The sequence below is a fragment of the Quercus robur genome, chromosome 2 (assembly GCF_932294415.1).
Source record: "Quercus robur chromosome 2, dhQueRobu3.1, whole genome shotgun sequence".
Lineage (NCBI taxonomy): Eukaryota > Viridiplantae > Streptophyta > Magnoliopsida > Fagales > Fagaceae > Quercus > Quercus robur.
Window position 1 is genome coordinate 78,150,683 of NC_065535.1, and position 72,089 is coordinate 78,222,771.

Consider the following 72,089-nt stretch of genomic DNA (forward strand, 5'->3'; position numbering starts at 1 on the left):
GAATGATTTCATGAAATACTTTCACCTAGTTAAGTTATGAATAGAGCCCTTTTTGATATACACCACTATCAATTTTTTTTAAAATCTTCTCCCCTCTCCCTGTGTGCGTTTTAAAAATACTTAGTATTCTCTAAAAAAAAAGGTCAAGTTATAAACAATTCCAACATCAAATTGGAAGGACCCAAATGCTTGCACGTCTACCATCCATTATCACTCATTAGAAATTCAAGACTGCCAAGCTTTCTTTCTCTGTGTGTGTTAATAATATTTAGTATTCTAAAAAAAAAAAAAAAAAAAAAAAAAAAAAAGAGAGGTTAAGTTATGAACAATTCCAACATCAAATTGGAACGACCCAAATGCTCGCACATGAACCATCCATTAATTATCACTTATCAGAAATTCAAGACTGCCAAGCTTTCTGCCATAAAACCAAAGGCCGTGAGACCAATATTCTTCTTTGAAATACAATATATTGGTTTGTTGGGTGTGCTTAGTGCTATCTTTATTCTTGTTAGAATACAGAAGAGAAACAAAATTAGTAGAATGCTACCACCGAGCTTCGTACCTTGGTTGGTATCTTTGCCTCTCTCCAATAAGAAGACTATCTAATACAATTTTTTTTTTTTCAAATTCAATAATTACAACAATAGAAAATGAGATTTCGAATCCTAATTCTCCCAAAGGAAAGTATTTTATGCTTTTGAGTTAAAAGTTCTTAGCCTAGAGGTTTGATACCTAGTCGTTAGATCCTTTAAAATTTTATAATAATAATAATGAAGAATGTAACATTGAACAAAAGTAATCTAAAATAAATCATTTTAAGGTTGGAAGTACAAAATGCTGAGTTGTGTAATCAATGGCACACCATGCAATAGCCCCATAAAAAAAAATGGAACAATGTAGAAAGCTCATCTACCTAAATCATTTAAAACATTTTTTAGCTGAATTAGATCATTTAAAACTTTGAAGGGAGAACAATCTACCTCAATCATTTAACAAATACTCCTCTAGCTAGTTAAATCCTTCAAATGATAAATGATAATGCAACAAGACCCAACAGACAACCTACCATCCAATAATAGCATTCTATGGACAATGATTCAAACATAAATGTGACACCGATGTTATATCAGCTTTCACCTTACAAAGTATAATACTACTCTCTTTTTTCCCAAATGATTTAGTTAAATAATAATATAATATAAGTAAACATTGGAAATGAAAACCGGTAACAAAACTTAGGTGTGCATTTAGCCAAGCTCGTGAGCTTTGGCATCATGAAACAGGTTTGAATCGTTTGATTGCTTCAAGTCCAACAGCGTTTACATTCTTTCACGTTATGTTTACATTTTTTCGTATCACGCGTAAATCATAAACATCTGAAGTAAAGGCATGAACATTATGTGAAATATTTTTCTTCAATTGAAAAAGTACAATAAACGGAAACTTTCTGAAAAACTTAATCACTTTTAAAACATACTGTACTAATCACGACCTGAAATCTTAATTACTAGGTGTGAAAGTAATTGTGTCCTTGGATTTATTGAAAAAAATGGGGACCCTTGGCTAGTTGGCTTGGCTTAGAATTTAAGACGTGATGAGAGGCCAGGGTTAATTAAGGACAATGGCTTAATTATTGGAAAAGAAAGAACAACGACTTTGAGGGCAGTGATTAGACCCTCTACACTACAAAACATTGTTTGTTTTACCAATTGGTATGTAATCATAACCAATTGCTTCTGTTATTATTTTTATAAAAGGAATGTTCAGTCACTTCAATTCTTTTTCAATTGAATTGTTAGCCAATCCATTTACACCTTAATTCAATTTTTTTGGACTCTAATAATAGACTAATACATTGACGTGAACATTCATCCAAAAAAAAAAAAAAAAAAAACATTGACGTGAAGGTTTTGATTAAAAAAAAGAAGAAGATAAACATTGATGTGATGTGAAGGTGTAAACGTTTTAATAAGTTATAATAAAGTCACAGGAGAGGGGGTGTCCATTTTGTAAGTTTCCCTTAATTGAGATTTCAAACTTCAAATTTGGGATTCTGATTTGCAAAATCATGGATGTTTCTTTGTCTCTGAGGCTTGAACACGGCTTTTGTTGTCCATACGGCAGTGCTTTTACAACGAAGTTTCTACAGTACTCCAGGTCTCTCTCTCTCTCTCTCTCTCTCTCTCTCTCTCTCTTAATTATTAGGTTAAAATTTGCAATCTGTTCAAAACTGCAGGTATTCAAGCCAAAAATTTCCCAAGATTATAGGGGAAACTACTTTGAGAAGGTTGATGGTAAATCACTAAATATTTCTTTTTTGCATCACATATGATAGAAGTTTCGTATTGGTTTCATGTTGGGGTACGTACGTGGAAATTGCTCTTTAGTCTCTTTTACCAACATTGTTTTTGTTTACAACAAATTGAGTAAAAAGGGATTCGAATCTAGATTCCTCAATCAGACAATGTCATGAAGTTAAAAAGTTCTTAGTGTCTTTTCCTTCAACTTAATATATTAATGACAATTGAACATCAATTTGAACAAATCTCCAACATGAAAATTGGTAGGTTGACTTCACCTTTCTAAATCTAATATCATTCAAATAGAGTTCCATATCCGAATCTCATGTTGCCTAATTACCTAATTTGAGTCTCTAGCTTTACAAATTCAAGCAGGATTGACCTATGCTTAACTTAACGTGATAAACTATTACTTGTTTCAAAAATTATGAATTAAAGAATAAATTTTAACCATTTGAACATTATTTCAACAATCTCCATGTGTAAAGTTCAATACCAAAAAAAAAAAAAAAAATCAACTTTTAATTAACTGAAAAGGATGAATTTTAATAATTTATCTATTATTCTAACACACTAGGTAATACTTTATCTAAATTGAATTTCTCATTACTCTATTGCATCAAAAACACAAGATGACTTAATTTCAATGAAACAACAATGAGTTTGCAACTTATCTCCAAGGTGGCAAAGTTCAAATTTCTATTTTAGTTGGCTTTTAACTAATTTTTCCACTTATTCTGTAGCAAAACTGTAGACGAATGTTTTGCATGATGTAGAAGTCAAAGTAGGAGACTAGAAAATTCCTTGTATGAAGTTGTAATTGGCAACTTGGTACAAATACCGTATCAGATCTCTATCCGAAAATTCTTTTTTATAGGTAGAACAGTAGGCACCAAAACATGTTTATAATTGAGGTTCTTTCATTGACATTTACATTATTAATAGATTAAAAAAAAAAAAAAAAAGATTATTCTTGAAGATAAAATATCAGATTAGTAGTAGTCGGCGAGAAATCAATGGCAATTATTCTGCCCATGATAAAGATAGGCCATGAATTATAATGTGTCATACATAGTAAAGCTAGTAAACTAGCCTTAGTACTCAATCTAAATCTTAGACTAACTGATTTATTGATTTGGTTTACGTTCAATGCATGCAACACGGATATGACACATTATCTAAAAAGATTACATGTCGCTTTTACACAAAATTCTTGTGAGATGGTTTTCACACACAGTGTGTTACATGTTTCAATAACTTGAGTTTAACCCACAATTTCAGTTTATGAATACACACTGTGTGTGTAAGAAATTTTTTACAACATCTTTTAATAGGTTGACGTAGTTGGCACGTTTTAATTGGTGCATAATAAAATTTGTATTGATGATGGGTCTAAGTAAAAGTGATGTTACTCCAATTACAATGTATCATATGAAGAGTTATAAAAAAAAATTTATCCCTGCATTATTGGTCAAGGATTAAGATGTACAACAAGAAGAAAAAAGGCCACACGTCGCTTTTGTGCCTGTTCAACACACTTGAGCACTAGACTGAAGTTGTACCCAAGATTTATGAATCTTGGTTACCATGCCTATTAATCCCGAAAACCAAAATCTAAGTAGAAAATTTTTTTCTTTAAAATTAGGTCAAAGATTAAGGTGCACAGCAAATACCTAACCCCAATCTGGAAAGAGAGGGGTATCACCTACTATGCAAGAGCACATGGTAGCAGTAATGGACAGTGACTAATGGTCCAAAATCAACAAATTTGATATCTTTAATGTAATAGGTATAATTAGATACATGAATGAAACAGGACATTTATGCATAATTTTTGGTCTCCCCTGAATGAAATAATAGGAGTGATGGGCAAGGTAACAACCGGCACAACTTTTGTACAATAATAATTGCGAGTTTGATCCAGCTCCAAGGTTGTGTCTGTGTGTGAGTGTGACCTACAAAGCTGTTATGGATTTGGGAAGGCCAAATGGGATTGGATTTAAAGGTCTTTATAAAGCCACAGTGCTTTAATCTTGTGCAATTTGGCTGGCCCCAGAGAGAGACAAGGGAAGAGATGGTCATTGAAAGGCAAGGGTCATTGATATATATGGTTCTCTAATTAATAGCTTATCAATCATCATGTACCTTCTCTTCTTATCTCCAAAGGGGGGGGGGGGGGGGGGGGAGGATATTATCACTTTATCATTTTCAATTGAGTTTTTTATTTATTTATTTATTTTTTTAAATAATAAAATCCAATAGGGGACCCTAAATGGAAGCCAAGTTCTACATTAAGTAACAAATCTTAGGAAATTTACTTTTTTTTTTTTTAAGTATTGTGGACTTTTGGTGTGATGATTACTTCACAAGTACAAAGTTCTTATGGAGTAGGAGTCGAGGCAAAAATCGGAGTTCAAGTCTCCATAAGAGAGCTTCACACAAATATACACTTAAATTATGCTAGAGTAAAATTACATTCTCATATTAAAAAGAAAAAAAAGAAAGGAAATTACCTCTTTTTTGAACATTTACAAATTACGAAATTAAACATTACTTACTTCAAAGTGAGAAAATCAAACAATACTTAAAATTTACCTTTTATTAATTACTTCTTCTTTACATTTCTCAAACTATTTACAATTTTTTGAGAACCCTTGCGCCATGCACTTTTCTACTGCATATATTCACTATTATTCTGCTAACCTAAACATAAACTTATTTGTTTTAAAATTTTGAAAATTTTTACCTCCAATTTGATTTGGAGGAATTTTTTTCCAACCTAATTTGTGGCCGTTAAAATGATCATTAATGTGTAGTTTTAGTCATATAATTTTTTTAATGAATTATATGACTTGTTTAACTAATGCATGTGTATATAATATTATAAATCACCATATACTAAGTTTGAGGAAATTACTTCATCCTGATTTGAAGGAAATTATTGTCTTTATTTAATTACATTTGTGCAGGATTGCAATGTTCAAAATTATGGAGTTTCTTTTACCAAAAAAAAAAAAAAATTATGGAGTTTCATACGTAACACATGTAAGTATGCAACACACGTCAAGTCAATTACAATGTGATTTGACGGTAAAGAGAGCGTTTTCACACCTAGACGTAGGAAATTTCAAATTGAACTATCTATTAGAGCATCCATATAAGTGGATGCAAAGTCTTGCATGATAGAAAAAATACTTTATTTTACATATTTTGACCAAGAAAATACCCACATCAATGAGTGTAAAATTGTGTATTTATGCAGCTTCTCACTCTTACTTCTCCCTCTTTTATCTCTAATCCCTTAGTCCAGCCTCACTGACACGATTAGTCTAGCCTCATTGACACTGATCAGTCCAGCGTCATCAATCAGTCTCACCGATCAGCTTTGCCAATCAGTCCAGTGTCGCCGATCAGCCTCACCGATCAGCCTTGGCGATTAGTCCAACCTCACCGATACGATCTCACTCACCTTTGATCCTTTTTAATTTTTTGTTTGATTAGTTTTGGATTTTCTGTTTGATCAGTGGGTTTTAGGGTGATGGTGCTTGATGATGGTGGGTTGATGATAGTGGCTGAGTGGGTTGATGGTGGGTGTGGATTGATCGTTGATGGTGGGTGAAGATGAATATTTTATTTGAATAAATGTGTATAATAGACAAACTGATGTGGGTGTTTTATAAAAATAAGAGTGTAAAATAGAAAAAGTAGGTTTTAGATGTGCAAATTTACAAAATTTTTGCATCCATTGATGCAGATGCTCTTAAACTTTTAGTCATTTTCTTCTTAGAAAACCATTTGAAAGACATCACCAATCACTGCACACAAAATAAATCTTGCTGAAATTCAAATAGTTTTTGATCAAATACAAAAATAAAGTTAAACTCTTTAAACTTTTCATATATCTTTTTTTTTTTTTGGTATGAATTTTAAAATTTTAATCGTTAAATTTCATGATCTTTGTGTTCTTAATATGCACATCAAATTTCATTCGAATCGGATATTACCTACTATTCGATCAATAAACTTATTTTTTATATACAATTTTAGATTATAAAAGCTTGAAATTTTAACATTTTTTTGATAATATAGCAATTGATTTTTAATATTCTTGAAATTTTACAAACATAAAAAATATGATAAGAATATGCAATTTAACGGTTAGATTTTCAAAATTCATACTCAATATAAAGATCAATTCAATGATAAGTTTAATGGGTTTCTTTGGTGAGAAATTTGGTTCCAAATACAAAAAGAAACAGCGATGAATAGAGGTGTATATTTAATATTTTACATGCATAAAGACAGCAACATAAATCCAACAACATAAAGAATTTCAAACACTTTTATAGGTTGTACCAATACCAAAAGCAATACAACTGCCTTTATCACTATAGTTGTCTAGAGAGGACTACATGGAGTCTGAAAAGGAAAATGACTGGAATTGGAACTCTTTTTCCTGGTGCTGATCGAGTCCAATATAGGCTCACTCAAACATTTCAATAGCATTTCAAAACATGCAGGACAATTGAGTTTTTCGAAGGCCAGTCCCATTTATCCCGTGACTATTGTTCACTTGTGTTGATGTGTAGTGTGAGGCTTCCTCCGTTGTCTCCAACTAAGACAGCCTGAGACGCACACATGGATCTCTTTAACGAGTAATGTTACATATACAACTTTTTTCAAAAGGTATTGAGTTAGTAATTAATTTTCATATGGGTCAATTACTATTGCCATTTTATTCTCTCCTATTCACATAGACAACTTTTTTCCAAAACATATTGAAATCAGCAAATTCCACCAAGCCCATATGCCACAATTTTTATAAGCCAAAATCCTAAATACACCCTTTAGATTTGGATGAATTGTCATTTCGTTCCTTTAAATTAATTTTTGTCCCCCCACTTTAATAATTTTTGTGAAGTTGGTCATTTCATGATTTCATCCATTGTAGCCTATAAAACTGTCATTAAATCCAGTAAAACAATGCCATCTCATATGTATAACTATAGACAGTTTCATAAATGGCAATTAGCCAAATGAACAATTTAACATGGATGTTAAAGTTTGAAGAAAAAAAAAAAAAAAAAAAAAAAAAAACCTAGTGATGGTCATATAGCCAGGTCCAGATCATTGTCACAATTAATGCTTTTATCTTTCCTACTATAGGAGCATGTTAGACGAGAAATATTAACCATTTTGACCAAGACAAGTTAGGCTACTTCAATTTCTCAAAAAAAAAAAAAAAGTTAGGCTACTTCAAAGACGTCCAGAGACTGTAGAGGCTGAAATTGTATGGTCGTGTCTTTGTATAGTTCACATGTGGGAGAGAGAGTTAATAGTATGAAAAGCTCAAGTTGAAAATTAGAGAGTATTGGGGCACATGGATACTGAGATGAGAATGACCCTACTTAATTGCACCAATTTTGCCTAATTATGACCTCTGACAAATCTACCTAATGGTCCTTCACATTGGGGCAGGTCCTTAAATTTGGGTGAAGTAAAAATCATGTATATGTAAATGAGGTTTGTGGAAGAACAGCTATCTAGAGGGCCTACTTGCTCCTTACGAATACTGCAACCCATTAGTGTATAGCACAAGAAGTCAATTGAATTTTTAGTGGGTTTAAGCATACAAGAATGATATGTCTTTAGCTACCACAGCTGGCAGCTTGGCACCTATGCTTTCTGTCAGGGTGCAAGAGTTGTTTGCAAGACTCCATCAATCTTATTGTTTGTTGTGCCCTAACCACCTAAATCATTCACTGTTCCTAGGGGGCATTGCCCTCCTAATAATAGTAGTAATGAGTAGTTGTATGGCAATTCCTATGCATTGATTTTTGGTATATGTCAAATTATTTTCTGAAGTTTTAGAAGCAATATCGTGCACCATGTATTTTCAAAAAAGTCATTACAATATATATCCTCAATTATAGTTCTACAAAAGCTGCACTAAGGAGCTGAGGCATCTCTATCACTATAAAATTAAAATCCATTTTGTGAAGTACTTTATAAAAAATAAAATAAAATAAACTCACATAACAATAATATGTATTTGGGACACCACTTAACCCAAAAGTTTAAGATTATGAGTTTGGCCCAACTATAATATATATATATATATATATATATATATACACTAGCCCCTGAGCATGCGCTCACGTGCATATTCAGAAGCTCTTCTATTTTTTGGATAAAGATTACTTTACATCGTGATGAAGTAAAAAATAAAAAATAATTTGCATTTATTATAATTTGAAATTTCTATTTTTTCAAATTACAAAAAAAAAAAAATGTGGGGGGAGTTTTGTAGATTGGAGGAATTTTAAAACTAACAAAAGAGTGATCCTATTTTGTAAGGAATTAGAGAGTAGAAGTAGGAATTTAAATTAATGTAAAAGTAAGAGTTTATTAGAAGCAGTAAGACATTTCAACGTAGAAGTAAGAATTTATTATTTTAACCCCATTTTTAAGTTTTAGGTATGGATATTTTTGACAGTAAAAAAAACAATAACTAACCTTATTTTGCCAATTTACCATTTTAACCCCATTTTTAAGTTGTTGGTTAATTAATTTAGGGGTATTTTTGACAAAAAAAAAAAAAACAATAACTAACTTTCTGAATCCTCTTAATATATACAGATATATATATATATATATATATATTGGTTTCCCAAGTTGTCCCCAGGTTTTTATCTCAAGACTAATCCTTTGAGGTATTGTCAGGCGCCAAGGCGGGGACCTTTCCCAAGAAAGTTTGCTACATCTACAAGGGCTCGAAACCGAGACCACTTGCTTAAGCGACTAGAGCCCCTTCGACTCAGGCCAACCTTCGTTGGTAACTATATAATAATATTAACTTTTCACTCTTTTCATTCTTATTTAACATGAGATTTCACTCAAACGTTTACACCTCTCTCTCTCTCTCTCTCTCTCTCTCTCTCTCTCTCTCTCTCTCTCTCTCTCTCTCTCTCTCTCTCTCTCTCTCATGTGAGTCATTGTCTCTCAGAGGACTTTGGATTACTATGTAAATCACAAACAAGGCCTACAACTACAAGCGCCCCTTACCTATGGGCTTTATCTTTCACTAATGTGTCATAAATGGGCCTTTTGCACTCCATTCATAGGAACCATGAGTCAATCTTGTACGCTCTTCCATAGGAATTGGCCCACACATCCATGTCCATCAGAACCTCGTGCCAGACCATGATCTAGCACAATTGGCAATACTCCTTTGTTAGGCATTTTTATTGGATCATCTCTATATGGGCTTTTATGTGCTTGTCTTACGCAATGTACATGTGTCGGTTCCAAGTATACGCTCCTAGTCCTTGCTCCAACTATGAAAAGGACCCTTGACACCTTGTCACACACCATGAAGAGCTTTAACACCACTTATAAGGGAGAAAATACCTTGGAGAGTCTTCAATTGAGAGGTTAATACATTATATAGGGACACTACATAACCCAAAAACTTGAGCTTATGAGTTTGGACTCAACTATGTTATATTAAACAACCACTCTTTTCATTATTATTCAATGTAAAATTTCACTCACACGTGTATAACTAACAATCTCAATTGTAGCTTACATGCTATTTTGTTACTTTTAGTAAATAAAAACTCCTAAACGGTTCAAATTGCAACCCTTTTTGAAATTATAGAATAGAAATTTATTCAAATGAAACTTTAGAGTTTAATTTGAAATTAAGTTCCAAATCTAGAATTTAGTAAATAATTATTTTCTATAATAATAATTGCAAGAAGTAGAATAAAAATCAAACTAAAATTTTTTGTAATATTTCATATAGCAACATTTTTGAAGAAGTAATATTAAGCAAAAAAAAAAAAAAATCATTTTTTTCAACTACCAGAATTTTTTTTATTAAGTGATATTTTGTTAGACTAAGGAATTTTCTAATATTATCTGGTACTTGAATCGGATACTTAAATCTCCAATAAACTTATTAAAAAAAGAACTAAATTTTGAGAAATGAAGTAGTACTACTTTTGTCTAGCTATGATAAGTTGTTTTCCTTTTTGACATCTTTAGCTTAATCCCAACTATGATATTTGTTTAATTCTACTTGATTGCCTCATCATGTTGAGTATTATTTGAAATATGAACCAAAAAAGGGGAGCAGTGATTCCTGTAATGAATTATGGATTTGAGCAAGAAAAGGAAGACTTGTGAAAGAAGGAGACAGACACATGATGAGACCAGACCATTATTAAGTAAAAAAGCTTGTTCTGAGGCCCAACAATCGAGTGTTGCTTACAAAACCCAACGTCTAGCAAAATTTTTAAATATTTGACCCCCTAAAGCTAGATAAAGCCCTTCTTTTTTTATTAAAAAAAAAAAAAATTCAAAGGCTATTATTTCATAAAGTTAAACAATTATGTAAAACAAGGAGTTGCCCTTTCCATGACATCCCATTGCAAAAAATGATACAAAAAGTATGGACATGCATTATAGGCATAGTATTAGTACCTTTCAAACTGGTCATTATCCTTCATAGGTAGAGCCTTGACACAAAAGTTTAAATGATTTCTTATGTTGGTTCTTGAAACCAGACAATATGCTTGAGCTGGTTTATTTTACAATTCATAAAAATTATGCTAGTTCCATTAGGCTACAAGGTTTGCATATGACATATTAAGTTTATTAACATGTACCAATTACAAATTTTTTTTTCTTGGTTGAACCAATCAAAGAGGGACATTACTTGCTAAATTTTTCCATTGTACCAGAAAACTATTATGTGAACTAATCCAAATATAATCAAACAATTTCAGGCCAACACCCTTTTTTTTTCCAAGTAGGCCCAAGGCTTGCTGAAATTCTTTATAAATCAATATTGACTTTGAAGAACAAAGGAAGAGCTCACCATTATAATATATAAAACCACTAGGTCTCTTCAATTTTTTTATCCATGACTTAGCAACAAAGATTATGGTTGCCTATTGAGATTAAATTCAGAGAGAAATTTCAATTCTCAACCTTGCATATTTTATTTGGACATGGATCTATCTTTCATTCGGCTTTGTGGCCCATAAATGACTAATAATCCCATTTATTGTGGTTTTGTCTTATCTCAGACCGCACATAGGAGGGCCTGGCCAATTTCCAAAGCCTATAAATCCTCTATCTCAAGCTCTCAACCCAATTTTCATTTCCTAGACCAAGGCCCATAGAGCTTTCTTGGATTAGTTAAGCCCAAGCTAATCTCCCATCATATAAATCCCCACGTCAACCCATTTTTCATCACATAAATCAAGGCCCATAACCTTTTCTTGGGTTAGTCAAGCCCCATGTTGGTCTCAAGGCCATGGCAATCTCCCATCCAATAAGTCCTCTACCTCAATGGCTCAATCCAATTTTCCTCACCTAGAACTAGGCCCATAACCTTTTCTTGGGTTAGACACGAACAATCACTTGTTACTTTTTATTTATTTATTTATTTTTTTATATATACTTGAATGGTTTATTATTTTCTGCTTTTATTTTATAATTTACTTTTGGGTAAATTATATTTTTGATTCTTGAAATTTGGAGTAAGTTGTGCTTTAGTTCTTTAATTTTAGAAAGCTCGAATTTGATCCCTGAAATTATTGGAGTTTTTTTTTTTTTTTTTTTTGAGTTACTAGCTTTTGCATCAATTCTCTCTCATTCCGTAAATTATTACTACTCAAATGAGGTGGATATGTTATTAACCTAAACAAAATGAAATCAATTTAGTCCCTCAAATACTCCCAAAGAAAAAACAAAATACGTACAGTGCTCAAATATCAAAAACTAACCCTACCAATATATATATATATATATATGGGGCAAATGCTATCAAGAAAAAGAATACGTTTCATATTGCAAGATGTACTCCAAAAAGTTCTATCATATGAGAATTGGATAAATAGAACAAAATTAATCATATATTCATATGCATGTGAGAATAAGTTATCCATTCCACAAACTGAAGCACTTCATCCATGTCAAGAAAGGTGAAGTTAACAAAATCCTTGTCATTTTTCAATGGTGTGCATTTTAATGGCCGGAAACCACATTTGAGCTTTGAATAAACTCTCCTCAGTAGTCAAATACTTCAAACTTAGTGGTAATTATTCAGTACTCTAAAAGCGAAATTTCCATTCTCATATAAATTGTGGGATATTCATTAATTATGTTTGAGGAGAAAGTATTACTGTCTAACTTTTTCAATCCTAATAGCTTCTTGGGTAACAAAAAACTAAATGCCATTCTTGTCTATCCAAAAGTTTAGACTTAAAAGAGTTGGGTGAAAAAACGAGAATAAAATAATGGATATATGCATATACATTAAAGCAATTATTAATTTATTATTCCATGAATGAAGCTTGTGACAAAGTGGTTGGTTTCATGCCTAGATAGAACAATTTATGTGGATATGGAGACCATGAAATATTTATATATGATTTTCAGTGATGCAAAAAATATAGTAAATTAAGTTTAAATAAGTGCATCTATATCCTCAGCGATGGGGACGAAATAAATAAGGCCACATACCCCGTGTGGAAGTTAGAACATACCCACATGCAAGAACATGAAATACTGCAAAGGTGTATTTTCCTTTGGTCCTTTTTCCGTGCTTGTACCGTGCAAAGCATGATCCCAATACAAATGGATCTTTCTTGTTCACAAACAAAACTCATTTTTTATACTCAGAAAATGACTTTCATGCAACTTGTTTCATTATCCTGTGACAAGGGGTTTTATATACTTTGATTATGATTGCATGGTGTGGAAGCAAGAGGGTTATTATTCAAGCGGTTGCCTACCATTCTTTTTTTTTTTTTAAACGAGCCCTACCATCAAGTTTGGTGATTGCATATGAGTTGGTTTTATGGCTAGCACGTGCGTGCACAACTCTATCTATCTCCTACATATATGGGAATCACATTTTTCATTCTTCTTAACCCAAAATTTTAGACTAGTGAGTGTAATGGTTTTTGAATTGTTCGGTTATGTTTCCTGTGTTTGGTTTTAGGGATAGGAGGGGAAAAAATTAAGATGATGGAAAAGGGGGATATGACTTATGAGAGATTCATTATTTGTTTGGAGAAAACTGAAAAAAGGGATTTTTTTTAATATAAAAAGAAAATTTAAATTCAATAATTACAACAGGGAAGATAGAATTTGAATCTTAGATGTTTATGTTAAAAAGATGAATCTAGTTTTATTAGTTTGTTTCCTCTCATGTCTACAAGCCCAAAGAGAACAAGTCCAAAGAGTAGGCTGCACTATTCGTTGAATTGAAACTCACTTGGGATAGAGGTGTGCACGAGTTGGTTTAGAAGATTTTTAATCCAAACTGGCCTTATTAGGATAAGAACCACTAACTCAAATTGATCCATAAGTATTAAAAATAACCAATCCAAGCTAATCCATATGGTATTGGTTTGGGTTGGTCAGCTTTTGCTCTTATATATATAAAACAATTAATTTGGTTGAGATTCATTGAGTTGAGAAGAATACAAACTCTACACCAAATAAATCAACAATTTCTAAAAAACTCAACTTAATTCAGCCCATAAGTTCAAGAAAAACGAATCCATTATCTTTGGATTGGATTATAATCATTATATTGGTTGAATTTGATCAGGAAATCAGGTTCTATGCACACTCCTACTTGCTGATTCTTGTTCCAATCTTTCTACTTTCCATGCCAAATATTTAAAAGGAATAGTATTCTTATATTCTTTAATCTTTTCTTCTTCTCCACTCCTTTATTATCTTTCCTTTCCTTTTCCATCCCCGATGTGCCAAACATGGTATATCTATAGAATATTTTTTAATGGTCCAAAGCAGGGCTAGTAAAATAGGTGGGCTTGTGTGGCAACCAAATACTCTTTCTCTAGATCTATAATGTAACATTAGTACATGATGTTCTTGTAGACATTGAAGTATATGTTAATAAACATGATTGCATGATTGAACACTTGTGGATGTTCTTTTCATGTTTTGATTGACATGGGAGTAGGACCCATGTACATTTTTCACAGTGGGCTCTAAAGTCTAAATGCCTTTTGATTTGTGATTATAGTTGTCTCTCGTTGGCCATTGATGCCTAGTTGTCCCACAATAAATTTGGATTAGTTGGATGAAGAGGAATGTCACTACTAATTCCCTTTCCCTAAAGTTGCAATTTGCTTTCAACAGCCTGTATCACACCCTCGTTGCACATGGGCTTAATCTCACTGCCCGCTACATAAATTTCGGAGAGTTGTTTATTGGTGGAAAAAAAAAAATTAAGAATGAAAAGAAATCAAAGAATATGGATGAAAGGATATTTGATAAGATTGCTTCATTATCATCCCTGCTTGGTTGGGTCATTTAGTATTTTTAAAGTTGAAAGTAACATGAAGATGACAGAAAGATAGGTGAAGAAAATTTCACATTATAAGACAAGAAAAATATTAGTCAATTGAAGTTCTTTATGATTACTTATATGGTCTAAATCTACCTCACACATCTTATGTGGAACCAAACATTTTTTTACACAACACATATATATTCTTATTAACCAATCCATACAATTCATAATCTCACATCCTTCCTCTTAAAGTTCGTTGTAAAAGCTGCTTCCAATAACTACTATGAAATGAAAGTTCACTAGAGAGGTTATCCCATACAAGCAACTTGTACATGAACATTCCTCAAAATTCATGATAACAGTATAAAATTTAGATGCAATTATTTAGGTGGTGGTGTAATTTTTGAGCAATGCATATGCTCTACAACACTGAGAATTAATAAAAGTTAAAATTTAGGCACATAACTCTATACACCATGAATAAACCTAAATAAATTACTAACAATAGACATGTATGTGTGAATTTAGCACACTATCCAAATATGTCTTTATCTTCATACTCTTCCTTTTAAAGAGGAGATATATTATACATCGAGTGTATAAATCCTCCCTCTCATATAGGGGCTACCCCTGGGAATGTGGGGTCCACTCTAATGTGAGGGGGAGAACTTATATATTGGATGCATGATGTATTTTTCCCTCTTCAAGATGTGCTTTGACGTGGCAAACCATGCTAATCTCTAGGAAAATTGTGATCTAGGAATTTGTTTAATGTTAAAAGCAGAGATAAGACCTAACTTTTATATATAAAGTATCCACTTATCATGGATCAAGCTTAAAATCCTACACTTTATCTCACTTCGGACTGAGCACAAGCCCAAAAGAAATAAGGTGTACCAAAACTCAATATTGAATATGATCACAACATGCTACATCTTAGATTCTTTAGTTAAATTCAACGATATACTTGTATTGATTAGTAAAATATGATCGATTTAATCATAGTCAAATACACAAATTGATTAGTAAAATATGATCGATTTAATCATAGTCAAATACACAAACACACGTTTAAAGCTCAAAAGAAGGTAGTATTGGGTGAGTTTGGTTTAGCTTTTTGAAACTGAGCTTTTTGAAAAAGTGGGATTTTCAAAAAGTGTAGTATGAAACTGGATTTTTTGAAAAAGCTGAGTGTTTGGTAAAAATTGAGCGTTTGGTTAGCACTCATAAAAGTGGTGGTTTGAGTAGTAAATTACCAAAAAGAACAATATATATATATATATATATATAAGGGAGTTTATTTCATTTTTAAATCAACTACTTCATAATACTTACTCAAAAAAAAAAAAAAAAAAGCTAATTAATAATAATAAAAAATATATTATTGTCATAATTATTTGTTATTACTATTACTATTATTGGTATTATTTTAATAATGTTAGTTTTTTTTTAGCATCAATTATTTGTTATTTTAAAAATTTTGAACCAAGTATGTTATTTGTCTTACTTTAATAATGTTATCTATTTTTAATAATATCAATATCACTATTTTAATAATATTTTTGTCTTATTGAATATGGTGTTATCTGTTCTGGCATGATAGTCTGAAAGGGTTTCAAAGGGTAAAGTTGAGTTTTTAATAAAATAAGTGGGCAATTTGGTAATTAAACCAACAATTCCCGAAAGTTGAAGTGGTTTTTTTTTTGCAAAAGTTGGCTGAAGGTCTTTTGACTTTTTGGGGGTTCTGCACTTTTTGAAAAAATAACTTTCTTGCTAAAGCAGCTTTTTAATACGCACCAAATACCTAACATTTTGAACTTTGAAGTAAAAAGTATTTTTTGCCATCTTAAGTACAAACAAACGGGCAAATTATGTGTAACATTTCTCACCTAAAGGTGTGAACCACATTTATAGGGTAAACCTTCCTGTAAGTGAGATGTGATATACAAGTATCCAACCATTAACACGATAGATTAAAGGGGTATGAACTATGAACAACGGTGCACGAACTAAAAAAGAAAAAGAGTAAAACACACATTAAATATGTACTTCAGAAATTTTGTGAATTGCCTATTCAAAGTTGTCCGGCTTTGATTGAATTGGTAATCAATCAATCACCGACTGAGTGAACAAATTGTAATTTTTTTTTTTCAAAACATAAACAACAAAATTATTATTCTTGTCGGTGATATGCCAAAAAATCTAGATGTTGAACTTTAAATGGGATCCTCAAATGAGGAACTGAGGAAGCGGTGACAAGTTGGGTTTTATATTTTTTTTTCTAAGCGTAGGTGAGGTGATTTTAGGGTACAAGCCTGGCAAAAACAAAGACAACCAGTTTCACTAAATAATTTATTTTTGAAATAAGTAGATAAAGAGGTGAAATCATAAAAAAAATGTCGTTTCAAATTTATAATTGGACTATCACTTAGAACTCCAATTTGCACAATATAAATAAATAGGAAAAAAAAAAAAGGAATATGACTTGGGAAAATAAAGAAAAGGCTTCACTTAAAATTTAATTAGACCGTTAATAAAAAAATGTAATTAGACTATAAACTTACATGTGAAAAACAAATAAGAAGTTTTTTTTTTTTTTTTTTTTTTTTTTTTTTTTTTTATAATTCAATAAGCGAGAGATTTCATCATTAAAAATACAAAGAATTGCCAACTGGTTTAACTCTATGACTTTGGAAAAATAAAAAGCAATTTAACCCCTCTTCAATGCATTGCCAAAATAAAATAAAAAATCACTAATTATATATGTGAAATCACTTTTCAATGAGGCAGTAAAATAGACATTGAAATTCTATGAACAATTAGCATTTTTCAGGCTCTTGATTAACCCAAGCGATTCTTTTATATTATAGATTCACATGAGCATTTTATCTAATTTACAGATTCATGCATTGTTTATTACTATTTAATTTATAATTTAAGTTATTTTCTTAAGTACTCCCTTTTAAAAAGGTGATAAGATTGTAACACAAAGAAACTCCACAACCTTCACACAAAAGCTATAACTTATGTTCACCTTATTAAAATAAGTTATATTAAGTGCACACTTTTCTTATGTACTATTTCATACTAATTATAATTTTGCGGCTTCTGTCATACACTTAATAAATTATAACAAAACTCATTGTCTTTTTAAAATCTATCACCTAACTTCTCTAAATATAAGTGATTCTTAAGTACCTTTGAAGTATAATGAATGATTCTTTCTTTCTAATATTTATAATTGAGTCTACTTATTAAATTCATAACAAGATTCATTATAAATATAAGAAGAAGGAATACAATTTTTCTATGCTCTGAGGTTATCTAAAAATTTTCCTCTAAACTAGAAATGGAATTTAACATAAGATTAGCTGAGACTAATATCTGTCGGTGAATCTGGATCTAATAGGAATCGAAAATGAGATGGTATGGTGTCGTTTTATACATGCACTAGTAAAATAGATTTAGACGATAAAAAAAGAAAAAAAGCAGAGAGGATACACAGAGTACAGAACACGGTTCATTTTTGTCAAACCGGCGCAGCATTGGGCCATGTGCCGTGGTCAGAGGCTTAGCAGTTAGCACAATCTCACATGCAAAAGGGGACAATAAAAATTTGTGCTATTTTATTTTTTATGGGCCAGCTTTCCTTTTAGGAATATATTAATTTTTTATTTAATGCTCTTCAATAAAAGCTATACCTTTCCTCTAATAAATCCTGAACTTGTCTGTCATTGTGGGACCCTTATCCACAACCACTTAAACTAACTTTACCGTCCCTACTTGAATGCACCAACACCATCTCATTTATGAATTTAAAATTTTCTTCATAGGAAACTCCCAAAAACCCTCTTCTTCCTTTTTGGGACTAATACATTGCTTTGATTGTTTTTGTTCAATGGTAGCTACCCACTGTTCCAAAATTTACTTAGAATTTTTTTTCTTAGGGCTTGGTTAAATTTGGTGCTCATCATCATTAGATCAAGACAAAATTTGGTTAAATTAGTGCTAAAAAATCAAAATTATTAGATTAAAACACTAATCGATTTTTAACATAGTCGTGAATTGAATCTAAGTCTCTTATTTAACTATTAGACATATTACTAATTAAGTTAACAAAAACCCACTTTAAGGCTGTTGTTAATAGGTTATTTTATTAAAGTTTTAATATTATTTTAATTGAAAATATAAAAAGTTACTATCAAATAAATGAGTTGTTTTTTATTATATTTAAAAAAAATTAAAGTATTTTCTAAACTAATACTAGGACATTTCTGATTTTGTCATAGGAAGGAAACTCCCTAAAACTCTCTTGCATTCTTGTTTCTACTTGGGGCTAATGGGTTGCTTTGATTGCATTTGCTTAAAGTTAGAGTGAAGGAGCAAAGAATTATAGCTACCCATTGTTCAAAAATTTACTTCTTGCATTTCATCACTCTCATCAACTTCATCTAAGATCATTGAGTACTTACTTTATTGTTCTTTTTCTTCCATTTATTACTGACCAGTCAAAATCTGTTTCGCTATGACATAAGCATGTGTGGTCTTTTTTTTTTTTTTTTTTTTTGGTGTTTTCACAAATAAACGGTCTGTATGTGTTTTTAAACAATAATTAAAAGAGATGTGTTATATCAACAATATTTTTATAATAAATTACAGGTGGTTAGTTGTTATTGGTTCAAATTTGAAATGAACACTAAAATTACTTTTTTGCCCCAACAATAACAACAAATAATAACCTGTCACTTAAGATTTGTTGTAAAAATGTTGTGAAAATATTGTGGATATATCATTTCTCTTTTTGAAAATATGTGTAAGTGAAGAAATGTGTAAAAATACATGTAATGTTATTTCACATAAATGAGAACTTTTCTGTTTTCAACTCAATGATGTGCTTTTATCTCAGAAAAAAAAAAAAAAAAAAATCAATGATGTAAGTCTGTAACTGCTAAAAAGATTAAAAAAAAAAAAAAAAAAAAGCATGGCTTATTCTTTCCGCAATACTCTAATGAGAGCCCGGGCCCTTTTTAAACTTTGAAAAGATATTAACAAAAAAAAAAAAAAAAAGGTTAAGAAGCTATGAAATTTAGCTATGATGATAACTCTGTTTAGTAGTAAAGTAATAAAATCTGAAGATCATATGACGGTTTTGGAACGAAAAAGACAATCATTTCAATTCACCAACAATTTCTTGTGTGAGTTTGACTTAGCTTTTTATTTTTAACCTTTTGATTTATTTAATTATGTTTTTTTTTATAAACAAAGTAAAATTTTTTAAAATTTATTTCCTGCTTTAAACAAATAAAGTTTAAAAAATATATCCCAATGCACAATGCAACAAGATGAATCTTACTTTGTAAAGTATCTATATTGACTTAGGGGTATTTGATAGAGGAATTTGAGTAATGTTGTTTGGGTATTTTTGATATACGTGTAGGTGAAAAAATATGAAAAAAATGTATAAATATGTTTAAAATACTAAAAAAATTGCTTAAAATGTCTTACCAAACGCCCTTAATCAATTGATTTTATTAAGATTCTTTGGCAATGTATATATATATATATATATATATATTTCTTCTTTTGGAAAAATGTGCATGTTTGATATATTTTTTTTAAATAATTAAATTTATGTTTTCAATTTGGCTTTTTGCATAAATAAGAGACTATTTGGTATTGTATTTTCAGTGGATAGAAGATTCCACTTCAGTAAAAGGAAGGGAAAAAAAATGACAGAAGCCACAAGTTTTCACATTAGCATGGGTAGTCCAAGATCCACAAAGGCGCAAACCACAATATGTTGAAGCTTTTTCCAATATGAATGGGGTTCAAAGAGGTAAACCACATTGTTTATGCACAGAAATTTTAACAGTATTATGAGCTTTAGATAAAGATTGAAAAACACCATCTGATGAAAGACACCTGGCTGCTTGAATTAAATTTTAATTGGTCAAAAACTGCTTGATAATTGTGCATGCAAAGATGTCATTTCATATGAAATGAGACCACATTGTAGTCCATGTAAATAAGCACACCTAATAATTTCATACCCCACCGCCCTCCTCACTTAACTTTAACTCACACATCTGCTTTTATTTATACCCTCACACTACCATTGTACTCATAATATCAAACCCCTCGCCTCTAAGTTTCCTCTTGCTCTTCTTCCTATTGTCCCTTTGCCTTCTGAGGTTTTGACAAGCTAAGAGGGGTTTGGTTTGTAACAATGGCCATTGCTAAGTTTGTTGCTGCCTTGCTCTTGGCCCTCATTGCCCTCTCCATGCTTCAAACCACGGTGAGTCTTTCTTGCTTCACTCTAATTTTTGAAATGAACTTTGGGTAAGAAAAAAAGAAACAATTTTTTAAAAAACTTTGTTGACATTTTCATTTATTTTTTGTTTATAACTTTAAAGGTTATGGCTTCTCATGGGCATGGTGGTCATCACTATGACAACACTGTAAGCTCTCTCTCTCTCTCTCTCTCTCAAATTAAGTCATTGTGTGCTTGTGTGTGTGTGTGTGTGTGTGTGTGTGTGTGGGGTTTTGCTTTAGATTTTGCTTTTTTGTTATGTTTTGGGGTAAGAATGGAACATTCACATTTTGGTCTAAATTTGTACTTGATTTCAGAACAAGTTTGGACCTGGGAGTCTCAAGAGCTACCGTAAGTACAGATTCTTTCACTCTCTTTTTTATTTTATTATTATTTCTTTTTTCACCAAAAAATCTAGAGATACTGAAAAACCAATCCTTTCAGAAGAAATGAAAATTTACCATAGGGAAATATATATATATATATATATATATATATTTTTTTTTGAGAAAGGGGAAAGATTTTTTCACATAAGTAATTACTATTAATTTTACAATAGTGTCACATTTACCATAATTAATGTTTTTTTATTTTTTATTTCACGACCATGTAGTCGAGATATTTTTACAATGACCAATCTATCCCTCACTCAAACAGTCAAACATTTCTGACTGTGGTCAAAAACTCTTTTTCACACTTTCTCACTTTTCGATCTTTGGGGTCTACACTTTGACTACTGTGGTGAATAAGGAAATGATTATGTTTTTCTTGTGTGGAATTTTTTGAAAATGACTAGAATGCCCATCACAATGCACGAGGAGGTGCAGCAAGACCCAATACCATAAGCCCTGCATGTTCTTCTGTCAGAAATGTTGCAAAAAGTGCCTGTGTGTGCCCCCAGGGTATTATGGGAACAAAGCTGTGTGCCCTTGCTACAACAACTGGAAGACCAAGGAAGGAGGCCCCAAGTGCCCTTGAATCAACTCTCAATTTTCCATCCTTGTCCTTCCTATCCTATATATGTTTTTTTTTTTAATCCTATCACCTAGCAGACTACTGCTGCATTTTACTACTAACTTTTATATGTATTCACTCTTAAGATGAATCTCTATTTTGTTGGGTTGAGGGCTTAAAATGCTGTATCAATCAGTCACTCCTTAGGGGTTTTACCTAGATGAGAGTGGCTAATCTATATGTTATCTGTCAAAAAAGTGAAATCTCTGGTTTCACTAATTGATTAGTAATATTTTTGCTCTACTTTTTGCTTGTGGATGATGGGAATGTCATTTTTTCTTTTGAATTGGAATTTTTTAATGGATCTAAAGTAGGAGGAAGTATACCGTGTTACATGTATATGTATCATTTTCCCTCACAGCTCATTGTGAGGGAGAGGATACATATACCTGTAACAGGTATATTTTTCCCTAAAATAAAGAGAGCAAGTTACCAAGCACTAAAAATAATTGTTAATTCTGGACACCAATCAAAGCCATACAGGACTCAGGAACTCAGGATTGAACCCAAGATTGGAATGAAGTAATTGGATGAGGGATTTTGGGTTGAAGCATGTAAAATTTGAATACATTTTAGATAGAGAAAAGTAAAATGCTCTAGTGGACTAGTACAACCCCACATGTGCCCATAATGAGAGGGGTGGTTGCCCACAATCTATAGTATGCCAAAGGAAACATGGTGTCATTATAAATGCCACTGATGGAGGTTGTATGTTGTAAACTCTAGGTACTCAATATAGGTGAACTTTTTGCTGCCACGGAAGGAGACACCATATCAAACTTTAGCTTTGTGAATTGAGATCCACATTAGAGGGTGGTTGCCCACATGTTCATACAACCTCAACTGAAAGTCTGAAATCAATACGAGAGGAGTGAAAGGAAAAGGGTCAAATACATAAATTATCCCTAAAACTTGGGCTAATTAATGGAAGGTAAAAATATTCAGTTCTCTTTCTAAACACAAATGCACATAACATCGTTTGAACATTTTCAAACTGTATGAAGTGTCATTTGTACTGGGGGGATCAAATTTGATATTTTTGAAAAATGCTAGTAGAACTGTAGAACCTTTTATTAACCCATATATGAGGGTGGTTTTTGTATTTCAAGCAACAGAAATGCTACTGAGCTTGTTAGTGGAATTCTGTCATACTAGTTTCAAAATATAATGAAATTTGGTAAAAACATAAATAATAAGTTAATAAGTATTTTTTAATTTAAAAAAACCAAATCTCACGCTCTTAAATTCATAGGCAAATCTTGGGTTTCAAATCAACTGTGATACTGCTTCTCTAAAGTCAGTCTATAATTAGGAATTTTTTTTTTTTAAATTTTTTTTATCGTTTTTAAACAAAATAAATAAATGAAATAGTTCTCATTAGAGTTTCTTGGTTTTTATGGATTTGCTACTTTGTTGTTTTGTTACATAAACTTTTGGTTAATTTGTGGAAGACCTTTTTAAAAAAAAAAAAAAAAATTAATTAATTAATTTATTTCTAGGCATTTTGGTTAATTTGTAGTTTTTCTTGATGTTGAATTTTTGGCGTTTATATTGTTTACTTTGTAGGATTGGATTGGGCATCGTTTTGTACGTTATATCCAAGTATGAGTGGGCTTCGGTATGGTTGTATAAAGGAAGGTCAATGATAGCCTTGCCTACCTAGGCCCAACCAAGCCCAACCCATGTTTATTCCTTGCCTCTTCTGTCGAAAGGGAATGAATGGGCCACTCGAACAGAATTACAATTGTCTTAGCTTTTGAGATACGAAGCACATCAACTACATAGAGCCCGTGGGTGCCTCAGCTTGATACAACAATATTTCTACGCATATGTGATTTTATGGATGGTAATTTTGCTCTACCTCACTCTAATCTGTCTCGTCCAGATTGTAGTATCTTTAACACGACTCTTTCACTTTTGATACTTGGACATCGTGGCTCAACATGAAGGATCACATTGTGAGAATGCCAAATCAATCAATTCATTGCAAAAGATAATTAACATAATTAAATACATTTAAAAGAAGTTCATAAATGAGATTTAAAAAGCTCACAAAAGCCATCCAAGCGGTCCAAGCTGTATTCTTCTAGGATGTTATATGTCTTATGCTGTGATAGCAGAAGAGCTGATACTAGTTTCTTATGCAAAAAGTTCCCTTAAAACATTCCTTCAAAAGATGGATTATAGTTTAGGGGTCCACTAGCTTCGCAATGAGTTCACAATATACATAGCATAGTAAAGTCAAAACATAATTAGAATTCAAATTAGCTAAATTCTTATATAATTTTATGTCTAGTGTTTATTTATTTATTTATTTTTAAAAAATTGGTGCCATGTGACCCATTCATATACATTGCATGAAATACTAGATGACCACTTTAGGTAAGACTACCTTATTTAGTGGCGAAGGGAGGGGGACAAGGCCCTAACTTTTCAAAAAGTTATTTATTGAGCCATTGTCCAAATCTTTTGGGCTGTGGATCAATCTGAGCCCCTACAATTAATGTTTATGAAAATGACATATGTTATTTAATTTATTTGAAAATTTTAATTTGCATATACTTTATCTTTAAAACTATTTTTATTCTTATTCTCTAATCTGTAAGCTTTAATTTATTTAACCCAAAAAAAAAAAAAACTTTGATTTATAATACTTACCAAATATTATTTGTGCTTAATATAGTTTAAAAGATAATTACACGATTATATCAAAGAAAATTTTGTTATATAAAACTGCTTTGATAAAATTGTCTTATGTACAAAAACAACATATATAACAAGTTATGCCAAAGACATGTTTTAATTATAAATCATACATATACATGTATTTTGTGGATTAAAAAATTGTTGATATATTTAGCTTCCCCGGCCCCATGAAGAAAAATTTATGACTTTGTTACTAACCTCATTATCACTACAATTAAATGTTTCCAAATTTCATAATTATAATATACAAAGTCCAATAGTACTAGGAAAATGATTAAAAAAAATCCTAATCAAAAGAGAGTATGGGACATAAAAGCATTTGAATCAATTAATGCAAAATAGAAAAATGCATTAATTTTATATATTCAACCTCCAAAATCACCCACATCAATTAAGTTATAAATGTGTAAATTTGCACAATTACTATTCACTTTGCATATAGTCTTTTATTCTTTCTTTAGGTATCTCGAGGCTACGGATGGTGGTTATTGTTTGTGAAAAAAGAGAATTAATCAAAAAATCAAGAAAAATTAATATTTTAATGTAATGTAACGTAAAATAGATAATCTGATGTATAGTGTTTTGAAAAGTGAGTATATAAAATAAATAAAGTAAGTTGTTATGCTAAAATAAACTGAGTGTTTTGCATAAGCTGATGTGAATGCTCTAATAGGCCCAAACCCAAAAAAAAAAAAAAAAAAAACCTAATCGTTTCAGGAAATCATTAAGCTTAAATGTACAGACTAAATAAACACTAACAAAATCTCCAACAATGATCCAATCCTCGTGCAAAAAAGGAAATTAAAAAAAAAAAACATTATAATCATGTATGAGTAATTTATATAGATACCATGGAAATGTTTTATTATATAATAATAAACTAGTTGAGGAACTAAACAAAGTCACTCAACAACATGACTTTGTTTAATTTGTGTTCATTATAACGAAATTGGACAAAAGACCTGGATTGAATAACTTCATTTTCCTTTTAGTTTCTATGAATTAGTATGGTGCAATAACAGGCTGGATAAGTTCATCGCAGCAATGCAATAACTTTAAGCTTAAGGAGATATCAGGTTTGTGAAAATATCTCTCTCTACAAAATTAACTCTATGGTCTTCAAATGAGACTAATATTGCAAGAAATATAACCGGTGCCATTTGCACTCTAGTAATATGCATTGTGTATGATTGTTAACAGTGCTTTCTTAAGTTTCAAACTAACAAAATTAATAGTGTTTTTAAATTACCTTCAAGCTTGATGCAGTGGTGGCTCTATGAATTTTGTTCAGGGGGGTCATTAAAAAACTTGAACCAAACAAAATTTAATAAAAAAAAAGATTTTGAATATATTGAGTTATAAAAAAAAAAAAAAAAAAAAAAAGGCAAATATATAAAGTTTTACAATTTTCTTCTGAGTTTTCATATTTTAAAATCATTACAATATAGTTTATTATCAATTGTCATTATTTATTGTTAATGTTGGTAGGTGTGGCCATTTTATTTTATTAAATTTGTATAACATTTTTAATTTTTTTGAAGTTGTCATTATCTATTTGTCATTATTTTTATAAAAAATATTTCAAATTAAATAACAAAACTCAACCCATTGTCACCGTATTAAATTGGCTCACACAACCACATTCATCTACACATAAATAATACATTAAGCATCTACATAACTAATAAAATACTTAAACAATTACTAATTTTAACATTTTGGTTTTTGAATCACTAACGTTATAATAAAAAGTTATTATAACATGATAATAATATACACACATGTAACAAACTCTCCGTATTTTTTAATTGTTAAATTATATAAAGTTACATTATATTTGTAGTACACAACACACATTCACATACATCACAATTCACACAAATAACATAATAAAAAATAAAAAATAACACACACAACTAATATTAGACACACACTCACACATATAATATAAATTTATAATAAAAAGAGACACTTATAACTTACAAACATTCTCTTTTTACTCTTAGAAAGACATGTGATCTATATTGTTGTTTGATTTTGGGTTAGGCTAATATGTTGCACACCCTAACCATATGTGGTCAAGGTATACAAGATTTAAGTCGGAATGTATAAACAAATCTTCAGGCGTAAATTATAGTAATAAAATATATATTAAAAAAAAAAAAAAATCAAGTCAGCATGAAGTAACGCCGCCCATGGCTTGATGACTTAAACCGGATGTGAGGACAAAATTGTGGGAAATGTGTGACCCATATTGCTGGTCAGTAAAAGTTCCCCGATAGATACGTGTGCGGCTCACAAGCAAAACCGACCCACACGCATGTAAAAAAACGTCACGTGAGAATTGAGAGCCATGAGAGTTTGGTTTTGATTTTGGGTCGTTCAAATCAAAACACTCGGAAATGTCTTCGATTCAAAACCAGAGGCGGCCCAAATCCCAAAAAAAAAAAAAAAAAACCAGGGGCAGCTGCACATACATTGCAGGGGATTCAAATGAACCCCTGACTTGAAAAAAAAAAAATATTTATATATATATACATATATATTAATATTGCTTTATTAATTTAATTTACTCTTAAAAATATATTATTTTTTATTTTATGAAAAATCACCCTCAAATATAATTTTGATTAAAAATATTAAACTCTTCTTTTTTTGGCTGGGTGTGTGTATATATATAACTTATCAAATAAAAAGGTGTGTGTATATATATGTGTGTTGTCTTAATAAATATATTAGTGCCGAAACTTAGCCCCCAACAAAAATTCCTTGGTCCGCTCCTGTATGAGACTAATATTGCAAGAAATATAACCGGAGCCATTTACACTCTAGTAATATGCATTGTGTATGATTGTTAACAGTGCTTTCTTAAGTTTCAAACTGACAAAATTATAGTGTTTTTAAATTACCTTCAAGCTTGATGACTTAAACCGGATGTGAGGACAAAACTGTGGGAAATGTGTGACCCATATTGCTTGTCCATATATAGATGTCTCCTCCCAAATTTTGGGTCTGAATAATTAATTTATTATGTACTAGAAACAGTTACTGTCTCATCATTCGCAAATTAATTAGTGTATCTTAATGAGAAGCTGAACCTATAAAAATTGTAGCATGCTAGACTACGACAATAGGCTATCTCATCATTTGCAAATGAATTAGTTCAACTTGTTCAGTCCATACCTCAATTGACATTATCAAATCTATTAGTCATATTCAGCTAGGTTAGAATACCGTCAAACTTAGAGTGACCAAAAGACAAAATATACTTTCTAAAAAAACAAAAACAAACAAAAGAAGAAGAAGAAATTATATTCTAATCAAATAGGATATGCATTTGTTTCCATGCTAACACGCCATCGCTACTTACTCCATTAATTTGATCAATTCGGGGCCAGCTATATTTGTCTTACTAAGTAAAATAATTACTTATTTGAATAATTTGGACGGTATAAGGGACAAAAACATACTATATATTTCTTTCTTTTGGATAGATATGATATAGTCAAACTTGCATATTTGGAGATTGGAGCATGGTTCTTGCATCCTGATATGAGCATTTAAGGGAAGAAAATATTTGATATAATATTTCTTTGAAACAAGAAGAGTTAAGAAATGGAGAAGAAGGATTGGAGGAAGTGCATGTGATGGTCAGATAAGGAGATATATAAGTTAAAGTCTAACTACAGCAATAGGCTATCTCATCATTTGCAAATTAATTAGTTCACCTTGTTCGGTCCATATCTCAGTTGACATTATCAAATCTATTAGTCATATTCAGCTAGGTTGGAATACTGTCAAACTTAGAGTGACCAAAAGACAAAATATTCTTTCTAAAAAAAATATTCTAATCAAATAGGATATGCAATTGTTTCCATGCTAACACGCCAACACTACTTACTCTATTTGATTAATTGGGGGCCGACTATATTTGTCTTACTAAGTAAAATAATTACTTATTTGAATAATTTGGACGGTTTGTTTCGAAAAAAAAAATAATTTGGACGGTATAAGGAACAAAAACATACTATATATTTAGCAAAATTAATTGCGAATGTTGTATTACGTATAGATAGATGAGTTAGAGAATGCTCAATGTTTTTATATAGATAAGATAGAGTCAAACTTGCATATTTGGAGATTGGAGCATGGTTCTTACATCCTGATATGAGCATTTAAGGGAAGAAAATATTTGGTATAATATTTCTTTGTGTGGATAGAAGATTAACAAAATTAATTGCTAATGTTGTATTACGTATAGATAGATGAGTTAGAGAATGCTCATTGTTTTTATTTTTTTGTGTGGATAATTTAATATTTATGAGAGGTGGCATTTAAACTTTGGACATTTTCTTTAAAAACACCAGAATGAGGCAATTGAGGTCAGGGCCGGCTCAAAGCCTAGGCCTAAGGCCCCACCAAAAAAAAATTTCCTTAGGAAAAAAAGGCCCCACTTTTCATAGTTAAAGGTCCAAATTTTTATAAAATCATATATATTTTCTAAAGATTGTAGATTTTTTATATTAGTGATGTACAAATTTTACTATTGGCTTACAAATTGTCGTGTTATTAATCACAAAAAACGTGATATAAACATTCATTAGTTAAATTGATGAAGTTTATCAATGAGAGACAATATCACATTATATTTTGAACATTTTATAGTACTTTTAATTAGCACATTTTTCTTTTTCATTTCTATTAAGACTCTCAAAATACGAGACCAATAAAACCTTAACTCAATTGAAACCCTAAAATATTTCAAAAAAATGTTGCAAATGTGTTAAATCATCAATTATAGATTAATCTCCCCTAATAGTTTGAGACTTTGATTTTTGTAAATTAATATCCTACAAAACCATACACCAAAGTATATCTATCTCTCTCTCTCTTAAAATCAAAATATAAAATTAAAAATTAGATTACAACTTTATTTAATTATGTATCATCTTATATCCAAAATATAGTATCTTTTTCAATCGCAATATATTTTTATTTCTTTTTATTAATATTTATAATTCAACTATGATATTCAATTCTCTATATGAAATTAACATTAGTCTAGTTGGTACTATTTATGTATTTAATGTATCAAATTAACCTTAATTTGATTAGTATTAAATAATTTTGTTTAATTAATATTTACATATTAAAGGCTCCGTATAAATTTTTCACCTTAGGCCCCAAATTACGTTGGGCTGCCCCTGATTGAGGTACAAGGCTCATGGCAGCTTATGCTTAGTGTTGTTCCATAAAGATAACTAATAACTATTCCAACCACAAGTAGTCATATCATCATTAAATATGAAAAGACTAATCTTAGAAGCTAGTTCATGATACTACATTTCTTTGGTAGGAAATGCTAAGCAGGGAAGTTTGTACTAGGAATTTTAAAGCCGGAAGCTCATGAAAAAAATTCTCCATGATTTGCACAACCATTTCATCACACAGTCTGGAGAGTGTTCTTGTTCACAAACTCCCCATCATTGCTTCTGATTCGACATAATTTGAATGAAAGTGACTATTGTGAAATTGCATAGACTGGCTTACCGGACTCCCGGATTAGATTGTAAGTGTAAGCCCCCAGTAGTGTTCGAATCACTGGTCCAATCACATACACCCAAATCCCCTTATAGGTTGCGCTAGCAAGTGCTGGACCTATTGTCCTTGCTGGGTTCATAGATCCACCTGATACTGGTCTGGATATATATGACTAGACAACTAGTTAATTCAATCTGTCAATGGCATGCATTTCAAACATATTCCCCATATTTCCATTTTTTGTATTAGAATATAGCGGTTTAAAACTACTCATATATGTTTTTTTTTTTTTTTTTTTTGAAAATATACTGTGTGGAATGAAAAACTTTTATTACAAAAGAAAAAAAAGGGGAACGACGCCGTTCCCCTTTTTCGTTTTTCAGATTTAGTTGAGTAGCAGAAGTTTGAGCCTCCATATCATTTATCACCAAGCCAATTCAATATGCTTGAAATCAGTGTAACTTTAGGCCGCCACCCTTTATTTTCTGCCCGTACAACCAAAGCTTCCTTCATACATTCAAAAGCCTTCTCCATATTCTGCTTATCCACATAGCTTGTTGCAAGAACTGCCCAACTATTTGGGGTTGGAGTCCTCCCTTTATTGACTTTATCTCGTAGTATAGTTTCAGTTTTTTCACTTAATCCCTTCTGACAATACCCAATAAGGAGAATGTTGGCACGTGAAAATCATATCAGTCCCCTTTCGATCTCTCACTCTTTCTTTCCCCCTTAATTGTTAATTTTCTCAAAAATCGGTGAGGGGTGGGGTTGGCTTTTGTGTTTTGTTTTCAGCTATTAGGGGAATGTCGTTGTTCCCTTTAATTCCTTTTTTTTTTTTTTTTTTTTAAGAGGATTGAAATGACAAAAATAAAATTTAGGAGACTAAAATGACAAAAATTGAAATTTAGAAGGTCAGTTTTGGATTTTAGCCAAAAATTATTGATATATGTAGCTTCCTCGGTTCCATTATGACTCTGTCACTAACCTCATCATTATCACTACAATTAAATGTTCCAAAATTACTTATCAAAAAAAAAAAAAAAAAAAAATCCAAATTCAATCTAGTATTTATAATATACAAAGTTGATTGGTAGTAGGAAAATGATTAAAAAAAATCCTAATCAAAAGAGAGTATGGGACATAAGAGCATTTGAATCAATTAATGCAAAATAGAAAAATGCATTAACACTACAAAAAAAAGGGGTTATCCTAGTGTTTGCAAAAGTGTTGGAATAGCCCCAAAAAGCTCCAGAATAGGCCAAAAATGCCTATCACGGCATTTTTTTTTTCTTGGCGCTTTAAACCGCCACATAGTGACAGTCAATATAGGTCACCGGACCTCTTCTAGCTGATGTGCATGAAATATATACAATAAAATATTCTCATATTTGCATTTTTAACCTTATTTTTATGCTATTTTGTGACTGATTATAAATTGTCTTTATTTTATAGGTATTTTGTGACTGATTATAAATTGTCTTTATTTTATAGGTAATAAATGATTTACATGCTAATGAGAATTGGTGAAAGAATAAAATGAAGAAAAAGAGGTCCAGGCCTATAGATTCAAAAACCAACATGAAAAGAGGGATCTGGAGACACGCGAAGTGCAAAGAAAAAAAAAAAAAAAAAAATTAAAGAGTAGCAAGAGGTAAGAGACAATCTGACGTGGAGATAAAGATCTGCATATGGACTTCAGTTCTAATTGCTTGTCTACTTGGGCTTGAGTCCTAATTGCATATGGGCCAGGGTTTTAAACTTACAGGCTTTAGGTCGGCGTGTCTTTGTGTTATATAAATACAAGCATACAGAAAAGTGAGGAGTGTGCCAGGGCTGAAGGTTGAATGTATAGAGAAATGTGGCTACCTCTTCCATGATAATTAGTTTTAATTATTTTTTTAGTTTAATATTTAGTATTTTATTTGAGGATGAAACTTTGTTAAGGATTATCAGTAATATTTATTTGATTTGATTTTTCCTACAATAGTTGTTATTTAATGATTTAAATTTTTTTTGCTTCATATCAATTGACTAAGATGAGATTCTAGATATGAGTTCAATCATATTTTTCTCATGATTTAGGATTTGTCTTAATTAATTAAATGCTTGGTTTATTATTTCTTGATTTTAAAATTGAATATTTCTTGTGATTTGTTTGGCTACGGGTACAATTGATGATTTGATTTTATACCTAGGAAGCGAAGAAGAGCATGCTTTAGATATTTAAATAGAAGTTTTAATGATAATATTTTCCATGATAGCAAGATTGATTTCTAGATTATCATGCAGTGGTTGGAAAAAATTAATGATCATAAATATATGCTAATATGATTTATAAGGCGGATTCCAAAACCTTAATTCCTTTCTCTAGATTGTTTGCATCTCTTTACTGCTTTATATTACATCTTTACTTAGTTTAATTATTTGTTTAGTTTATTTAATTACAAATAGCCAATTTTTATTAAACTAGATTAGGATTAATTTGGTTAAGGTTTAATTAATTTTCCTATGTTTATTCAAGTCTGCTCTATGTGTTCGACCTCGTTCTTGTCAAACTATACTTCGGTATGGTTCGTACACTTGCGAGTACTTTAAAATTTCACAACACCAACCTATTCTGGCGCTTTTACTTGTGTCGGGACAATCTTGACCAACAGCTTTGAAGACCTGCACTGGTGGATTTTAGGGCCTATATCGGCGTTTTTTAATTTAAAAAAAACGCCGGTATAGGTCTATGTATATTTCTATACTTTATAAAATGCCGGTATAGTTCTATACTTTATAGAACCCACAATTCATATTTTCCAATAACAAATACAATACCACTTTGAACCAACAAACCAAATATATTTAACTAGTTGCTAACCCGTGCGATGCACTGGATAGTTAAATAAAATAGAGTTAAAAATGACGGAAAATAAATAATTTAGTTCAAAATAAAGGTTCAACTAAAAAATTGGTAAAAAATACAATTAGTTTTTACTTTCTTTGAAATTGAACCTAAAAACAGAACCGTACATATGTGAGGACAATGAAAATGATATCAAATATTATCATGATGAATGAATTGAAAATTCACAACTGCATTAAATTTAAAGAACAAAGACATTTGTTTCACAGCATAATATTAAATGATTAAAGCCCTTAAAATGAGTGAAGACACAAACTTTTGTAGACCAAGAACTGAGAGTAATTTGGTAGAATTGTAAAGTAACACTTTCTTTCATATGCAAAAATATCATCCAAAGTATAAAGTGTCTAATGGAACCATAGAACATGAAAATATATGCTTACTAAGATAAAAATAGCTTAATTAAATTTATGACTAATTAACAACAGCATAGTGTAGAAATTGTTTACCAAAAAAAAAAAAAAAAAAAAGGAGTATCTAACGATCAAACATATGTATCTAACAATTCTAACCATAAAGCAACTACAACATGAGAATTTGGTTCAAAGTATTAAAACAATAGCTAAATTTACAAAATGCCCTTTATATATATATATATATATATATATATATATTTGTAGTGATGGTGTGTTGCCCCACCAATAGTGATAGAGCCTCACCTATTCAACATATGCTCACTGTCCACTAGAGGTCTTCCTAGAATTTCATATACATTTGTAACACTAACAAAGAGCCGTGTTCACCTATGTTAACCCACCAAATTGTCTTCAACTTCCAAAAAAGAAAAGTGTTATCTCTCTATAAACTACTGTTCTTTTGGGAAAAGATGAACAGATGAAAATCAATAAACTTACTATTATGTATTGAACGCTATTTTACAACTAAAATCTCATACTACTCTTAATATGATTCTTCTTTGTTTTTTTGTTCCTTGAATGCTTAGGTTCTCCAAGTGCCATCAGTAGTTGGAAGAATTGGAGCTTGAGCTTCATAGCTTTGGTGATATAAAAGCTTTTTCCAAATCAAACAAATGTTAGACATGTTGGTGAGAATCTATAATTCCATTTAGTTTTGGTGAGAATTTGTATCTTCCCAAGCAATATTGTAACAGTTGCACAATATGACTCTACATTGTATCCAAAAGGATTTCTCTTGGATTGCTTCATTCTTCTATCAGGAACTACAACTAAAGCTCCCCCATCATAACTTCCCTGCCTTGCAAAACTTCATAGAAAAGAGCAAAATTCTAGAATTTTCATTTCCTACTTTTGTAGCCCCTAATAAGACTAACTAATAGATAATTTGAAATTGCTATTAGACGTTGACCATGATACTTGATAATAAAACGAAGGCTGGGAAGAAAGAGATTAACATATCTAATAATAGCAATCAACACTTACCAATTATAATTCACCACCACTTATATCACAGGACACACAAAACTAATATGAAATTCATGACAATTGAAGACAAGCCAAAGACAGCAGGTATAGAAACCACTACCATTAACAATAGTTTTGAACCTTCCACAATAACCATACACTGCCACTAACAAAGCGAAGGGAAATTATCAGAATCCTTTTGGTCTAGAAATTATTTTGGAAAAAAATCATGCTCTCAAAACCTTCAGGTACCTAGAATATTGAAAGTTCAAAAAGTGTAAAAACACCCTTGAACGTTTAGACCCCTAAATTATAAATTAACCAATTCAAGCTTTATGTCAAACAACTAGTGTGCGGAAAATGAACAAAAGCTATAATATAGAATTGGAAAAACTATCTAAGCCAAATTAAAATCACAACTCACAGCAGATAATAAAAGGCAAAGATAAAAAGGAAGGAAGATGCAAACACAAAGACAACATGTGATGTGTTATCGAAGAGGAAACCGAAGCCCTCGGCATAAAACCTCTCTGCCGCCCTCCAAGCGGTAAACAATCCACTAGAAAATGTAGTTGGGATACATGGACAGCAATAGACCCTCCAAGCCTAATTTACCTAGTGCACCTAAGCCCTCCAAGCTTCTTGCTCCAACGAGGTTGCGCCGAACCTTTTTCTTTTCTAGCTTCCCGGATTCCGCTACTAGACCATAGCATCAACCAATGTAGATTGGTTCCTTCCTAACTGCTTCCCAGAACACCAAATATCCCTCTCACAGTAATGAATATGGTGAGAACAAGGTTTTGGTAAAATACCTCTCAAGGGTTTGACAATGGAGAGGAAGAGAGTTGAGGAATTTGAAGAGACTCTAATGTATAGATTGTAGGTGAATCAATCTTGTTTTACTCTAGGGTTTCTCTCTCAAAATTCTCTCTGGAAGCTCTCTCTCTTTTGTGGGTATAAGGGGTATATATATACTAGGGTGAGAGAGGAATGTGAAACGTCAGGTTTTTCAAAACAAGGCTGGCTCGCAGCTTGGCCTCGCGACTTGACTGAGTCGCGAGATCCAATCGCGAGATAACCATATGGCCAGTTGTCCTGTTTTGTCTTGTAGTGCTCCAGCTAGCATGACCGTTCACCTTCTGGCATGCTTGGCACGTGTGTTGCATCTGGCGGCTTGCAGCCACGAGTCACCCGCGAGATCCAGCCGCGAGTCTTTGTTTTCTTGCACACTCTTGAGCATTCAACACTCTATCTCACTCACTACCCTTACAACAAACCCACCTAAATACAGAGTTACTAAATGCTGAAATACAAGCAAATTTGGCATGGAATAAAGCCAATAAGATGGTTGATTAAATTCAACCTTACAATCTCCCCCTTTGGCTATTTCGTGACAAAACCCTAAAACAGACTCTAGACTTAACATGTGAGTAGGGAACAGTTGAGCAAAACTCACTCACATCTAACTCTAGAAGCTGTGAAGCACTTGAATCATAAGAACATGAAACTCCTGAAACACAACAATACACCATGATCATTGTATGCAGAAAAGCATGAAATGCATATGAAACAGGCTTAAAGAGATCAAGCAAAGATGAAGAGAAGAACCAACTCATGGCTTGATCAAACAGGTAACCACTACAAGGTAGTTATCACAGTGCTCATTCACACTTGGAATGAACACTTGAACATATAGGTTAATAAGAACAAAGCAAGTTACTTGTATGCCCAACACTCAACCAATGCATAATGCACTAAGTATATGTATCTAGGAACAATCCTACAAGGGCACAAGAGTGACAGTACCTAAAAGAAAATGCAAGACATTTAGATAGAACTACTGATTTAAACAAGGCATAAAAGACTACATAAAGCATGGTACAAACCATAAAGCCTACAAAAAATCATAAAAACATAACCCTAAAAGCTTACAAAAGCAACATGGGTACAAAACACAATATATACTGAATAACATCAACAATATTTATAAAAAGAGTAAACAAAGTTTATAAGTTATGAGTTAGAAACAAAAATACACCAAAACCACAGTGTATCAAACCCATAGCAACAAATTATCAAAACATAACATAAACCTAAACTGAGTTTCAAGTGCTTTATGACTGCTCCCCCTCAACATAGTGCTCCCCCTCAAGGTCTGTTTCTCAAAATTTCTCCCCCTTTTTGACCGGAATGGCCAAAGGGTCACTACCCATGATGTGTGGTGAAGCTGTCAAGTCTTGTGGAGAGAATATCAAGCTGATCCTGCATGGCTGCCATCCTCTCAGACTGTACTGTCTGGACATCTCTGAGTCCATCAAGCCTTTCCAAGATGACCTGACATGCATCTTGAGGTGCAGTTGTTGAGGTAGAGGCCCTGTTCCTCTTTGCTCTGCTTCTGGGTGTGGATAACTGTCCTGTAGCCTCTGCTTCAGTATCCATTGGATCACCTTCTTCTTGTTCAGCCTTTTCTTCATCTACATCACCCGGAAGCCGTACTTGTATCCTTATGATGGTTTGCTTGTTGATTGCTAAGGGTGTTGGCATTAGGCTGAGGTCTTGAGGAATTGGGACACCTTTTGCTCTGAAAATCCGCATGAGAAGGCTAGGAAAAATCAGCTTAGCTCGGGAAGTTGTTCTGGTCTCATCCATTATTGTATCAAATATATGGGAACTGATGTCAATGAATGTTTTCTCCTTGAGTTCCATAAGAAAAATGGCTCTGGCATTGTTGATAGTAGTGAGCTTCTTCACAGGATACAAGTTGTTCATCATGATGATGGTGAGGCACCTCATGTCAACTGAAATGCTGTAGTATTGAGACATTTCCCTTCTCTTTGACCACCAATGTGGTTTTGGATAGTTTCTAAAGACAACAACCTGTCTTTGTAGTTGGTAAACTCATGCTCCTCTAAACCCTCAAGACCAAAGACCTCATCAATATCATGGGCATCTAGAGTGAATTCATGCCTTCTTACCCAACAATCTAACTCATCTTCCCTAATCTTCACATTAGAGTAGAATTCCCTTATCAGAGGCTCACACACACCTGGTAATCCACTTAACAACTTTTCCCAACCTCTGCCTTCAAAACAGGTGGGAATAAATGTGTCCTTTAAGTCCACTAGATCCACAAATCTCTCTTGAATTATGGTTCCCTTCATGAAAGAATCTTTGTATCTCTCAAAGTGTTGAACAAACCTAAATAGATTATTATCCATTTTCAATCGTTTGTCAGCCTTCTTTGCAAGAGTTTTCTTCTTCGGAGTTGAGGGAGCCATCTATAATCAAGTAGAAGAGGCCACAACACACAGATATCACAATAGATAGAATTATAAACACCAGGGAATATGTCATAAAAATGAGCAATTTGGTGAAGCAAATGCCACATAGTATAGACCTAATCAGAGAGAAATGAGGACAATATCATGCAATGACAATATTATGCTAACACACCAGCCCCACAAATAGTGCATACACCACATGACAAGACCTGGTACGGTGCTAAATGCAACTAATCATGAGTTACTTTAATCACATGGCAGATAGAGACAACAAACCAGATTCACCACAAATGAAAGATCAGAGATCACAAAAGACCCATACGAATTAGGTTCAAGCAAAATGGGTAACAGAAACCAACATGTCATAGAACATCAAATAAAGATTAGGCAGTCAGATAAACTTAAGATGACAAATAGAAGAACATATATGAAACCAACAACTGAACAAAAATATGCATGGGAACAATTTCTTACAAAATCTAAACAAGAGCAGACCCAAAAACACCGAAACAAACCCATAACAAAAATCAAACACACCAACACAAATATTCACGAAAATGAAGATCAAAGTAGGAGATATGAGGTGAGAGAATAAGAGCCCATACCTTGTTTTTCGAAGATTTGAAGGTGAACAAGTGCAACAATGGAGTTTGTGAATGGAGACACGGAGTGTTTGGGTAAGAACAGTTGAGAGAGTAAGTGAACAGTCACAAAAAGTTCGAGGGAAAACTAAAAAAGATTTAAAAACTGCCCCTATTTTTGCCAAACACGCGTTTTTCGCGACTTAAGTGAGTCGCCAACAAGTCGCCAGGTCAAGCCACATGACAAAACTCTCTGCCGCCCTCTAAGCGGTAAACAATCCACTAGAAAATGTAGTTGGGATACATGGACAGCAATAGACCCTCCAAGCCTAATTTACCCAGTGCACCTAAGCCCTCCAAGCTTCTTGCTCCAACGAGGTTGCGCCGAACCTTTTTCTTTTCTAGCTTCCCGGATTCCGCTACTAGACCATAGCATCAACCAATGTAGATTGGTTCCTTCCTAACTGCTTCCCAGAACACCAAACAGCCCTCTCACAGTAATGAATATGGTGAGAACAAGGTTTTGGTAAAATGCCTCTCAAGAGTTTGACAATGGAGAGGAAGAGAGTTGAGGAATTTGAAGAGACTCCAATGTATAGATTGTAGGTGAATCAATCTTGTTTTACACTAGGGTTTCTCTCTCAAAATTCTCTCTGGAAGCTCTTTCTCTTTTATTGGTATAAGGGGTATATATATATACTAGGGTAAGAGAGGAATGTGAAACATCAGGTTTTTCAAAATAGGGCTGGTTCGCGGCTTGGCCTCGCGACTTGACTGAGTCGCGAGATCCAGTCGCGAGATAACCGTATGGCCAGTTGTCCTGTTTTGTCCTGTAGTGCTCCAGCTAACATGACTGATCACCTTCTGGCATGCTTGGCACGTGTGCTGCATTTGGCGGCTTGCAGCCGCGAGTCACCTGCGAGATCCAACCGCGAGTCTCTGTTTTCTTGCACACTCTTGAGCATTCAACACTCTATCTCACTCACTACCCTTACAACAAACCCACCTAAATACAGGGGTACTAAATGCTGAAATACAAGCAAATTTGGCACAGAATAAAGCCAATAAGATGGTTGATTAAATTCAACCTTACAAATATTAATCTCTTCAAGAATATGGAAATAACAATTAGGCACTCACTTGGAGTAACAGGGTCGTGTTCAACCTCTCTATTTGTAGTAGTCTTCTCCAAATGCTCAAGAGCATTTGCAACTAAAAAAACCCCCAACAATAATTGTAGCCTTTTCCCATTTCTTATATAAATTCAGTGTGATTGGTTTGATTAGTGAAAAACATAACCAAGTACTTCCTATTTTGCACTTCGCCAAGCACCTTATTTGCATCCCTCTTCCTTAAAAAGAAAAAAAAGAAGAAAAAACAGCATGAATAACATTCTCTACTAAGGGTTTCAATTACAAAATCTCATCAAGATTTACAAAAAAAATAGAAACATAAAAGACAAAACTAAACTTTTATTTATTTATTTATTTAAATAGAGCATTAACAAATCAAAATTTTAAATCATGAAATCTGTAAGGTTGAATTTATTCAACCATCTTGTTGGCTTTATTCCGTACCAAATTTGCTTGTATATCAGCAATTTTTTTTTTTTTTTGCAATTAGTAACCCTGTATTTAGGTGGGTTTGTTGTAAGGGTAGTGAGTGAGATAGAGTGTTGAATGCTCAAGAGTGTGCAAGAAAATAGAGTCTCGCGGTTGGATCTCACGGGTGACTCGCGGCTGCAAGCCGCCAAAAGCAGCACACGTGCCAAGCATGCCGGAAGTTGAAGCGTCATGCTAACTGGAGCACTACAGGACAAAATAGGACAACTGGCCGTTCTGTTATCGCGCGGCTGGATCTCGCGACTCAGTCAAGCCGTGAGGCCAAGCCGCAAGCCACCCCTATTTTGAAAAACCTGATGTTTCACATTCCTTTCTCACCCCAGTATAAATACCCCTTATACCCACAAAAGAAAGAGAGCTTCCAGAAAGAATTTTGAGAGAGAAACCCTAGAGTAAAACAAGATTGATTCATCTACAATATTTACATAAGAGTCTCTTCAAATTCCTCAACTCTCTTCCTCTCCATTGTTAAACCCTTGAGAAGTATTTTACCAAAACCTGTTCTCACCATATCCATTACTGTGAGAGGGCTGTTTGGTGTTCTGGGAAGCAGTTAGGAAGGAACCAATCTACATTGGTTGATGCTATGGTCAAGTAGCGTAATCCGGGAAGTTAGAAAAGAAATAGGTTCGACGCAACCTCGTTGGAGCAAGAAGCTTAGAGGGCTTAGGTGCATTGGGTAGATTAGGCTTGGAGGGTTTATTGCTGTCCATGTATCCCAACTACATTTTCTAGTGGATTACTTACCGCTTGGAGGGCGGCGGAGAGGTTTTACGCTGAGGGCTTCGGTTTCCTCTTCGATAACACATCGCGTGTTGTCTTTGTGTTTGCATCTCTCTTCTCTTTATCTTTGCCTTTTATTTTCTGCTGTGGATGTGATTTTAATTGGCATAGATTTTTTACCAATTCTGTAATAAGCTTTTGTTCATGTTCCGCACATTAATTGTTTGATATAAAGCTTGAATTGGTAATTTGTAAATTGGGGGTCTAAACGTTCAAGGGTGTTTTTACACTATTTGAACTTTCAAAATCAACTACCAAATACCAATTCACAAAGGAACCCAAATAATATAAAATAAGGTAAAATTATCGAACATCATGAAAGCTATGATGAATTCAGAACAATGCACAACCCACATATGCATATAGGGCAAGACAATCATTAAAGGGTTTTTGAGCTAACCATTACCTCACTCTCAAAACAAACTTAAAAATGTTTCACTAATGTCCACATCATAGTAAAACACAAAACCTTTAAAACCCAAAACCACTATCACATTCACTTTACAATAAATAAAAAAAAAAAAAAACATTCTAGTTGACCATGAATTAGCAGTTTATGAAAAAAATACATGAGATAGTATAAAATATAGCCCGATCAAGAAACTGTAAATCCCAAATACCCAAAAAAAAAAAAAAAAAAAAAAACCATGAAACTGAAACACATGAAAGCAAAACCTGTAGGATTGGGAGGCTAAGATCAAAATTGAATACTGTCGCCAAGTATGCATAATTAACCACAAATGTACATGAGGCTATGAGGCTAAAATAATTCAATAATCTACATCATAATGTTAATTATTCAATTACTAAAATAATATACTTGCATTTGCATTAGTTTCATGAATGTTTTAACTTCTGTCTTAAATCCTAAAGGCAATGAGCCTATCCAATGTAATTCAAAAAGAGAAAAAAAAAAAAATTATTGGTGGCATAAGTTTTATGAAGGTCTCAATGTCAACAGTGCAAGGTAAATAACAAAAAGATAACAGAAAAAATAGCCAAAACCCATTAATCCAAATTCCCAAAAGGGGAAAAAAGAGAGTTATTTTAACAATATAAATGTAAGTCTCATGTTACCGCATTATTTGAACATGTTAGAAGAGAGTTCACTATTCTAATATATTTTGATATTTGCAACATGGTAGTACTCATTGGTTGATTTTTTATCTCAATGTGTGTTGTATAAAAGTTTGAAATTTTGAAGAAAGGACACCATACAATTCAGTGTGATCCAAAATCTACCAATTTAAAAGGGCAATAGATGAAAGAAATAGACATACTCCAAACAAACATACAATGTTTGAAAATAATAATTACAACAAAGTAATGCAAATTCAAAACTAATAACCCAAAACCAAAGAAAAAAATAGAAGAATCTTCAACCTCTAGAGGAAGAAGCCCAAGTTTAAAAAACCCCACTAAAGTATTCGATTTGTACCACAATAAGACATAGAAACAGTAAATATATCAATAAGTATATGAAAAATTGACAATCACAATCATATTCAAAAATCAAATGGAAGGACATGTCAATCTCACTGTCTATAGGACTGTTATTGTAAAGAAAAATGCATATTTTAGTATACTGTGTAGTATCAAAGAAACAAAAAAGAAAAACAGTTCTTGACAATATCTGAGGACCTTAAACAATCATAAATTATGAACATTCTCTGTTAATAGAAATAATTTTTCTTTCAAAAAATTGCATGCCCAAACCTAAGCCTAAATAAAAAAAAAAAAAAATTCTAATAAAAGACGATATTAAAAACCCCAACAACTTGAAACTGAAACAAACCATAATTGAAGAGAATATTAGAAAAATAAATTAATAACTTTGCTTTGATGAAATTAGATTCTTTACATAGTGAAAAATTCCACTTCATCTCTGCAAAGAAATTGAATGATTTAAATCCAAAAGAGGCAGATTAATAAAAAAAAAAATATATATATATATATATATATATTAACAAAAATATTTAATAAAAATTGTCACATATCAGAATCCTATTTTCTAACCCCTAATTTTTGAATTTAAATCTAAAACCAAAGCCAACTGTAATTGTATAATGAATACAAACACTCATGTGCAAATACACATACACTAAAAAGAATCTAATGTTTTATGTTTTGGGGTGTATTGTTTTTCTTACTACCTCTGTTTTTGCTTTTAATACACATACATTCACTTTGTGTTAAATGTTTCCACTTCCTATTTTAGCACTACCCCGAATTCTCACCTACATGCTCTATATGCCTTTTTTTTTTCTTTTTCTTTTTTACTTTTGCTTTTGCTTCTTTATATTTTAAAGTTTTTGTAACAAATATTTAAGTTATTGGGTTCGCACATTATTTCAACTTACGTATGCATAACTTTTAATTTCTCATAAACCAAAAACATAATAAGTAAATAAAGTAAGTAAGATCTGTATTTTCTTCTTTACACAACATTCAAAGCAACCTTAAAAATGGTTTGCAGACAACTAGTTGAAAAAAAATCCCCTAACACTCCTTTCACATATTCTTAGAGATTAAAATTACATGGCATAGGATCTCATTAATTGTAATGCTATTTCCAAGTAAAGCAGAATAGATTCACAACAATGGAATTTCCCACCAAAGCAATTCATTTTTATTTCTAATTGAAGAGACAAAAACACAAACCATAATAAGAAATGAATGTGCTTAAAAAAAAAAAAAAAAAAACAACAACTGGTGACAAAACATGACAATATGGTTGTGGATTTAAAATACAGCATGTGACCACAAAGTGCATTGAGCACCAGCAATATTGGACTGTAATGATGTAATTGAAGAAGCTGATCACCAAATATGTTACTGCATATTAAATTGACAACATAGTAAAGAATACAATGTGTTTGGGGGCAGATTTAACTATACATTTGAACCTAAAATTTAAATCTTTATCAAATTTAGATAATCTATAATCATTTCTATAAAAGATGAAGAATAATTGATTGATAGCTGCTATCATAGGCGGTCTGCTAGCTGAGGAAATTGTTGTGTTCGTTTTTAGACCCCTTAGAACACAACTAGATTAACCTAGTTAATTAGCCAAGTGATTACTTAGTCAAATTATTAGATCTAGGTTAACAAAAATATATCATATCATTGTAAAGTGTGGAAAATAAATAACCCAACGATATGATAACCCAAGAAAACCAAACTGGTAAAAAACTTGGGGAGGATTTAACCTAGCTATCCTCAAGGTAAAACAAATCCACTATGAAAGAATTGAAGTTTACATAATAGTGACTTAGGCCACTAACTTCCTATTGCTACCTCGAGTAGGAAACTTACTACCACAACCATGTGACAGCTTTGAATCCAAAGACTACTTCTTCGATCAATCGAGCAACAGGTTCTATCGATTGAAAATTTGGAAAAATTAAATTTTTGAAAAACAGAGCAATTTTGTGCAGAAACTTCTCAAAGCATAGTATTTTATGAATAGAATGTATGAGTATGAGATGAAATGCTTTTCAAAAACACTTGTTTTGAACTCAGATCTCCCAAAAATAAGATTTTCAATCAATTTTCCTTAATTTCTCAAACTTCAAACAAATTTGGCATTAAAATCAAGGAATTTTCAAACTTAGATGGCCAAAACAGAATCACACACATTAACATGTACAAAGTTTAGCAAAGAGTAACTTGTGTAGTGTGTGCAACTAGCAAAAACTTGAGATACATATGAGATGATATGTGAATAAAGAGCAATCACAATTTCTACAAAATTCATCACATAAATTTGAAAGAGACTATCACCTAAAGAGTTACATCATATAACTCCCACATATCCTAGAATAAAAGTTTGCAATTATGTAAGTTTCTTGATTTGCCTCATATTGTACACACCAATTTTATTTGATCAGAAACTTATTAAAATAGACAAGATAATGTACACACCAATTTTATTTGATTGAATTAATTATAGTCCAATAATGTACACACCAATTTTAGCAATTTAAACCAAGGCTCAACTTATGTTCTTTTTGTGCATGTGCTATATTTTCTTGAGTACAAAATTTTATGATATGGACTAAGGTGTTCATGATTGGCTAGTAAACAGTGATGAGATGGTTATTTATGCCTTCCTCAATAAGTTCAAGTTCGACAATCAAAAGCATGTGATTTCAAGATCAAGATCATGTGATCAAAAACTATAAACATCTTCCCACACAACATGCAATACAAAGCTCAAACTAGTAAAGTGCAATAAATAGGCTCATCCAAGCTAAACAAGGTACATAGACGTGTTATGTAAAAATAAATTGGCCAACCTTGATTTCACATCCAAGAAAATAATGCAAAGGACATTTTGCTTCCTTTTTCCTCCTTTTTTTTTTGTTTTTTTTTGAAAAGAAATTACAAAAACAACCTAGAATGAAATGTATGAATGTTATGCAATGCAAATCCTAGAAAAACAAAGGGAACAAAAACAACAAAGATGAATGGTCACAAAGAGTAGAACGATGAAGCACAAGGACCATGTCAAAAAGACTCAATTAGATTGAGCCTTTTACATCCAAAACTTTTTAGATGCAACTCTAGCATTGGAGTTATTCTTCAAATTAGAATTCTGAGCAACTCCAAGATTGGAATAAAGGTTTAAAGCCTTTATCAACTCACCAATAAGTACCATAGGATCTTGTGCTTGAGGCACAGGTACTTTTGGCTTATTTGCTCGCTTAGCAGCTTGCAATTTGAAATAGTTTGGACGAATATGTCTAGACTTTCCACAAAAATGACAAACCCATGCAGGCCTATCATGAAACTTGCCCTTAGGAGGGTTAGGAGTCTTAGGTTTAGATTCTTGAAGATCAACCCTAATTTTCCTAGGAGGTGTGACTTTTACAGGTTTGACAACCTCACTCACAGAGGACTTAGAAGAAGGAACAAAGTTTGTGGAATGAGTTTCAGGCACATAGATGCTTTCTACAAAACCTAAACCTAACTTGCTTTGATACCACTTGTTCATTTTCAGACCCCTTAAAACACAACCAGATCAACCTAATTAATTAGCCAAGTGATTACTTAGTCAAATTATCAGATCTAGGTTAACATAAATATATCAAATCATTGTAAAGTGCAAAAAATAAATAACACAACGATATGATAACCCAGGAAAACTAATTGGTAAAAAACCTGAGGAGGATTCAACCTAGCTATCCTTAATGTAAAACAAATCCACTATTAAAGAATTGAAATTTACACAATAGCGACTTAGACCACTAACATCCTATTGCTATATTGAGTAGAAAACTTACTATCACGACCATGTGATAGCTTCAAATCCATGAACTACTTCTTTCTTGGATTCACAACAAGTACAAGCATTCTCGCTTGTGTATCTTTAAGCTCTTGAAACAACAATTGAATTGATCACCAAGCTCTTGATTGATCTCGACATCAATCTTGAGACTGAAAACTCTAAGTGTGTATGAAAGAAAACACCTCTAGATCTCACAAGAGATTCACACATAGCATAAAGAGCAACCTCAAAACGTGGCTAGGGTTTTTCCTTTTATACTTAAAGCAAAACATAAAACACTACACGTCAAACAAGCTTGGGCTAAGTTGGAAAATTTTGCAGAAAAACAATCTACACAAACTTCAATTGATCGAGTCTAATTTTCAATCGATCAAACTAGGCAGATTTACACAGTAAATCCTACAATACACTCAATTCCAATTTTACACTTAAACATACTTTGAGCAAGTTTAAAACAAGACTAAACGTTTTGATTATGGTTTGCCAACATTACAAAATGAAGTTCTAATATATTTAAACCTAAAGTCTTAGAACCCAACAAACTCCCCTTTTGGCAATTTGTAACAAAACACAAACTAGACAAAGTGCTCAAAGTTACAAAAACAGTCCATTACAAAAACGCCCATTACAACAAATTCAACCTAACCACTATCTATTAGTTGCAAGTGTAGACAACAGCACTACTGAATCAACCTGTATATTCCTGTAACACTTAACAAACACATAAACGCATGTGTAGAAAATACAAGTAAAACAAAATAAATTCTTAATTTCACATAACATAAACTACAAGACATATATTACGAATAACCTCATAAATATAAAACAATAATCAATGTAGCACAATGTGAAAAAGGAAACAGAAATAAACACATCACAGTATCTCCCCCTATCATAGACAACTCAAATAAAACAAATACATCATGTGCTAAAAAAAAAATATAAATACATGATGAAGCACCTAAATACAATCTAAAGCTCCACAGCTCCACAACAAAAAAAATCTCCCCCTTTTAGCAATTAGCAAAATCTCCTATCCATATGTACTTCCCCTTTTTGTGACGAATTGCCAAAGGGCAATCACTCATCATCAAAAGGAGGTGGCAGAGGTGTCCATCTAAATCTGCTCGCAAAAATCATCATTATAATTTTTTTTTTTTTTTTTTTTTGTGGTTTTTTCATTCTTAGTATATTAGGCTAGGAAGTATTGACCAAATTATAGAGCCCACATTAGCCATGAACAATATAACATATAATTGTTTTAATATTTTTTATTCAATGAATTAATCCCAATTTAGATTTTTCCCCCCATCCAAGCTTCAAGGGGCAAACAAACAACACCGAAACCAGAATTTAACTTTGGTTGAAACAAAAACAGTATAGAATAAACCCACTTTAAACCTACCATAGAAATTACTTCATTTTATCCCTGTGCTGAGTTCCAAAATAAAGTGCAAATTGACTTTGGAAGTTCACATTACGTAGACTTCCACATAAAATGAGTTGCACTCACACAACAGAAATTGCAACAAGACTAATTCTCGATCATTCCTTTTTTTTTATAGGACCCCTATCATTCCTTAAACATGGATATATAATGCAAAAAAAAAAAAAAAAAAACTACAAACCTGGTTTTATTGCAAATAAAATCACAATTACTTTTTTTTTTTCCATACTCAAACCAATTTTTATATTTGAGAACAAAATCTGCAAACAAAGATTGTAAAAAATGAGAAAGTTGAAAAGGAATGAGGATAGAGAGGAAGTAGTAGTTCATGAGCTACTTAGTAATGCCAGGACAAATATCAAAATAAAACCAACTAGGATGTTCACTGCCAGAAATACATACTGACCAATTAAAAGAATTTGACCTATCTCAAGTCTTTAAAACTAGTAGTTTTACCTTGGATTGAATCCATATCAGCTGCTGTATTTGCAACTTAATTAACATAAGATTGGGTGTCACCGACAAAATGTATACCAACCTGCATCACCTACAAAACCCTTTTTTGCTTGTTGATGAAAAAAAACATCAAAATGACTAAAAAGTGTCAAAATAAATCAGAACAGTTGTAGAGCCTTTTACATTAATTCTTCTCAGTTGATAACAATTTTAAAACACCTAGAGTTCTTTTACCCTTCTATAATCTTTACTATTATACTAATACCGGCCTAGTATAATAGTTAATACTGAATACTAAGCCATATCCTCAATGAACCCCCCCCCCCCCCCCCCCTCTCTTTTTCTCATATATATATATATATATATATATAAACACAATTCATCTCATTCTGACATGATAATTCTCCACTATTACTCTATACCCTACAGCGCCATTTTGGTAATATAAAAATGTCTAACTTCGGTTAAGTTACACAAGTTGCAACTAAAGTTTAGGTGTAATTTTGGTTAAGTTACACATGGTGCAACTAAAGTTTAGTGTCACATGTATAGTAAATTTTTTTAATATATAAAACATGTATTGGAACTTATATACAACCAGAGACATACCAAATACAAGAGATATTTATAAACAACAAAAGTTCAAGAATATAAATGGGCAAAAGAGGTTCCATTAATCCATTATCATTATCATAAATCATTTGTAGCAATTTTCATATTTATTAACTTTAAAGTATCTTCCTAAAGGTATATAGGAATTCGCAAAGGGATGTGTAAAAATTGGCATGGCATATATTGCCATTAAATAAATAGTTTAAGGTCGTCATTGCACCCATAAGAGTACTTGAATAAAAATGCACAACGAAGCAAGAAACAGATTCATATTTTTCCTTGAAGAAATCTCCTTCTGCTAAAAGAAAAAAGTCTTTCAAGGCCTTAGGTGACCATTCAAGTCAGCGCGTACAACCACAAGTTGTAGATAAAGAGATAGAATACTTTTTATGTAGATGAAGAGATAGAATACTTTTTATGTAGATGGTCTAAAAGATAAAACAACCAAAATTTTCATATTCAGATCTACCCAAAGATGACTGGTGGCAATAGCCCAGATAAAGTCAACAGCAGACTCAAATGATCTTTTGTGAAGGTCAGATGATTTCTGCACATAAATATCAACCAGTTATTTACCATTACAAGTTTGGCGTTTCAAGGGGGATAGGATAAAAGTATATATAAAGTCTTCCAAGTTAGTGCATGGACTACAGTTAAGATAGGATATTATTTTTTGCACTAAACAAATACAATCCACCCTTTAATCCCTAAAGTTTCTATTATATTGCTGCCAATCACATTATGGGGTTCCATTTCCTTTGACTCAAAGAATTTCATGTCATGTCTAGCATAGCCATAGTCACACTAACATATAGAGTACCCAATTTTTTTTTTTTTTAAAAATAAAAATAAAAATTTACAGCATGTAGAGAATAAACATCCTTAACACGACTCAGATAACATTCATTGCCAAAGAAAGTACTTAGCTTGTAAAGTATCATAGCCTAGTGATGAAATCAGATACTTGGTGACAAATAACAAGTACAAATAATCTACAAAATAAAAATTATGCAAAAGATGACCCACTAATTCATTGCATCAAATACTTGGTGACAAATAACAAGTAAAAAAAATCTACAAAATAAAAATTATGCAAAAGATGACCCACTGATTCAGTGCTTGCGTTACGCACACAACACCGAGTGATCAATGGTATAATCCCTTAACAAGATTGCCTATGGTCGAATTTTTGTTACCAAGAACCTAGCTCAATGCCTTCCTTCACCAAGGACAGAGGTTAAAGAGATAAGAGAGCACCACCACCACTTTGTAGTCAAGAGGCCTAAGTGGCATCCAATGGACCAAACACACAATACACAAAACTATAAATTCCTATTGCAATATAAATCCAAGTTCAACAATATATACCACGTTACAAATAAAGGGTGAATGAACAATATTTGGACTGAAATAATTAAATCAAAATTCAAGCATTTAACAATCCAAACCCAAATGCCTAAGTCCAAAATCATATCAAAATCATATTAGTATATCACAAACTTAAATAAAATCAAAGCAAATAAATGCACAAACCAAAATCATAAAAGGAGTATAAGAAATTGATGAGATATGTGGCGCAATGGAAAAAAAAAAAAAAATTTTGACTCCATCACAACCACATATCATTAAGTTTGTTGATTTAATGTTTGACACTCTCTGCTCTTATACAAACCAAAATCAAAACTAAAAAACCAGAAATTTAACAACAAATATATTTACAAAAATTGCTACAAAATGGAAATGAGAGCTAGAGAGACTTACCTTGCTTTGGGTAGGGTTTGTGGTTTTGGGTAGTATTTTTGTGTTTGAAAATTTGAAAATAAATGGTGAGTTTTGAGTAAAGAAGAAGAGACGAGGAGGGGAAGTGGGTTAAGGAAGATCCATGGGAGAGAGAGAGAGAGAGAGGGAGAGAGAATGTAGGTGAGAGGAAAATATCTGAAATAAAGAAGTGGGAGACCAAAAATGAGAGGCCAAAGTGATGGGAAGTAGAAAAAAATAAGTGGGAAGCATGAAAATTTTGAAGTGGTACGAGGGGCTTATTGTGACGAAAATGGAACTTATTGCAGCGGCAGAAACCGCTGTAATAAGTTTTAAACCTATTATGGCGAAATTTTCACTTATTGCAACAACTTTAAACTGCCACAATAAGTCATGAAATTTTCAAATTTTTTTCAAAATTTTGTAAGGCTGGTTTTTTACTTGAGACCTATAGCAGCGGTTTTAAAACCGCCGTAATAGGTGTAAAAACTGCCGTAACAGGCCTTTAGGGATTTTTTTTCCCTAAAAATTAATAAAATATAATTTAATAATCATTAAAATGACTGAAATACCCCTAAGACTAATAAAAGGACAAAATACCCCCATAAACTTCAAAAATGACTGAAACACCCCTACCACCTATCAAATGACTGAAACACCCCTTGCAAGATAAAAATGAACAAAATACCCTTGAAGCCTAAAAAAGACTGAAATACCATTGAAACCTAAAAAAAGACCGAAATTAATAAAATATAATTTAATAATCCTTGAAAATGATTGAAATAGGCCTAAGACTAAAAAGAGGCCAACTTACCCAATAAACTTAAAAAATGACTGAAACAACCCTACCGCCCAAAAAATGGCTGAAATACTCCCAAAACATGAAAAAGAAGTAATATACCTTCGAAGCCTAAAAAAAAGACCAAAATACCATTGAAACCTAAAAAAAGGCCAAAAAACCACCGAAACCTAAAAATGACTAAAACCACTCCCTTAGCCTAAACTGATGACCAAAATATCCCCAACAGCTAAAAATGAATCAAATACCCCCTAGGCATTACAAAATTACCAATATACACCCTAAGCCAAAAAGTGACCGAAATACCCTAGAAGCTTAAAAAAAAAAAAAAAAAAGTACCGTTGAGCCTAAAAATGACCAAAAACACCCTCTAAGCCTAAAAAATGACCAAAATACTCCCAAAAGCTAAAAACGACCAAATACCCCTAAGCATTAAAAAATTTTACACATATACATCCTAAGCCTAAAACCTGACCAAAATGCCCTGAAAACTTAAAAAATTAATAAAATACTCAAGTCATTTTTGATGTTTAAAGGGTATTTGGTTTTAGGTTTTGGGGGGTATTTCGGTCATCTTTAAAGGTTACGGAGGTGTATCCATCTTTTTTTGGTATTGGGTGTGTTTTGGACATTTTTTGTGTTTACGGGGGCATTTTGGTCAGTTTTTGTGCTTTATTGGGGTATTTTGATCCTATTGAAGTAATTGGGGGTATTTTGATCATTTTCGGGCATGGGGGGTACTTTATTCATTTTCGATGTTTAGGGGGGGGGGGACTTTAGTCAGTTTTTAGGTTTTTGGAGTTATTTCAGTCATTTTTTAGGTTTCGAGGGTGTATAGGTCTTTTTTAGGTATCAGGAGCGTTTTGGAAATTTTTTCTTTTGTGTTTACAGGGGCATTTTATTCATTTTTTTTCGATTTTTGGGGGTATTTTGGTCATATGTAAGTAATCAATGGTATTTTGGTCTTTTTTAGGCATGGCGGTACTTTGGTCATTTTTGATGTTTTGGGGTGTACTTGGATCAGTTTTTAGGTTTATGGGGTTATGTTAGTCATTTTTTTAGGTTTCAGGGGTGTATCTATCTTTTTTTAGGTATTAGTGGTGTTTTGGACATTTTTTGTGTTTATGGGGGCATTTTGGTCACTTTTTCGATTTATGGGAGTATTTTGGTCTTATTCAAGTAATCGAGAATATTTTGGTCTGTTTCAAGCACAAGGGGTACTTTGGTCATTTTTAAAGTTTTGGGGGGTATTTCAGTCATTTTCTAAGTTTTGAGGGTGTATCGGTCTTTTTTAGGTATCCTAGGTGTTTTGGACATTTTTTGCTTTTACGGAGGCATTTTGGTCACTTTTTTTTATTTATGGGAGTAATTTGGTCTTGTTCAAGTAATTGAGGGTATTTTGGTCTTTTTCAATGTTTTGGGGGGTACTTTGGTCATTACTCAAGTTTTAGGGGGGTATTGGTCATTTATTATGAGAAATCCGTAGTCCAGTGCTTTTCAAACGATCAAACATATGTATCTAACAATTCTAACCATAAAGCAACTACAACATGAGAATTTGGTTCAAAGTATTAAAACAATAACTAAATTTACCAAATTCCCTTTATATATATTTGTAGTGATGGTGTGATGCCCCACCAATAGTGATAGAGCCTCACCTATTCAACATATGCTCATTGTCCACTGGAGGTCTTCCTAGAATTTTATATACATTTGTAACACTAACAAAGAGCCGTGTCCACCTATGTTAACCCACCAAATTGTCTTCAACTTCAAAAAGAAAAAAAAAGTGTTATCTCTCTATAAACTACTGTTCTTTCGGGAAAAGATGAATAGATGAAAATTAATAAACATACTATTATGTATTGAACACTATTTTACAACTAAAATCTCATTCTACTCTTAATATGATTCTTCTTTGTTTTTTTTTTTTTTTTTTTTTTTTCCTTGAATGCTTAGGCTCTCCAAGTGCCATCAGTAGTTGGAAGAATTGGAGCTTGAGCTTCATAGCTTTGGTGATATAAAAGCTTTTTCCAAATCAAACAAATGTTAGAAATGTTGGTGAGAATCTATAATTCCATTTAGTTTTGGTGAGAATTTGTATCTTCCCAAGCAACATTGTAACAGTTGCACAATATGACTCTACATTGTATCTTAAAGGATCTCTCTTGGATTGCTTCATTCTCCTATCAGGAACTACAACTAAAATTTTCATTCCAAAATTTTCATTTCCTACTTTTGTAGCCCCCATTAAGACTAACTAATAGATAATTTGAAATTGCTATTAGATGTTGACCATGATACTTGATAATAAAACAAAGGCTGGGAAGTAAGAGATCAACATATCTGATTATAGCAATCAACACTTACCAATTATAATTCACCACCACTTATATCACAAGACACACAAAACAAGTATGAAATTCATGACAACTGAAGATAAGACAAAGACAACAGCTATAGAAACCACGACCATGAACAACAATTTTGAACCTTCCACAGTAACCATACACTGCCACCAACAAAGCGAATATCAGAATCCTTTTGGTCTAGAAATTATTTTGGAAAAAAAATATGCTCTCAAAACCTTCAAGTACTTAGAATATTAATCTCTTCAACAATATGGAAATAATAATTAGGCACACACCTGGAGTAACTGGGTCATGTTCAACCTCTCTATTTGTAGTAACTGAGTCACTATTCTAATATGTTTTGATATTTACAACATGGTAGTACTCATTGGTTGATTTTTTATCTCAATGTGTGTTGTATAAAGGTCTAAAATATTGAAGAAAGGACACCATACAATTTAGTGTGATCCAAAATCAAATGGAACAGTAAGACATAGAAATAGTAAATATTTTTGTCTCACTATTCGATTTGTACCACAATAAGACATAGAAACAGAAAATATATCAATAAGTATATGAAAAATTGACAATCATAATCATATTCAAAAATCAAATGGAAGGACATGTCAATCTCACTGTCTATAGGACTGTTTCTGTAAAGAAAAATGCATATTTTAGTATACTGTGTAGTATCGGAGAAACAAAAAAGAAAAACAGTTCTTGACAATATCTGACCTTAAACAATCATAAATTATGAACATTCTTTGTTAATAGAAATAATTTTTCTTTCAAAAAATTGCATGCCCAAATCTAAGCCTAAATTTAAAAAAAAAATTCTAATAAAAGACGATATTAAAAACCCCAGCAACCTGAAACTGAAACAAACCACAGTTGAAGAGAATATTAGAAAAAGAAATTAATACCTTTGCTTTGATGAAATTAGATTCTTTACATTGTGAAAAATTCCACTTCATCTCTGCAAAGAAATTGAATGATTTAAATCCAAAAGAGGCAAATAAAAAAAATAGTAACAAAAGTAATTAATAAAAATTGTCACATATCATAATCCTATTTTCTAATCCCTAATTTCTAAATTTAAATCTAGAACCAAAGCCAACTGTAATTGTAAAATGAACACAAACACTCATGTGCAAATACACGTACACTAAAAAAAATCTAATGTTTTATGTTTTGGGGTGTATTGTTTTTCTTACTGCCTCTGTTTTTGCTTTTAATACACATACATTCACTTTGTGTTAAATGTTTCCATTGCCTATTTTAGCACTACCCCGAATTCTCACCTACATGCTCTATATGCCTTTTCTTTTTCTTTTTCTTTTTACTTTTGCTTTTGCTTCTTTATATTTTAAATTTTTTGTAACAAATATTTAAGTCATTGGGTTCACACATTATTTCAGCTTACGTATGCATAACTTTTAATTTCTCACTAACCTAAAACACAATAAGTAAATAAAGTAAGTAAGATATGTATTTTCTTCTTTACACAACATTCAAAGGAACCTTAAAAATGGTTTGCAGACAACTATTTGAAAAAAAAAATCCCCTAACACTCCTTTCACATATTATTAGAGATTAAAATTACACGGCATAGGATCTCATCAATTGTTATGCTATTTCCAAGTAAAGCAGAATAGATTCACAACAATGGAATTTCCCACCAACAATGAATGTGCTAAAAAAAAAAGAAAAGAAATTGGTGACAAAACATGAAACTATGGTTATGGATTTAAAATACAGCATGTGACCACAAAGTGCATTGAGCACCAGAAATATTGGACTGTAATGATGTAATTGAAGAAGCTGATCACCAAATTTGTTACTGCATATTAAATTGACAACATAGTAAAGAATACAGTGTGTTTGGGGGCAGATTTTACTATACATTTGAACCTAAAATTTAAATCTTTATCAAATTTAAATAATCTATAATCATTTCTATTAAAGATGAAGAATAATTGATTGATAGCTGCTATCATAGGCGGTCTGCTAGTTGAGGAAATTGCTGTGTTCGTTTTTAGACCTCTTAAAACACAACCAGATTAACCTAGTTAATTAGCCAAGTGATTACTTAGTCAAATTATCAGATCTAGGTTAACAAAAATATATCATATCATTGTAAAGTATGGAAAATAAATAACACAACGATATGATAACCTAGGAAAACCAAACTTGTAAAAAACTTGGGGAGGATTTAACTTAGCTATCTTCAAGGTAAAACAAATCCACTATAAAAGAATTGAAGTTTACACAATAGCGACTTAGGCCACTAACATCCTATTGCTACCTCAAGTAGAAAACTTATTACCACAACCATGTGACAGCTCCGAGTCCACGACCTACTTCTTTCTTGGATTCACAGCAAGTACAAGCACTCCCCCTTGTGTATCTTTAAGTTATTGAAATAGCAACTGAATTGATTACCAAGCTCTCGACATGAATCTTGAGATTGGAGACCCTAAGTGTGTATGAAGGCAAACACCTCTAGATCTCACAAGAGATTCACACACATAGCATAAAGAGTAACCTCAAAATGTGGCTAGGGTTTTTCCTTTTGAACTTAAGGCAAAACATAAAACCCTACACGTCAAATGGGCTTGGGCTGAGTTGGAAAGTTCTGCAGAAAAATAATCTGCACAAGCTTCGATTGATCGAGTCTAATTTTCGATCGATCAAGCCAGGCAGATTTACACAGTAAATCCTGTAGTACACTTGATTCCAACTTTACACTTAAACATTTGAGCAAGTCTAAAATAAGACTAAACGTTTTGATAATGGTTTACCAACATTACAAAATGAAGTTCTAATACATTTAAACCTAAAGTCTTAGAACCCAACAAACTCCCCCTTTGGCAATCCATGACAAAACACAAACTAGACAAAGTGCTCAAAGTTACCAAAACAGCCCATTACAAAAACATTGCCCATCACAACAAATTCAACCTAACCACTATCTATCAGTTACAAGTGTAGACAACAATATGACTGAATTAACTTGTATATTCCTATAACACTTAACAAACACATAAATGCATGTGTGGAAAATACAAGTAAAACAAAATAAATTCTTGATTTCACATAACATAAACTACAAGACATATATCATGAATAACCTCATAAATATAAAACAATAATCAATGTAGCACAATGTGAAAGTAGAAACAGAAATAAACACATCACAGTATCTCCCCCTATCATAGACAACTCAAATAAAACAAAATACATCATGAGCCAAAAAAAAATATAAATACATGATGAAGCACCTAGATACAATCTAAAGCTCCATAGCTCCACAACAAAAAAAATATCCCCCTATCAGCAATTAGCAAAATCTCCTATCCATTTGTATCTTAAAAAAAAAAAAAAAAAAAAAAAAAAAGCTCCAGCAATGCAATCGATTGTTGCTTTTGTTCATTTTTATTTCTAATTGAATTCGAGCCCTGCCCTGAATTCTCACCTACATGCTTTATATGCTTTTTTTTTTCTTTTTCTTTTTGCTTTTGCTTCTTATTGGGTTCACACATTATTTCCATATCCGTAATATTTTCTTACAAAAAGATAGGAATTAAAATCCCTAATTTGACAAAAAACCTAATTGAAGACATAATTAAAACTCAACTTTGAGCCTCTGTCCCATTTAAAACAATTTCAATCTGAATTTTAACCGATATCAGTAACTATCATTTCATCAAATGAATAGCTATGCAAATTTCAGCAACTACGCAACAATATTAAAACCTGATGTCAGTAAGAGCACCTCAATGTTCCACCATTCAGCAACTATGTAACAATATTGGTTCCTAAGAAAAAAAAAAAAAACCATGCACAACCCAAATATATAATCGAACTATGTAACAATATTTCGTCATTCAGCAACTAAGTAACAATATTGGTTCCAAAGGAAAAAAAAAATACACAACCCAAATATATAATCGAATAATATGCACAAAATGCTCTTCTTTTCTAATAAATCAGATCATTCACATAAGGCCTAAAAGAAGAAGAAAAGAGATAGAGAAAGAATTTCACTTGGCGATGCCAATGGTGACAACCGAAAAGGCAACCACACCTCTGCTAGGATTCACTTAGCGTTGGGATTGAGTAATTGGCTTCATCATCATTACCTAAAACTAAAACTCAAAAAATAAGATTTAGAGAAAATCGTAGTGAAAGAATTTCTTGAGAAGCAAATCAATCAAATAGGAAAGAGAATGATAGAGGGGGAATTATTTAACCTAATCAGCTTTGTGGCTTAATCCATCCATGGGGAAAAAAGGCTGAGAGTGGAGACCAAGGAAACTCCTGCATAGGCCTAGCACATTGGCTGCCTTAGGTATAGGGTGTGCGTTGGGGAGGAATATTGGAGATGCAGATTAATGATTAAATTTGGATTCCAAGGGAGGCAAAAAGAGAAGGTTTTAGGGAAGTATCAGTTTTAGAGAAGAGAGAGGGGAAGAAGATGGCGTTTGGGATTGATTTTCAAAGTTGGGTCTTAGGGAGAAGGGTAGAGAAATAGAGAGAGAGGATTCAAAGTTAGGTTTGTGAAAAAATTTGACTACGGTTAGAGAGAGAGAGCGTATCGGGTTTGCTTTCCCTGATTGTGGAAAAGAATTTTAGGCTACTTATTATTATTATTTTTTAAATTTAATTAATGCTGATGTGAAAAATTGTGGGAGCTTCAAAGGCTTTGGTTTTTTATATATATATATATATATATAGATTACACCATATCAATAATTACATCCCAAATATCTAGATTATTAAACACAAAATAATACATCCCAAGTGTCTAGAATTTTATAATAAAGTTTCCAACTATAACATATATAGATCAAAGTTTGAAACTTTATTATAAATATCAAAATGTCCAGGTAGTTACTCCAAAATAAGGCCCACCGTCTACGTCATCATCGCCTAATGTCTGTTATCGGATGATACGCGATTATCACTGGGAGAATGGACATCCGCTGCCAAATCAACATCACCATCTTACAATATAATAAACGCACAATGGATTAGTTTACATCAATGTATTAGTATTTTGTTAGTACCACCATTTTGTATCAATTTATAATTATCTTGAATGTCAAATTTTGTATCAATTTATAATATAAAACTCATGAATCCATGCATTTAATAAATTCAAAACAACATTAAAGAAAAAAAAAACTATACACACAACAACAAAATGTATTTTCAGTGACGAAAAAATTTGTTACTAAAAGTCCAGTTTTTCGTCGCCAAGGACCTTTAGTGACAAAATCAGACTTTTAGCGACGAAACCTGTCACTAAAAGTCTAATTTGATTTTAAAAAAAACTTTTAGCGACGAAAATGTTTCGTCGCTAAATGTTTTCCTTGCTAAAAACACCATTTAGTGACGAAAATATTTTGTCACTAAAAAAACTTTAGTTTATTAAATCATATTTAGTGACGAATAATTTCGTCATTAATACTATTTTCAGGTACATATAATGACGAAAAAGTTCGTTACTAAAACTATTTTTAAGAAAATCTAGGCACATATAGCGACAAAAATTTTCGTCACTACAACCATTTCTTACAAAATTTTGCTACATTTAGTAATGAAATATTTCGTCACTAAAACAATTTTTTGTTGCTATATTTGTGATGAAAAAATTCGTCGCTAAAAGTTATTTTCTGTTTTTATTTTTTTCATGGCTTTGATATTAACCTGTAACCTGTTATTACATTATTAAAACCTCACATTTGAATAATACATTTATTTCAATAACACATTTAGAAAAAAAATGCATACATTCGACAAGTAAAAAATAAAACTAGTATCAAATTCAAACTCCTTCCATACAATAATTGTTTGCAACATATATAATAACTCAAGATGTTTTATAACAATACAAAAAGTGTAGCATAATATAATTAGAACTAACAAAAGATGTCCTCATATGTCTTCAAGTAATGCCAAAAGTAAATCTCCTAAAAGCCACCAATAAGAAATTTGAACAAATATAAAAACAATACTATATTAAAATCGTAAAGTAAAAACATTAACTATGTTATAAGAAACATTTCTAACAATGCATTAAGAGTAGTCACACCATGTAATGTGGGTCAATTGCTAAAATAAAGTACTAACCAAAAAGTGTTTTAACTTGAAGTTGAACCACCCCCATAGGTAAGAGCATCATCATAACCCTTGCTCCTCAAAAAGTTAAGAATATTCTTTTAGACCTCTTCTTGCTTAGCTCGTGCCTCTTGGTCCCTAGCTCACTCCTCTTGGTCCTTAGCTCTTGCCTCTTTAAGCTCAATTATCTCATTTTCTAGTCATTGGATATACTCCACTGAGGAATTACATGAGGTAGTGGTTATTAGAGAAGAGGAAGGTCTCATGCTAAGTCCTTTTACAATACCGGACTTCTTCTTAAAAACCAAGTTTGAGATCTCTTCTTGTGTAAGGGGAATTGCATTAGGATCTTGACAATGATCCTCTTACACTTTGAGAATATTTTCCTATCATTTGAAATAGAGAAAAAAACAAACAATCACAACATTAATACTACATATGTTATAGCTTTACAAACATGATAGGGATGGAATGATACACATACATATGTCGCTTCATCCTCATGGTATATCCACATATTTGTATTTGGATTGAAATGAACATCTTTGAAGATTTTGCCAATTCAGGAACTTGACCATCATTATTATTTGTCTTATTAATTAACATTCAAGTGTTAGATAGATATACTTAATTAATCACAACATGTAATATACTAAGGTTTAAGAAAATGAAAAAACACGTACCTCTTCATCAACCCTAACAGCAAGTGCCTTTGTCCCACATCTATGTTTGCCTGAAGTTTTCTTCCTATTTTCAGAGTTCTTTCTTGATTTTTTTCTAATAAACAACATTCAAGATATTTATTAGATCATGAATAAAACAGTATACATTTACATCATCTAAGTATTAATCTAATCAGTTTACAACATAATATAGTAAACATTGGATAATAATAATATACGCATAAATAATTTACCAGTCAATCCTCATTGGTCCATCTCCTATCAATGAGTTCAATCCACAGCTCAAGTTTGGCATTCTTTGGAGGGTGGCTTCTTGCATAGTGTTAGGACATATGTATTTTACTTGTTAGGAATATATGTCACTATTTTATGTAATTGTCTTATCGTTTGACAAAACACACTTTACTTGTATTTGGGTAGATTTAGGATGTGTTTAAATACTTCAAGAAACCATGTTTCAAGATCAAATGTTGAAGCCTTCAAGTCTGTTTAAGAAAACAAGCTGATTGTGCAAATTCATTAAAGCTCAACAGCTGCATCTATCGAGCTTAAGAAAGCTGTTCAGAGCCCCGTGTTCTCGACACCTGCTTGACAGCTTCTCGACACCTCCTATCTGTGAGGTTTAAGAATTTCGAAATTCTGATATGATTTTCTTGGGATCCGTGAATGTGTCTTTGGGCTTTCTTTTCTCCTAACCCTAGACATATAAAAGGATTGCTTTAAGGGCCGTCAAACAATTCACAAGTTGCACAAGTATTGAGCAAACTCTATTCAAGCAAATTGTGACCGGAGACGAAGTTCTTGCCCTAGTTCATCTCTTTCTCTTGAAGAAGTTCCTGTGTATGTGCACCGTAGGGTTTTGTGACCAAGCATCTTCTTGATCTTCATTGCGTGGATGAATTGAAGAACTTTGCAACCAACAATCTTCTTAGTTGGTGATTGAAGTCGCGTACTAGGATCTGTGCAATTGGTTAGTCACGTACTTGGGAGTTGTGCATCAGAAAGGGGAATTGTCACTATAGAACAAGTCCAATTAGATATTGGGGTAAAGGTTCAACTGTAGGTTGGTAAGGTACTTGAGATTCCTTTACTTGTAACCGCTTGTTGTGATAATAGTGGAGTTTCGGGAGTGGTGACCTGAAAATCACCCGGTGGGGTTTTTGCCGTTAGGTTTTCCCCATTCGTAAATAAATCACCATATTATTTATTTTCCGCTGCATAATTAGTTTATTGGTTATTTGTTTGTACTACCACGCTTTTGCATGATAAATTGATTAATTAATAACTTGACTGATTAATTAATTAATTTCTATCACAAGGGGTCATTTAGTTTGTGGCCTATCAAGTGGTATCAGAGCAGGCACACTCTGATTAGAGTTTAATCTTTGCTGTGTTGATCCATTGACCCCTGTTGTCATGGCTGTAACCGGCTTGAAGAGATTTTTGTTTTCAAATACATCTTGTTTTTCTAATCTCTTTTTGGTTGAGTGTTTCAGAAAATACAAGTCTAAAAGTTATTTGAATTCTCTTATGATGACTATTGAAAAAGATCTTAGTTTGGCTAAGAAGAAACTAGACTGTCTCAGAATGAAGATGTGCAAAGGAGTTCGTCTGAGAAGAGTGAAAGTTAAAGGTTTAGCTCGAAAAAGGCAGATGAGAGAAAGCACCATTCCCACTAATTTTTCATTTAAACATGAAGTGTGTTTTATGATGAAATCCACATTTAAAGTTATGGACACATGCTTATAGTACCTCGACAGTGGTTGCTCAAGACACATGATTGAAGACCGATCTCTCTTCAAGACTTTCGAGTCTAAAAAAGGTGGCAATGTCACTTTTGTTGATGGGAGAAAATCTCAAATTAAAGGAAAGGGAATTATTTCTCTACCTGGACTGCTAGACATTGCAAATGTCCTCTATGTAGAAGGTCTATGGGTGAACCTGTTAAGCATAAGTCAGATATATGATCAAGACTTCATGGTACTATTCTCAAAGGGAAAATGTCTTGTTATGGATGAGTCTGGAAAGAACCTCATAAGCAGTGTTCGCACTTTAGACAACTGTTATGGATTGGTTCCTGATGCTGATATTGTGTGCAACAGCATTCGTTTGCCAAATGAAGATTTATGGCATCAACAGATGGGACATGCTAGTTACGAACATCATTCTATTGTATCTAGGCATGAATTAGTCTTGGAAATACCAAAGCTTAGTAGAATGAGCAATGTGGTGTGTGGACCATGTCAGCTTGGAAAACAGACAAAAGCTAAGCATCCAAGCACTCAGACATTAGCTACATCTAGGCCATTGGAGCTTCTACATTTGGATCTTATGGGTCCAACTAGAACCGAGTCTCTTGGTGGTAAGAGATACGTCATGGTTGTGGTAGACGACTTCACTAGGTACACTTGGGTCATTCTCTTACGATCCAACTCTGATGCTCCTGAGCATATTGAAGCTTTATGCACAAGATTGTAGAATGAGAAGAACCTGAAGATTGATCGAATTCGAAGTGACCATGGTAAAGAATTCTAGAACTCATATATGGAGTCCTTTTGCCAAAGATCAGGCATATCTCAAGAATTCTCTGCTCCTGTGTGGTAGAAATAAAGAACAGAGTTATTCAGGAGATGGCCAAAGCCATGTTATACAACAAGGATTTGGCCAGAAACTTGTGGGGAGAAGCTGTTAACACTGCTTGTCATATGGTTAATAGGGTGTACTTCAAACTCGGTACCAAGAAGACTCCATATGAGTTATGGAAAGGAAGGAAGCCGAATGTGAAGTACTTTAGAATCTTTGAAAGCACCTGTTTCATCCTCAAGGATAGAGAGAATGTAGGAAAGTTTGACTCTAGGAGTGATGAAGGTATATTTTTGGGCTACTCTTCTCCACAAGAAAGGCTTATCGGGTATATAACAAGAGAACTATGAAGGTAATGGAGACAGTGAATGTTGTTTTTGATGAGTCTTCAGATTCTAGTTCTCAAAAAGGTATTGAGGAGTTACCCAAAGAAATTCTTCCTCCTGAGCCTAATGAAGTTCAAGAACTTATTGAACAAGAACTTTCATTTCCAAGTGCTCCTAGTACTCCCAATGTTTTGGAAGATTCTGTAGACATACCCACTTCACTAGATTCTAAGTCTCATGAAGAGTAAAGACCTTCATCCAAGGTTAAATTAAATCATCCTCCAGAAATTATTGTGGGAAATATGAATGAACTCACATTAAGGAAACGAACTATTGATAAATGTGTTGCTAACTTTGTGTCTTATTTTTGTTATCTATCACAAGTTGAACCCACAAAAGTTGAGGAAGCTCTTCAAGATGAAAGTTGGGTTGAAGCAATGCATGATGAACTTCTTTAGTTTTAGAGGAATGATGTTTGGACCTTGGCACCTAGACCAGAGGGTGAAAACATTATTGGTACAAAGTGGATATTCCGCAATAAGACTGATAAGGAGGGCAATGTGATCCGCAATAAGGCTCGGCTTGCAGCTCAAGGATACTTACAAATGGAAGAAGTAGACTATGATGAAACATTTGCTCCGGTTGCCTGTATGGAGTCCATCAGAATTCTCCTTGCACTGTCTTGTCAATGAAAGTTCAAGTTTTATCAGATAGATGTAAAGATTGCTTTTTTAAATGGATTGCTCAAAGAAGACATTTATGTGGCTCAACCAAAATGATTTATTGATCCACACTTTCCAGATCATGTACTGTGCCTCAAGAAGGCACTTTATGGGTTAAAGCAAGCCCCCAGAGCTTGGTATGATCAGCTTACACAATACTTGGTGTCACATGGGTTCACAAGAGGAAAGGCTAATCAGACTCTCTTCATCAAAAGAAAAGATGGCGAGCTGATAGTTACTCAAGTCTATGTTGATGACATCATCTTTGTTTCGACTAAGGATGAACTTGCTCATGGTTTCTCAAAACTCATGCAGGTCGAGTTCGAGATGAGCATGATTGGAGAGCTGACTCACTTCCTTGGGTTGCAAATTCGTCAACAAGATTCAGGTATATTCCTATCTCAATCTAAATATGCAAAGAATCTTGTGAAAAAGTTTGGTTTAGAATCTGCTAGTTCTATCAGAACCCCTATGAGCTCAAATGTTAAACTCACTGTTAACTTGTTAGGTAAAAATGTTGATCCATCTCTATATAGAAGCATGATAGGTAGTCTTCTTTACCTTACTGCTAGTAGACCTGACATTAGTTACAGTGTTGGAATGTGTGCTAGATATCAGGCTAATCCCAAAGAGTCCCATATGACTGCTTTAAAAAGAATCATAAAGTATGTCAAAACCACTGCTGAGTTTGGTGTGTGGTATAGCAAGGACACAAGTGATGTCTTAACTGGGTACTCTGATGCTGATTGGGCTAGCAATGCTGATGATAGAAAGAGTACTTCAGGGGGTTGTTTCTATGTGGGTAGTTTCTATGTGGGTAATAATCTTGTCTCTTGGATGAGTAAAAAGCAGAACTCCATCTCATTATCCACTACAGAAGTTGAGTACATTACTGCTGGTAGCTATTGCACCCAACTCCTATGGATGCAAAAACTCCTCCATGATTATGGTATTTGTCAAGAACATCTTACTATCTATTGTGACAATACCAGTGCCATTAACATCTCTAAGAATCCGATTCAACATTCTAGAACTAAACACATAGAGATTCGACATCACTTCATAAGGGAGCTTGTCGAAGATGGTATTCTCACACTTGAGTTTATTCACACCGATGATCAGAAAGCTGACCTGTTTACCAAACCTCTTGACAGTAAACGCTTCGAATTCCTTCGTCAAAACATTGGTGTTATCTCCATGGGATGATCTTCTTCTTCTTTTTTTCTTTCTTCCTCATGCATTTGCATTTAGTTTTTATGCTTTGGTTGTTTAACATGTTTTTGTTTGGTTATTTTTCAATTTTGCTTTTTTTTTTTTTCATATAAAAATAAAAAAAATTGAAAAATCAGAAAAATACAAAAACAGTGTGTGTTTTGTGTACATTGGTACTTGTGTACCTTGGATGGCCATTGAAATAAAGTCTTCTAAATTTTGTATCATTTTTAGCTTAGATGAGCATTTCTATGCATAACTAAGCAAGTAAGCTTTGTGGCTTTTGTTAGTGACGAGTAAGATTAAGTTATCTCTTGTACTTAACACTCATATCACTCTTTTTGACGGGAAGGACTAAAAAATCCTAAGAGAAAGGCATTAATAACCATCTCACCATTGGTGCCCGCTAATCATAATATGACACCTGTATGCTTCAGCATAGCAAAAGTGCAATGTCAATGACATTTGTGTGCTTAGGCATAACAAAATTGGAATGTCAAATATCATTGAGTATTTCTTTTCTCTCTCTAATATGCCCATGCATGATATGCTTAAAAGAAAAATATGCAAAAGAAAAATCAAGAGCAAAAAGATAAAAAATGCTTTAAAAACGATTGCAAGCGTGTATTCTAAGAGATGTGGGAGTTATAGGATGTACCTCGAAGGTGATAGTCCCCATCAAGCAGTTATGATTGTGTGTGAGTTAAAGTGATTTTCTCATATCTCAAATTGTCATAACATGTATACACTTACGCAATCTTGCGATGTTTTTCACACACAACACGCAATATTCTTTGCTATTCTTAATACATGTGCAAGTACAATGTGATTTGACCATCACAAGGTTTTACATGTGTTAATGTATGCTCACTAAACTGTCTTGACTTGTTTTTGAAATATAAAATTGGTTAGACTTGTTTAGTGTGTGTGTGTGTGTTTTTGAAAATCCATGTGCTTAAAATTTTTTATTGAGAGATGATTTTGAGAGCTTAATATGTTGATTGGATCATTGGTTGAGTTGCATGTTAATTGCATTCATGTCTGTGTTTTTCACATCTCGAAAAACTGTTTTTTAAAGCTAGCTCGACACCTCCTCGATACCTTGCTGTCTATCGAGCTTCTTCAGCTTTTTCTTATCGTAATCCCAACAGCTTCTCGACACTTGGTGGATCGATCGAGAATGTTTCTGCATCCTCGATAGCATCTCGACACCTAGTGGATCGATCGAGAATGCTTCTGCCTCCTTGATAGCTTCTCGACACCTGGTGGATTGATCGAGCTTCTGTTCTTGTATCTGTTGGTTTGTTCCTCGACACCTCATTGATACGTTCTGCTGTCGACGACCATTTTCTCGACACCTTCCTCAATAGATGTTTCGACACCTCTCGACACCTTCATCTGTCGAGATTTACTGCTGGTCTATTTAAGCTTCCTCGTGCGATCCGACCCTCATTTCTCTCAATCTCTCTCTCTCTCTCGATACATCTCTGATTTCTTTCCCAAACTATCTCATCTCACTCCAATCTTTGTTCCTCAAGGTTTCTTCAAGCTTTTTCTATATTTTCTTCACTTGGTAAGTTTCTAATCCTTTCACATTCATGCATTTCAAGTTTTGAAACCTAGGTTTTGGGGTTTTTGAAAAATTTTGGGGTTTTTCAAAATTGATGAGTTGTTATTGAAATTTTGGGATGGGTTTTCACTTAAATGAGTTTAAAACCTCATACATTGCATCACATTAGCATTATAATAGTATTGTCATGCATTTAGATGTGTGCTATCTGTTTGTGTGCTGATAGGTTTGGATTGGGCTGAGCCTATGATGAAATTTCTTTTGCATGTCACATGTTCATGCATTTCCCATGCATATGTACTCTCTTTTCAATATACTTGTTATATTTGAAATTGGTTGGGACTTTTCTAATTGTCTTTCTTTCTCTCCCTCTCTTTCTATTTATGTTAGTCGTGTCTATGGCACCTAAGTGTAAATCCACTCCAGCTTGGAACCCTTTTCGTTCCGAAGCTTCTTCATCCTCTAATCCTACTCTGTCTTATATTCGGTTTTGTGATGATGATGCCTTCAAGGCATTTTTGGAGAACTTTTCTAGATGAGGCATTCATTCGAAATGCCAAGTCATTCTGTCGGACTTTACCGACACCAACCTTCCCACTGTCATTCACAATCGGGGATGGGAGTCACTATGTGACGTCCCGATCACTATGCACGGGATTGATCGTTCAGTACCTCTTTTCTTCAGTTGCGTTTGAGGTACGCGCATTCCTATCACACCGCAACTTGTTATAGATATGCTTCGGGTCCCTAGGATAGAGTTTCCTGACTATCCTAGTTGTGAGCGTTTGAGGACTATGTCTAGGGATGAGCTCATGTCTGCTTTCTGTGAGCGTCCTTCTGTTTGGGGTGAGCATCAATTTACACCATGTAGACCTTTTGCTAAAGGTCCTAGATTCATGAACATGGTGATGACCTTTGTTTTGCATCCACTTTCTCACTACAACTCCATTACAGAGCCTCGTGCTCGATTTTTGTTATCTCTTCTTGAGCATCTTACTATAGACTTCCCTTCTCATTTCATTCTGTCTATTATAGATGTTCATCTAGATTTGGCATCCCGTGATAAGCTCATATTTCCTTCCGCTATCACGAGGATCTTACACCACTTTTCTGTTCCTTTTCCCTCTTCCGATCATTTCACCGTCATGTGTGCCATAGATTACGCTACTGTTAAACGTAGCGAGGCCCATTTTCGGTCGAGGCAGTCAAATTCAACAGCTCCTCCCTCCCGTTCTGCTCCATCCACATCCGCTCCTTCCTCTTCTTTGGGCGATGTGACGTTAGGAGACATCATGGCGCAACTATAGCGCATGGATGCTCGCCTAGATACATTCTCTACGGAGTTGTATCAGGTGAAAGTTCGTGTCGGTCGTATTGCACGGCGACAGGCGTCCATGGGTGGTTTTGCTTTTGAGGCTTCTCTTCCACCACCTCCTCCCGTGGCTTCTGATTCTGAGGATGAGGATGATGATGATGGTGATGACGATAATACTTTGGATGATGCTGATGGAGATGCTAGCTCTACCGATAAGATATCTACTTGACACTCTTACCATTTGTCACTCGTGACAAAAAGGGGGAGTAGTTTTGGATTAAGAGTAGTCATTCTTAGAGGGAGAGTTAGTATAGGACCATTTTGTTAAGGGGAGTGTTGATATGTTTTGAGGGATGTAGTGAGGATAGTATGTATCTTTTCTTTTCTTTCTTTTTAGATACATTATTCTTGTACATGAGATCTTGTGACCCTATCTATATTGATATATGTTTTTCTTTCACCCACCCCTTCATGTGTTGTTTCTTTTCTCCCTTTATACACATGCTTCTTATTACTTGTATGTAATCTATTATTTCAGTTTCACACAAAGATATCTTGATGAGTTTTGTTTAAAGTGTTTCAGAAATACAAGTTGTCAAAGTCTACTTGCCATAAACTCTCTTCTTACAAAATTTTTCAAAAGTTTGTATTAGGATAGATTTTATTGTATTCAACAAGTGAATATGAGTTGAGTGATTTATGACTTCTCTCATATGTTCATTTGTTTGTTGTGGTTTTGTCACGGATTGCCAAAATGGGAGATTGTTAGGACATATGTGTTTCACTTGTTAGGAACATATGTCACTATTTTATATAATTGGCTTATCCTTTGACAAAACGCACTTTACTTGTATTTGGGTAGATTTAGGATGTGTTTAAATACTTCAAGAAACCATGTTTCAAGATCAAGTGTTGAAACCTTCAAGTTTGTCCAAGAAAACAAGCTGGTTATGAAAATTCATTAAAGCTCGACAATTGCATCTATCGAGCTTAAGAAAGCTGTTTAAAGCCTCGTGTTCTCGACACCTGCTCGACAACTTCTCGACACCTCCTATCTGTCAAGGTTTAAGAATTTCAGAATTCTGATATGATATTCTTGGGATCCATGAATATGTCTTTGAGCTTTCTTTTCTCCTAACCCTAGACATATAAAAGGATTGTTTTAAGGGCCGTCAAATAGTTCACAAGTTGCATAAGTATTGAGCAAACTCTGTTCAAGAAAATTGTGACTAGAGACGAAGTTCTTGCCCTAGTTCATTTCTTTCTCTTGAAGAAGTTGCTGTGTATGTGCACCGTAGGGTTTTGTGACCAAGCATCTTCTTGATCTTCATCGTGTGGAAGAATTGAAGAACTTTGCAACCAACAATCTTCTTAGTTGGTGATAGAAGTCGCGTATTAGGATCCGCGCAATTGGTTAGTCACGTACTTAGGAGTCGTGCAACAGAAAGGGGAACTGTTACTATATAACAAGTCCAATTGGGTATTGGGATAAGGGTTCAACTGTAGGTTGGTAAGGTACTTGGAATTCATTTACTTGTAAATGCTTGTTATGATAATAGTGGAGTTTCAGGAGTGATAACCTGAAAATCACCCGGTGGGGTTTTTGCCGTTAGATTTTCCTCATTCGTAAACAAATCACCGTGTTATTTATTTTCTGTTGCATAATTAGTTTATTGGTGATTTGTTTGTGCTACCACGCGTTTGCATGATAAATTTATTAGTCTATTGTACCCTATGGAACATCTATTGTACTTTATGGATTACAGAATTAGATGACTCATTATCATTGTCATCATCACCAATAGGTGGTACATAATCATCATCTACCACAACACTAGCTCTACTTCTTTTTCTTTTTGCACAATTGGACTAAGCAATATCCTTTAGAGAAGTTGAGATGTGCTTCAATCCCAAAGTATCAATTCTCTCTTGGTTTTGCCATATTTTATCCAATCTTGCCGTCTCATACCTCGGTATGTTATGAGTGTATTTGGCTTTTTTGGGCATTTTTTGAAACTATATCTTTTTTGAAACTATGTATTGACATAAAAGATAAGTACAATTGCTACTAACTTAACATCAAAGTCCACACAATTATCCATATCAAGCAATTCACAAGTACAAAATTTGAACACAATTGCTACTAACTCAACACAACAAATGACCACATCAATATCCATATAAAGTTCAAGATAAGTACAAAACATCTCAATAACAATTACTACTAACTTTACATATCATAGTCTACACCATTATCCATATCAAGCAATTCACAGGTGCTAAATTTGAACACAGTTACTACTAACTCAACACAACAAATGACCACATCAATATCCACATCAAGTTCAAGATAAGTACAAAACAATTGCTACTTAGACAAGCATAAAACTTTGAGACAAGCACATAACATTTAAGACAATTGTTATGAACTCTACATATCATAATTTGTATCAAGATCAACATTAGGTATGTCATGCTCTTCATTTTGATTAGCATCTTTTGAAGTTCTACCTTCAAGAACAACCTCAGTTTCAACATCACCTTCTGGTCGAGCTCGGTTGGAAACGTATCTTTTCAATTTTTCAAGGTACCTATGAGGAAAAAATACGCACATTATGTGATTTTATACCACATGGGAAAGATAAAATTGATGGATGCATTAAAGGATCTAATTACCTTTCAATTGGGTACATCCATCGATATTGTACCGGGTCTCCTAAAATTGTTTCTCGAGGCAAGTGAATAGTAAGGTGAACCATAACATCAAAGAATGCTGGAAGAAAGAACCTCTCAAGCTTGCATAGTATAAGAACTATACGTTCTTTTAGTTTCTCCAATTCACTTTTCTTTAGGGTCCTTGAACATAAGCCTTGGAAGAAGCTACTCAACTTAAACAATACAATACTAATATCTTTATGTGCAAACTCTTACAACCTAATTGGAAGAATTCGTTGTAGTAGCACATGACAATCGTGGCTTTTCAAACCAGATAATCTACCATTTTTTGCATTCACTGACCTTGATATGTTGGCTGTATAGCCATCCGGATATTTGACTGATTTCAAAAAGTCATAGAAATCATTCCTTTCATTTGGGCTTAATGAAAAGAAAGCCCAAGGCTTGTCATATGATCCATCAGGACGTTATTTCAAATGCAACGAGTGCCTAAAGTTCATATTTTGCAAGTTTATCCATGCCTTGTCAGTATCCTTGTTTCTCCCCTCAATGTCCAAAAAAGTACCGTAAGTACTCTTACTAATGTTCTTCTCCACATGCATGACATCAATGTTGTGCTTAAGCTTCTTATTCTTCCAATATGGAAGCTTGAACAAAATACTTACCTTTGATCAATTTGGCTTCCCAATGAGTTGTCTCTTCTTGTTACTTGGATACTTTCCTAAAATTATATTTGACATTCTATCTAGCTGCTCTTGTATTTTTCCCACTTATAACTCTAAAGATCTCTTCCGTTTCTCCAATAAACCATTATGCAACTGACTATGTCTCCAACGATGTTCCATAGGCAAATAAGCCCAATGGTTAATGAATCCAATTTTACTTTCCAAAACTTCTGAATATGGTTCATCGTTGCAAGTGTAACAAGAATGATAACCCTTTGTCCTCTACCCAGACACATTACCAAATCCAGGATAGTCATGTATTGTCCACAACAAAGTTGCACGCATATGAAAATGCTCTTTACTATAAGCATCATAAGTTTCTACACCTTCTTCCCACAACTCCTTCAACTTGTCAACCAATGGTTTTAAATAAATATCAATCTCATTTCTCGATTGATGGGGACCAAGAATAAATAAGGATGACATAAAATATGGCTTTTTCATAACCAGCCAAGGCTGTATGTTATAGGGGAGAAGTATGACAAACCACATACTATAGTTGTTGTTCATATTCCCAAAAGGGTTAAATCCATCTATAGCCAACCCCAAGCTTACATTGTGAGGTTCGAGGGCAAAATCCGGATGTTGCAAATCAAACTCCTTCCACTCCTCGCTATCAGCTGGATGCCTCATTATCTCATCATCCACATGTTTTTCTATA

At 32.9% G+C, this 72,089-nt stretch overlaps 1 protein-coding gene across 1 annotated transcript; it reads left to right on the plus strand.

Annotated features, from left to right (window-relative positions):
- The first annotated feature begins 20,754 nt into the window (after positions 1-20,754).
- Positions 20,755-22,213, plus strand: LOC126715157 (gibberellin-regulated protein 4-like). The gene is made up of 4 exons (XM_050415616.1): positions 20,755-20,941; positions 21,060-21,104; positions 21,274-21,307; positions 21,753-22,213. Exons 1-4 carry the CDS (start codon positions 20,873-20,875, stop codon positions 21,932-21,934), a joined length of 330 nt encoding a protein of 109 aa, XP_050271573.1. The 5' UTR covers positions 20,755-20,872; the 3' UTR covers positions 21,935-22,213.
- The last annotated feature ends 49,876 nt before the right edge of the window (positions 22,214-72,089 follow it).

Bases quoted from the DNA above. Each gene is read 5' to 3' on its own strand.
- LOC126715157 (XM_050415616.1), top strand. From the start codon at position 20,873: ATGGCCATTGCTAAGTTTGTTGCTGCCTTGCTCTTGGCCCTCATTGCC. The intron at 20,942-21,059 runs GTGAGTCTTTCT...ATAACTTTAAAG, and splicing joins TCTCCATGCTTCAAACCACG to GTTATGGCTTCTCATGGGCA. The intron at 21,308-21,752 runs GTAAGTACAGAT...GAAAATGACTAG, and splicing joins TGGGAGTCTCAAGAGCTACC to AATGCCCATCACAATGCACG.